At 43.5% G+C, this 72,089-nt stretch overlaps 2 protein-coding genes across 2 annotated transcripts; both read left to right on the plus strand.

Moving 5' to 3' along the window:
- Positions 1–27,051: 27,051 nt before the first annotated feature.
- Positions 27,052–34,367, plus strand: LOC118473865 (NADH dehydrogenase [ubiquinone] iron-sulfur protein 2-like). The gene is made up of 5 exons (XM_035963640.1): positions 27,052–28,383; positions 29,221–29,289; positions 30,587–31,052; positions 32,041–32,284; positions 33,976–34,367. The coding sequence occupies exons 1-5, from the start codon at positions 28,241–28,243 to the stop codon at positions 34,236–34,238; spliced, it is 1,185 nt and encodes a 394-aa protein (XP_035819533.1). The 5' UTR covers positions 27,052–28,240; the 3' UTR covers positions 34,239–34,367.
- Positions 34,368–36,220: 1,853 nt separating this feature from the next.
- Positions 36,221–39,199, plus strand: LOC118473866 (putative ATP synthase protein YMF19). The gene has a single exon (XM_035963641.1). It carries the CDS (start codon positions 38,621–38,623, stop codon positions 39,080–39,082), a length of 462 nt encoding a protein of 153 aa, XP_035819534.1. The 5' UTR covers positions 36,221–38,620; the 3' UTR covers positions 39,083–39,199.
- The last annotated feature ends 32,890 nt before the right edge of the window (positions 39,200–72,089 follow it).

Raw genomic sequence — 72,089 nt, forward strand, 5'->3', positions numbered from 1 at the left:
ACGCTCGCTCGGCTCGGTGCTGAATGAACTCCTTCATTGATTCCGGGCTGCTCGTAGGGGGACTGTGAAAGCAAGCGTAGGAGATCAAAATGTGAGTCCGATGGGTAAAAAAGGGAAGCAGGAAAGGGTTCTGATGTGAATTCTTCTTGTTTGTATATCTATCTGCTTGAAAACCTAAAAATTCTTCCCTTATCACACTACACTTTCTCTTCCTTATTCCATTTCACTGAGCTAAGCAACACTTTTTCACGTATTCACCTTAGATAAATTGGTCATATTGATCTGTCGTCTTGTTCTCGATAGGAACTTGCTGCTGTCTTGGTTGGTTTGAGAGCAGGCACTGTCTATATATCCAAAACCGGAGGAGGGATCACAGACGATCGGAGATTTTGGATTGAGATGGATGGTTGTGCTTGAAGTTACGAGTCGGGTAATGCTAAGTTGAATCGGCTGATCCGTTTCATCCTCTTTCGGCAAAGGAAGTTGGACTTTAGTTAGCTAAAAAAACTGTACCAGCAGCCTGTCTGTGCCCTTTGAGTCTATAGCCGCCAAATCTAAACCTCGTACGGCTTCTTTTTTCAATGATCGGTGACAATGAATGCTACGAATGTTCGCTTCCACTAATGTCGTCTAAGAATTGTGAGGTGCCCATAGCTTCCCGGACCCGGAAGAAGAAGAGTCATTGTCGTTTCCTGACCGATATGGATGCACCCCTCGCCTTGGGAAATACCACCAGTAGAGTCTGCGGAAGGTGTCGTTCAGGAGAGATGCTGGGCTCTAGATATGCGAGTGAGATACCCGCCCTCGGTCATGACCTGGGTTGAAGAAGGAATCTATGTTCTTGGAAGCAAAGAAAGAACTCCGGTATTCCGGCCTTAGATTTTTGCTCTGTAGGGGCTACCCTATGGGCTGTTATCTCAAGGTCCTGGTTAGGCTCTTCTTGTTGTCTCTTAGAGGCTAAAAAGAATTGTCTCTTGTGGGAGTGCCCAATAAGGATGAAGAGACCTGGTTACTTGAAGGTACCTTTATAAATGAATAGTGAAAAGGTTACCTAGCCTATGATCCTCCATATCCTCCAGAGATTGACTACGAGCCACGGGATACATATTGCCCAAATTGAACCTAAAAGATGGACCAAAAGAGCATTTGGCGAGGTTCATCGCTCAGCGTGGAGATACTTCTGGAAACTAAAACTTGTTATTTAGGTTTAACCCTCGTCGCTTACCCACATAGCTTTCTCTTGGTATACCTACCTCTGTGCCTCCTAATTCCGTGAAGTCCTGGGAGCATATGTGCGATTTATTCAGGCGGATTCCGACCTTCCAAAGAAAGAAGTCAGTCACTACTGACGACTTGAGGAAATGCATCCAGGAACCGACAGAGAAAGCCCAGGAGTTCATTGCTCGATTCAGACTCTTGGCGATGCAATGTTCGGAGCCTATTCCCAAAAAACAAGTCTCTATTTGATTGCATTATGAATTTCGAATTCCTCTTGCTCCTGTCGGGATAACGACATTTGCGCAGTTAATAGAACGAGCTTCAGAATTTATGGATATTGGAGAAAGAGGTGAAAGCTATCTCATTCCGCTCAAACTAAGTCGTGACAGACGTTTCAAAAAAGTTTGTACCACAACCACAGTAGATGAAGAATAAGGGCAAAGAACATAAAGAGCAAAAGAAGTACAATTTCTATCTCGTTCACACTGAAAAGTTGTTTGAAGTTCTTATGTCCTTTGGAGCTCTCGAGTTGCCTGACTCCGATTAAAAACCTTTTCCAGGTGCTGAAAACAATTCCTGCTACTGTCAGTGTCACAGGAGGATGGGTCACGGCACAGGCTATTGTGGAACACTGCTTGATATTATTCAAGATTAGATTGCTAATTAAGAATTAGACTAGTCCCCAGAAGGGTAAAAAAAAAAAGATCCATTGCCGAATCTGAAAGAGTACAGTCCAGAGACGGGCAAAGCTGTCCAATTGAATGAAGCATAGTGCATCTTTCATTAAGTGAGATTCCAATTCCATCTGTTACGGCTAGGAAGCGGATGAGTGGCCGTATTCGACCACCTCTTTATCTTATCTTACGGCTAGTTCCTTTAGATTCGGGAAAGTTTTCCATTAGATTAGGGGAAGGGAGAGAAATTGTTTGTTTATCTTCCCTTTTTTTTAACCATTCTTCTTCTCGATAGCCAGATAGCATAAGAATATTGTTACTAAGAAAGCAGCAAATCCCTTCTTTCTACGAAGAAGCTAAATAGACTTAAAAAAAAATTACCTTGCAACAGAAGTTTTTTTTAGTAGTCCACTTTGACTGATAGATCCCAGATCTTCAATTACCAGCCCCACCCTATTTTGGTAAAATAAGATATGCGTAGCGCTTCATATGAACATGCCTCTATCAATTGAGAGGCTCTAACTGAGCTCTTGAATGCTCTTAGGCTACCGTAACGAGAAGAATGAATTCCGACGCGAGCATTCCATCTTACAGTAATCCCTTCCTTTTTCCCTATTGATTGATTATCCGATTTGAACCAACAATTCATCCTTATGGGGATGCTACTTTCCGTGTCGTGCCACCACTTGTCCTTGTACGCGGTAAAATATATAGAATAGTATGCTTTCTATGAAAGCTCGTAAGATCCGCTGACAAAACAGAAAACCAATTCACTCGCTCAGTCTCTTTGACTAAATGGTTAAAGCACTTAACCGGCTTACCTTTTTCAGCCGTACCGTGGGTCAAACTCTGTATGTAGATAGAGCCCCTATGCTCCTAATGTAGAGCTGGAACTACAACAAACAGTTACCGTGGAATCCGCGATCACACATGAGTTAAAGTTGTTTTTCCGGTGAAGCTAGTACTTTACTTGAGTATACCATACTTTTTGTGTTGGAAACACCATTGTCACACGGGTCTAATAAGAATATTGACTGGCAGGTGAGCTAAAAGCCAACACCTGAGTCAGTCAGTCTTCCACTTCAGTTGCTGGTTGGGTAGGTCAAACCGCGAGTACGAGATAACTCAGAGGCACTGTAATACCTATCGATGTTGGTTGTCAGTCTTCGGCATTGATTTTCCTTGAGCGGAGGAAATGGTGCTTTGTCGATCCGATTTCTCACTTCTTCTCTTACGAGATTTCTAGTTTCATGAAAAGAGCGCTCTTTCTATCAACGCAGGGCTCAGACCTTTTTACAGCAGTTGAATGGGTTTAGCTTAGAATTGAATCATGCCCCCGCAAGATTGGCTGGCCATTGAGGACTTGTTCCGATGAGTTTAAAAGTGCCGGCGAGGCACGAGCTTAGTAAGTGAATCGGCAAGTTGGTCAGAAGTATGAACATGAGAAATACGCAATTTACCAGTAGCAACTTGATCTCGAACGAAATGGAAGTCAATGGCAATGCGCTTCATACGAGAATGGAACACGGGGTTGGCGCAAACATAAGTGGCACTTACATTGTCACAATAGATGACTGGAGTGGGTGAGATTGGAACTTTCAGCTCTTGAAGAAGATTCATGATCCAATTGACTTCAGCGGCAGTGGAGGCAATGGCCCGATATTTGGCTTCGGTGGAGGATCGAGCAACTGTCTTTTGCTTTTTATAACTCCAAGAGATAGGATTGGCTCCAAGGAAAACAACATAAGCTGAAGTGGAAGTTCGATCATTAGGATCACCGGCCCAATCGGCATCTGCAAATGCGTGAAGAGTGCGAGGAGAATTCTTACGGAGCAAGAGACCTTAGTCAAGAGTGCCAACTAGATATCGGAGGAGGCGTTTTACAGCACACCAATGAAGTGTGGATGGGCAATGCATGAACTGAGAGAGCTTGTTGATGGCAAAGGAGACGTCAGGACGAGTCAAAGAGAGATATTGTAAGGACCCAAGAGCTTGACGGTATAATTTTGGATCAGCCGGTGGCGAGCCATCTGATAATTTAAGCACTTCAGTAGTAGCAATAGGCGTTGAGACAGCCTTGGCATCAGCCATGTTAAGTCGATGCAAGAGGTCACTGATATACTTCCTTTGAGATAAGAACAAGCCATTAGCAGTGTAGTGAGCTTCAACTCCAAGGAAATAAGAAAGCTGGCTTTATAGAGAATCGTTTGGCAAGAGTAGAGATAAAAGCATTCACTTCAGCTGCTGCGGATCCAGTGATGATTATATCATCAACATAAACTAGTATATAAATAACCTAACCTAAAATGGGGAGTTAAGTATAAACAATGAGGAATGTGAGGAATCCTTCATATACTAAAAAGGTACGAAGCTCGTTATACCAAGCACGAGTGTCGAAGGCCATAAATAGGCTTATGCAACTTGCAAACATAATCAGGAGTCAAAAAGTCTGAAAACCCAGGTGGTTGTTCCATGAATACTTCATCAGTTAAAGAACCCTGCAAGAACGCGTTATTTACATCGAGTTGGCGAATAGGCCAACTATTAGTCACAGCAAGAGTAAGCAATTTACCTAGATGCCATTGACTTATTAATATTAATAAAAAAACAACATATGTTGAATCTGACTCGATCCAGAGGTATTTCCAGCCCTTGGAGTGTGCTATAGCGATAGCCGTCCCCAACCCACTCTGCCTGATATGCGAATCCGCTGCCCAACGAAAGCGCAAAGCATCCATGTACACTCTGCAGTTTCGAAAGATTCCTCCGGTCCTGGCTGACCTCTCGAGCATCCATCTGTATTAACTTGAATCCATCCAGGAGGTGGAGGTTGCCATAGAATAGAGTGGATCACCGGAGCTTTGCGTGGTTTCCCTTTAAGCCCCAACGCCCGAAGTCTAAGCAGATCAGTCTGCGAAAGTGTGCTTCGAGCCCAGTTGAGCTTTCCAAGTTCTCACGTGCGGATGGGAGGCGCGAATGCTATTTGCCAACTGGTGACCCTGCCCGAGCAGTTCAGAAAGTTCCTCTTCCGTCTTCTCACGAGCAGACAAAACTTGGGTCAACTTCTGGATAAACTTCACTTTGCTTTTCAATTCTCTCGCTGGAAGAAGGACTCCCACTATATGACAGGCAACTGCCACTGGACTAACATCGGAACCGAAGACCCAGGCAAGAATCTTCTCTGTAAGAGACCTTAAGAGGTTCTCTGTTCGCACATCCGTTTTCTTGCTCCTCGGCTAAGGGCCTTCGTCTATTCTTGGCAAGCCTTCTTGTCTGTTCTAGTTGTTACAGGCTCCCCGCTCCATCAAACAGTCCGGTGGCAAGGTCGGAAACATGATTCCTCTTTTTTTTCAAAGAAAAGGTTGTCGATTGGTCCATATTCAAATAAGGCAACAAGAGCTTCTATCGGTTCTACTTGATTCTTCCTCTCAACCAGTTCACTTCTCCTTTCCAGCTCGCTATCCTAGTTCTGGCTTTGGAAAAGCATATGTTGGTTGCCTAGTGATGGTGGTTACCTTTGCCAATAGCTCCCATCTTCTTGTGCGTAACCGAAGTCGCGATCAGAAAGGTATCTTTCCGGACACAGAGGGACCAATCTTATCCCTTACTTAACTTGCTGCTGCTAGCTCACATCCTCTAACCTATCCAGCTTTACCAGTGAGAAAAGCTACTACTACAAAATATGGTCCTGCCCTGCGGGGCTAGTTCTTGTTTTCGCTAATCAGCATCCGGGGCCTCAGCTCCGCTCCGATTCGACCTGCTTCCTGGAAATCCCCAATGCACCAATGTACCATTGGCAGATCCTTCTTTCTTTTAAATATCATATATGATCGAAACTAAACCGATATGACTTTCTCCGGAGCATCGCAATCCGAGTTCCTGGTGTACCACCCTTGCTCTCCGAGGCATATGACTTTTCCAGCTAATCCGTTAATCCTATGACCGGAGGGCTGCCTTGCCTTATCGATTATCCCCGTTCGAAGTCGGCTTTGCTTCTGCTTGTTTTAGCTTATACCCCTGATCCGTATATCTGCCTTGGCCCCGCTTTGCATTCATAAATGTCACTATTCGTCGAGTGCTTCCTTACCTGTTTATCACCAGCTCCCATTGCCAACTCTAAATTACATGAATTTCACTAGTCCGCCAATCCAATTAGGATTGTCCTCCCGTCGGTTGCATCGCTCCTGCTCGCAGTAGTCGTTTCTTTGCCGGTGAATCAATTTCATTTCTTCTAAACAGAATAAGGCCGGCATCCTGCTCTCGACTATCCCTACCTTGGTTGGTAAAGTTACTACTCAAAGGATGGCTTTTCTTTCCTACCTACTATTGTATTTGATTCACTTCTTTTCAAATACGAGGGTGAGGGATATTCCTCGACCGGTTCCAATACGAGGATTGTTCCTTCTTTACTAAACTAAACAGTACCTGCATTGCATCCTGTTAGGAAGAAATGGAAAGATATTTCCATTTCTCAAGTCTTCCACGAGCTCTCTCTCTTTCGTAAACCGCCTCTTAAGGTCGAAGATATAAAAATCATACTAAATATAGTAGACAGAACCAACCATTAGCCCTGTCTCTTGCTGTGATTCCATTCCGCCAAGTTAGCTCGAAAGCAAGTAAAGAATTAGCTCAAGTAAACAGAAACAGAAAGAATCAAAAGAAAAAGAGCAGCAAAGCTGGAATGAACCTTGTCTAATAGTATACCTTCTTCGATCTCACGACCCAGGTAGCAGTAGGCAAGTAGTGAATCATACCCCATTCTCTAACTAGAACTCCGGGTGAGCTTTTCAGGGCTATGACGAGGTGCGAAGCAAGGGAAAGCGGTCTTCTTTCCTTTCATGGACCTTTATGAATCGATAATATGAGGAAACGGATGCTCCAAAGAGACAGAGTGGCAAAAAAGTAAAGGTAGAAGGGGCAGTCGTCGCTGAGCACCTTTCTTTCCATTTTTCTAAGAAAGGGGTGGACATCTTCAAGGCGATTCCCGTGGGGCCTGGTCGCACAAAGGATGGTAATTGCACAATGGCCCAAGTCTACCCAATTAAGAAAGGGAGCCAGGAATTGTGGATAAAAAATAAGAAAAGAGAAGTGTTTAGCCGTACCAAGCAGGCACTTCTGCCGCCGACTCCCGCCAGGTTGGTTGGCTACCTGTCCATTCGGGGGTGGGTATATAGGGTGCCCAAGGACTCCGGTCTAAGGGCGGCCTTCTTCGTTTCCCGAGTCAAAGACTGGAATTCCTGGATGGAGAATCTGCCTCAATACAACGTGAGCTACTATGCCCAATGGGGACTTCCCCTGCTCTATCAAAGAGGTTTTCCACTAGCACACGACCAACTATCTTTTCAGACTGTATCGCCGTTTATCTTCCTCCGGCCACGAAAGGGATTTTTGCTTTTGGTGAAAAGAGTATTCCTTGGAAGCAGTATCGTAACTGCTCTATTGCGACGACAGAGAAGAGAGGTATTTTGGTGTCCCCACGACTTATATACGTTACGAATTAAGTAGTTGCATCGAAACTCCTTTTCCTTCCTCCTTCAAAAGAAATGCATCCTTAAGCTCTTTCAACGTTAGAACTATAAGATAAGGCTTTGACTATTTGAATTCGACATCAGTAAGTTGGACCAACCTTGAGGAAAGAGAGTAGCTTAAAGGAAAGGATGGAAATATTAACGTATCAATGGATGGAAACAGATACAACCTTCAAGCCAAGCAAAGAAAAACAAGCAGTTAGCCGTATCTGGAATGGTGTCCACTTACAAAGAAAGAGATCTAGATCTGGAAATATTCTCATCTCACAACTCCTTAAAGGATACCCCCGACCCTGATATGGAGATAGTAGTAGCACACATGTTGGGGACTTGTTCTCAAATGCTATGAATTAAGAACAAGGCAACACAGAAAATGTTAAACATAAAGATCCTTCGTCCTTTGAAGCATTATTTCCCTTAGGATATAACGATCTCCGGACGAAGGTCATGAAAGATTAACCTTCATCACTACAATATACATTAGTAAAAGACGAAGCTTATGAAACATAAAAGATAGCATGAATAATCATATGACATTATTCATTTAACTTTATTAACTCATCATAAAGAAATAGAAACAATATTGAATTATAAATGTACCTTCGGCTTGGAAGGAGATGAAAATACAAGTATGACGCAAAAGCAAATGCCAAGTCAGCGTGAACAGTACGGGGGTACTGTTCACCTATTTATAGGCACGGGGTACAACCCATACAAAATTACATACATGCCCTTTACATTTGGTGATAATTCTATAGCATTCTATCGAGGTCTAAATGGCCTTTTTATCTTTAAGTCGGTTCCCTTTTCTGCGAACATGCCGAAGCTTTCCTGCTTCACAGCTTCGGCACTGTGTCAACCTTCGTATCTTTTGAGCTTCTCCCTTTCTGATTCAAGTCCGAAGATACCTGTTCACATATTATACTCCAGAAACATTGTTAAATCATGTTTTTGAGGACCTTCGGAAGCCGAAGGCCCCCAACAGTAGCCCCTCGCAATATTAATTTGTTTGAAATAATAAATTCAGATTGCGATATGAACGAAGGCTTTATGCCGAAGGTCCGAAAAAACACCTTCCCTTTGCTAGAATAGCAACATTCAATGACAAGTGGGGTCTTTCAACTTTCAACGCATCAAGCGTATAAATACGGCCATACCGCAGACTTATTTTGCACGCTTTCTGGCCAACCACTTCTGCTCACTCATTTTTTAGCTCTTGTGCACTGTGATCTGCTAAGTTTTTAGCTTTGAAGCTTCGGCTTTTAAAAACAGTTTTTTAGCGCTTCCGAAGATGTCTGAAGCTGCTAAGAAGGCTGCTGCTGAGATGAAGCTGAGTCTTGATGAAGAGAAGAACCTAGGGTTTCTTATAGCGATGTCGAAGTCCAACACAGAAAAGATTACCAAGGAAATTCTGGAGGGGCTGTCTGAAGATACTGGTGACAGTGAAAGTTATGATGTGGACAGCGATGGCGAAGACTCCGAAGATCGCCCCTGGCGACCAAGCCATTCAGTTTATGGTAAATCAACTATCAAAGAGAATCATCTTGTTAATATGAGAGGAAGGTATTTCCGGGATCTGTCCGTTGTGAGGGCGGACGAAGGGGAAAAAACTTGTCCACACCCTGAAGAAAATGAAGTTGTGGTGTACCGAAGCTTTTTGAAAGCTGGATTGCGATTCCCCTTGAGCAGCTTCGTCGTGGAGGTGTTGAAAATCTTCGAAGTCTATCTTCATCAACTTACTCCCGAGGCAATTATAAGGCTAAATATCTTCGTGTGGGCCGCGAGGAGCCAAGGTCTGAAGCCTGACGCAAGAAGCTTCTGTAATGTTCATGAATTATTATATGAAACAAAGCCTTGGGGCAAAGAACAGTACCATAACAACTTTGGCTGCTACAGCTTCGTTTCTCGGTCCGGGGCAAGCTGTCCCGTACCAACCTTTCGGAAGAGATGGCCCGGGGATTGGATGACAGAATGGTTTTATGTGAAGAATGACTTATCAGCACGAGAAGACATCAAAGGTATAATTATGCGTCCTATTTGGCAAAGCTTCGGCCTTCGGAGGCCGAAGGTTGAAATGAACGAAGCCGCCGAAGAGTGCCAAAGAGCCTTTGGCGTTGTCTGCTCTTTTATAGGAACAAGGGACTTAGTACAAGAACATATCGCCTTCAGGGTGTGGCCGCTTGCTGAGAAATGGGAAATGCCACAAGAAACCATAAAAGAGGCCGACGAAGGTGAGCTTGTGAGACTGAAGTACACCTTCAAATTTGGAGATAAATTTATTGAGCCAGATGATGAGTGGTTGAAAAGCATTGACAATTTAAGTGATGAGCTACTCGGGACCTACTCGAAGGCTGAAGATAATGCAATGTCAGCAGCCTTCGGAGGCCGAAAAAAGAAGAGACTGAATCGGGTATTTGATGCCATTGGGTTTGCCTACCCTGATTACTGCTATCCCATTCGAAGGCAGAAGAGAAAAAACACAATCTCTGCAAAAGAAGAAGCTGCAGCTGCTCCTAGCGAGCCAGAACCGAAAAGGAAAAAGATAAAGGTTCTTACGCATCGGCCGCGTTATATTGAACCAGCTTCGGTGCCGGAGTTTACCGGGAAAACTTCTTCAGCCACCGAAGCTGAAAAACTAATCGAGCCAGCCTTGTTGCCAGAGATCGCAGAAACGGCCGAAGTGCCACCAAAAATAGAATCAGAACAATCAAACATTTTGTTGTCAGAAACAAAAGAGAAAACCGAAGCGCCGCTCACAGAAAAAATTGAGGAGGTAAAAGAAGCAACTGAGGGCTCCAAAACATCAGAAGTTTTGAGTCCTACAGCAATCATTGGGACAGCAAAAAATGAAAAAGTGCCAGCTGCAACTCCGAAGAGAAAGAGAATGGCTAATGTGCTAGACGTATTGGAAACGATCAAATCTTCGAGCACACCTCCGAAGAAAGCTGCTGTTACTCCTGAAACAACAGCTGAAATCTCTGGTTCTACAGCTCCAGAGCAAGAGATTGAAGCCGAAGCTGGACCCTCAGAGCCCGCAAAAACTTTGGAAAGTGAGGCAGAGAAAATAACAAAGCCAACTATTGAAGAATCTAGTGTTGTTGCCCCCGAAGCATCCCCCAAAATTCGTGATTATATTTTTCGTCATGCTTCGGGGAAAAAATTATCAGAAAAAGAAGAACAAGAGGCCCAGCATTATGCCCAAAAACTGAAATATCCGAAGGGGGCGTTAATATTTAATGGCAGTGGAGAAGAAGACTTCTTGTACTGTCTTCCCGACAACAAGGAAATTTCTGTCTGTCGGGAGATAAGCAGAAGCTTCGGATTCCCAACTTTAGAAGACGGACTTTCGGTGCTATCAAAAAACGATCTGGCTGACAGCCTAGCTTATAACAGTTTAAAGGTATGATAAATGAAATCCTTGCATTTTTCCGTTCATTTAAACCCTCTGACACACACACATATTCCTTTTTGCAGGGCTTGATTCTTAGCAATGCTCTCAGAGCCCAGAAAGATACTGAAGACGAAGGGTGTACTATAGCCCTGAGCAACCTTCGTTCCGAAGTAATTGAACTGAGGAACGAAGGTCTCGAAAAGACAAAATATTATACTCATTGATAGATAAAATAAAGGAGGACGAAGCTGCTTTCAAAAGTCAGGCTGAAGCTCAGAAACGCGAAATTGAAGACCTTCGGAAACAACTGGCCAGAGCCAAAGAAGAACGTATACTTGAAGAAACAAAGCGTGAACTCAGCGATCAATGGGCAGATCACCTAGAAGTGACTGTTGAAGAGCTTCGTTCATCCAAAAAGAGATGCTACAATAAATCTATAGACTGTGTTAAAAAATTAAAGGCTAGCTTCGCCAAGGTCGGCGCATTCTCAAGTGAAGAAAATTTTTCGAGGGGCAATCCCGAAGGTGTCATTGAATGGATTGACCACGAAGCTGAAGCCTTCGAAGAAATTTTAAATAGCCGAGGAGATATATGTGCCTTCTCTGGCGCCAGAGGGATTGCCACCATTTTAGAGAAAAAGGGCTGTGAGCATGTAAAAATTTTAGCACAGTCCGAAGCCACTTTGTCGACTGAAGATATAAAAGATCCTTCAGCCGAAGCTAGCGCGGTTGGGGGAAAATTTTTCACCGACATCTGGGACAACGGTGGCCGAGAAATGGCAAGAGAAATTATTCAGAGAAGTGAAAAGGGCATCCATAATGCTAGAGAAGTGGCTAAGGCTGCTGAAAAGAGCACAGAGTCCGAAGGTCAATTAGGTACTAAATAATAGTTTTTACCGTGTTGTAATCTTTAGGCTTTTAAGATCTGTTTGCGATTTGTAATAGTAATGTAGTCGTGTCCTGCTTCAGATCCGACTAAAGCGCCTTCGGGCCCTCAGCCGAAGGGGGACGACGAAATTAAAAAGATGGCCGAAGATATTATGGACGAAGTCGTCAATCGGCTTCTGAATGAAGCTGCAGGAGTCGTTTTGAGAGAGGATTAAACATTTTTGTAAAAAACTTCGGAAATGTAATATAATGTAACATTTTTTGTAACCCCGAATGTAATATATCTATTTTTGCTACTCAATTCTTTACGATGCATGAAACTTTACACACGTACCGTTTTTGAGTTTGGCGAAAAAAACACCTTCCCTTCTTTTCATGCTTCGTGAAGAATATCCAAACTTCGTGAAAAAATTCTCCGAAGCTATACTTCGAAGATGAAGATTGTGTCTCCTTGTGACCATGATTTTCACTCTTTCAAATCATACTTTCGAAAATCAATATTGTGTCCCCTTCTTGGGACCACGATTTTCACTCTTTCAAATCATACTTCCGAAGATCAATATTGTGTCCCCTTCTTGGGCCATATGCAACATGATGTATGATGCTTATGCTATGCAAAATGATGTAATGATGTTATGCTACGTATATGACATTTGTTCAGAAAGATACACACATATCCCCACACAATATTTTTGTATCAGCACTGATTCTTCGCTGTAAGCTCTGCATTCCCTTAGGAACGTCTTTGGAGCTTCTTCGCCTCTTACTTAGGCGGTATAAGCTCTGCATTCCCTTAGGAACGTCTTTGGAGCTTCTTCGCCTTTTACTTAGGCGGTATAAGCTCTGCATTCCCTTAGGAACGTCTTTGGAGCTTCTTCGCCTTTTACTTAGGCGGTATAAGCTCTGCATTCCCTTAGGAACGTCTTTGGAGCTTCTTCGCCTTTTACTTAGGCGGTATCAGCGTTGACTTTTCGCTGTATGCTCTGCATTCCTTTTGGAACGACTTTGGAGCAGAAAACTTACGCTGCGCTCCCTTCGGAACGACTTTTTGTGACTTCGTCAGACTTACTCTGCGTTCCTTAGAACGACTTTTCATTGCTTCGAAGGATTTTCGATAGTCCGAAGGTCCTTTTTATTGTCGCAAACCTGTGAAGAAAACATATTTTTCTTGTAGGAATCAACGAAACTAATTACATGAAAACAATGTCCTTTATTACAGAGAATAAAACTGAATGAAAAAGATTGCTATTAAGGTAGGATATTTGTCAATAGATGTGCTTTGATTCTGGCACGGTGCTGTTGACCGTGCGAGCTTCGGACTGTTCTCTGAAGTCCCTTTGATGTGGAGCATATTGGCTCCCTTCTGGCTGCTGACCTTGTTGCAACGGAGGTGGAGGCGGAGGCTGTTGCCAGGAAGCTGAAGGCTGACTTGCCGAAGCAGCAGAGACTACAGGATGATTGCCCACATATTCTGGGATGTAGGGCGAATGATACGAAGCTGTATGCATGACCTGCTTCGGCTGGGCTTGTTGTGCTGCTGCTTCAGCTATTTCCTTTTGCTTCTGTATAGTAACATGGCACATCCTGGTAGTATGGCCTTTGTTCTCACCACAGAATAAGCAAAAGATTCTTCTTGGTTGATCGCCAAATCTTCCTCCGAAGCCCCTGGCGCCTCTGCCTCTTGGAGCTGGTGGTCGGAAGGAGCTTTGCTGTTGCCCCGAAGCCTGTGAGGAGTACTGTGGCCTTTGCTGCTGGCTCCCCTTATCATCATTTTGATTGGAATTATGAATTGATCTGACATGCCTCGGATAGAATCTTCCTCCGAAGCCCCTGGTCATCTCAGAAAATCTGAAGGCCTCCTCCCTTCTTTGACGAAAATCATTGTCAGCTCGAATATATTCATCCATCTTCTGGAGCAGCTTCTCCAGCGTTTGTGGTGGCTTCCTGGCAAAATACTGCGCTGATGGCCCTGGCCGAAGCCCCTTGATCATGGCCTCAATAACAATCTCATTGGGCACTGTCGGTGCCTGTGCCCTCAAACGCAAGAACCTTCGGACATATGCCTGAAGGTATTCTTCGTGGTCCTGAGTGCACTGGAACAGAGCCTGAGCAGTGACCGGCTTCGTCTGAAATCCTTGGAAGCTGGTTAACAACAAGTCCTTCAGCTTCTGCCATGAAGTGATCGTTCCTGGTCGAAGGGAGGAATACCAGGTTTGAGCAACACTTCTAACAGCCATGACGAAAGATTTGGCCATGACTGAAGCATTGCCACCGTACGAAGACACTGTTGCTTCGTAACTCATCAAAAACTGCTTCGGATCAGAATGGCCATCAAATACGGGGAGCTGAGGCGGCTTGTATGATGGAGGCCAAGGTGTAGCCTGTAACTCAGCAGACAGGGGAGAAACATCATCAAAAACAAAATTCCCATGATGGAAATTGTCATACCAGTCATCTTCGTTGTGAAAGCCCTCCTGATGAAGGTCTTGATGCTGAGGCCTTCGGTATTGCTCATCCTGAGCAAGATGACGAACTTCTTCAGAGGCTTCGTCTATCTGCCTCTGCAGTTCAGCTAGCCTGGCCATCTTCTCCTTCTTGCGTTGAACCTGCTGCTGAAGGATTTCCAGATTTCGAATCTCCTGATCTAGATCATCCTCCGGAGGTGTTGGACTGGTAGCCTTCCTCTTCTGGCTCCGTGCTTCTCTAAGAGAAAGGACGTCTTGATTGGGGTCCAGCGGCTGCAGCGTGCCAGCCCCTGGTGCTGAAGCCTTCTTCGGCGGCATGACGAAGCTGATGCTTGCCGAAGGTGCCGAAAAACTCAAGAAGTGGAAGTGAGTTCACCGGAGGTGGGCGCCAATGTTGGGGACTTGTTCTCAAATGCTATGAATTAAGAACAAGGCAACACAGAAAATGTTAAACATAAAGATCCTTCGTCCTTTGAAGCATTATTTCCCTTAGGATATAACGATCTCCGGACGAAGGTCATGAAAGATTAACCTTCATCACTACAATATACATTAGTAAAAGACGAAGCTTATGAAACATAAAAGATAGCATGAATAATCATATGACATTATTCATTTAACTTTATTAACTCATCATAAAGAAATAGAAACAATATTGAATTATAAATGTACCTTCGGCTTGGAAGGAGATGAAAATACAAGTATGACGCAAAAGCAAATGCCAAGTCAGCGTGAACAGTACGGGGGTACTGTTCACCTATTTATAGGCACGGGGTACAACCCATACAAAATTACATACATGCCCTTTACATTTGGTGATAATTCTATAGCATTCTATCGAGGTCTAAATGGCCTTTTTATCTTTAAGTCGGTTCCCTTTTCTGCGAACATGCCGAAGCTTTCCTGCTTCACAGCTTCGGCACTGTGTCAACCTTCGTATCTTTTGAGCTTCTCCCTTTCTGATTCAAGTCCGAAGATACCTGTTCACATATTATACTCCAGAAACATTGTTAAATCATGTTTTTGAGGACCTTCGGAAGCCGAAGGCCCCCAACAACACACAGTCGAGTTCTCTTTTCCTTTCGAGTAAGCAGCACCGAGCCATACCTAAGCTAAGATATGAGAGGCTAGATGACCTTGGTTCTTACCTCAACTGGGAGAATATGATATCTTCTGATTCTGGCATCCGAGTAGAGTAGTAAAGTCCTATACCGCAAGACCTGGGCAGCATATAACCATAGCTTTCCAATCCTGCTTCCTAGCTTGAGGAGAGGATGTTTTCTACGATATATTTCTTCCCTTGCCCCGTGCAGATATGGAAGCCAAAAATGGTATATCCTTGGCGGTTTATTTCTCACTTTGTAGTGGTAACGGGTTCATTCTTCGCGGAGATGAGCAGAAGAGATTCTCCGTTGAGACAAAGTTCTTTATTTCTGGCCCTCCGCTGGCGGTGAATCAAGGATCTATCCAGGATAGAGCTGCATTTTCTTCCAAAAACACAAGCGCAGCACTCTCCTAATCCTAATTTCTAACTAAAACTACTTCTTCCTTTCCTTCTTCAAAAGATAGGAGAAATGACAAGCTAAGAGAAGTATTGGTACAAGTATCGGTAATGCTAGCCTGTAGTGGGATTGCTTCCTTCGAATAAGAATAAGGGATGCGGTATCAACTCTAATGACTCCTATCTTTTGAAAACCAACTAACTCCCAAATTCCTGTTCCTCTTCATTCTCGTAAAAGAGAGGATGGATTGAGATAAAGTCTATCTCATATAGCTGTCAAAGTAGTACTTGCTATTTTAGCTTGGGAAAGTGGATTTCTTTTTGAAAAATGTTTGTGCTGGAAAATGACTCAAGCCTATTTTCCACAGGGAGAAGAGAAGAAAAAGTCTATCTCCCCTAGTGGGAAAACCACGGAACCCTATTTTCGCTTGGGCGGCAGGCTCGATTGACAAAAAAGTGTATCTCACCTAGTGGCAAAAGTAGTACTTTTGACCTATCAACTCAGCAACTTCCCTGACTTGACTGGAATTTACGTAGATGAGCGATGCGTTTTAGTAAGATCTTCTGAGATGAGAATCGACTGCTTTCCTGATGAAGTGAGGGTATAGGGAAGTATATGCACAGCACACATACAGAGATCCCTGAAACCAAGTAGATGACAACAAAAAGAAGTCCCTGAAAGCAAGGAAGACTTAACCTACATGGCCAACAACACTTCCTCCTGAATAAATGTCAGCTCTAACTTCTTCTGAGGGGAGCAAGTGAAAAAGCGCAAGTACAGATTCGTAGGTTCAGCTTTAAGCAAAGTGCTCTCATTTATGTGTTTTGCATTGTGAAATGAGTCCTACTTCCCGTTCCTAATTCCTCTTTTAGAAGAGATGTAGCTTGCCTTTAGTGGCTGGTTCCATCATTTTGGGGCAGCATAAGATTTTAAAGATGGACTCCCTTTTTTTCTCGAAGGTTGATTCCTTGCGGAGAACGATAATAGCCTGCCTCACTCAGAAATGGATGGCATACATATAAAGGTGAAGCTTCCTCCGAAAAGAGTTCTTATCGTGGGTGCGGGTCTGTGTTCCCATGGTTGCTTGGTTGAAATAGTCTCTTTGCTTTTCAGCCGGTTCTCATCTAGCCAGTTCGTTATTCATTTCTATATGATCAATGGAGAAGGTCGGTATCCTTCTTCCTAGCTTGATTGGTCGCCCTGATTTGATTTCGGTAAGGGAGGCAAGGGAAAGGTTTCTTCCGGGCGGCTTACCACTTGATTGATCCATATGTTCCAGGAACTTCGGCTTGGCCGGAGGATCAGATTTCTTTTGAAAAAACTGAGTCTCAATGGGAAAATCGTCCATTATCGCTTTTTCCCTCGTACGAGTCAATTTCAAATGAAAAACTTGATGCTCACTATACGGCAAATGTTCATTCTCGCTTTTTCCCTCTAGAGAGTCGATTGACAATTCAAATTCTTTATCTCGCTATACGGCGAAAGTCCATTTTTTTGGCATGAAATCATCCCATTTCGCTAATAAAAAAGGCTTGAGGACGAAAATCCCGGGATTCCATACTTGATTCTTTTCTTCAGACTCTCGTACGAGGGAAAATCTGGTTGATAGCGAAAATCACGGGAAAACGGACTAGGCGGAGGTGGGAACTCTACTTTACTTTAATGGGAACTCATTATAGGAAGGATTGGTAGGAAGCAAGTCCATATTGGTACCAGTCTTGTTGCGATGAATGGGATCAGGATCAGTCAAGAGAGAGTTCTCTTCTAGCGAGTGCCGGTAGTGAGAAGCCAGCTCTATCTCAGAAGTGAGCTCCGTAGACACCCGGGGAATTCTATTTTTGTTGTGATAGTGGGAATAGGCCCTGATCAAATAAATACATATATAGGGGCAGGCCCGAGTCGATCAATGAGGATCAGTAGCGTGTCCATAATCCAAGAATTTTTCTGTGCCAGCTTAGCTTAGAACCCGCATAAAGATGAGCCTTAACAGTGTGCTTGCTATTGAATATGGAAATGAAATGAACAGTCTCGAGTGTGGGTCGTGAACGAACCCTGTAACGTATCCAATCCAATGACAAAAAAAGAATAAATGGGTCTGTGACTACTTGACTTTGTTTCACTTCCAGTTTTGAATGGAATCGATGCCATCCTGTCCTTTCAATGCTATGAGGCTGATGGTGGGACGAGCACTAGCAAATGGAGATTTCTCGGGCCAATCCAAGAACTGCTTGCTGACTTTGAGTTTCCGATGAGCAACTCACTCCTATAAAGAGTTCCCAATTTCCATACTTAACTTAACTTAACTTAACTTATATAGGCGATAGCGCACCGAGCGCGGATCTATCTTAGGTAGAGGAATATGAAAGTCCGGAATATGAATCATGCCACTGTCTGTCTACGTCTACTAGACCCGCACCTACTATTCTTGAGTCAAGAGAAACCTTAGAACGGCACTCCAGAAAGAGAGATACTAATAGTAAATATCCAGATCCAGATCTACTTCCGAGCGAGCAAATAGTCACCATAAGGTTCCAATAGAAGAGATGGCTGATTTCTTGCATACCATAGTAGATAGCCCGGCACCCCAAAAGAAGGACAGTGGGATTTGGTAAGAACCATTAGATGGCAGTAGGAGTCTTCCACAATCTTCAAGATCAGCTAGGCGGCAAGCAAGGAAACTCTATTCGAAATTAGATACCCCGCCTTTCAAGCAAGAAGACTAACCCCTCAACCTATGCAGAGGAAACTGTCTTGAAAGCAGACTGGCCACCCGAAGTAAGAAACCCCTTGTTTTTGGATGATAGGAGATTTTCCGTTGATAGCCAGGGAGAAGAGAAGATTATAAAATTATCATGTACTGCGTATATAGGAATTGAGGAAGCATTCTCGAGTTTATTGATAAACTCAACAAGCTGGATAGCAGTAAATGCATCCTTTTGATGGATGAAGTTGGCAAAGGTTGAGGTTGAGCTCTTTCTAATATCGTTATCGTTTAACGGTACAAGCATTTTAGCCGATGTTGTTTTAACCTCCTTTTCGTTATTTTTGGTTGTTTCATACTGTATTTTCATTTTGACGCGTTTACGCCGCTTATATGTTTGCAGCGTTACCCAGTACGGCGTACTATATACCACCGGTTTATCCTGTCCTGCTCCAAACCAGCTAACATAATTGATAAGATCCATAAGATCTTTCATTTTTCCAAAATTCTCTTTCCAATATGTAGAAATATGTTTTGAAATTAGGTTTATTCCCTCGGAATCCGACTTACCCTTTAATAGATCTTCAACATCCTTTTTTAAGGTATAATCGGTTTTCCCATACATCATGGGCATAAACATTTTCTTTACCACATTGCGATCAAATATACTAACAATCTTAGCTAATACACTTTCTTGATCTTTTTCATTAGGCGTAAGTAGTTTAATTGCTAGTTCTATCTTTTCTTCAGCGATGAGATAGTTTATTAAACAACCCCGCATGAATTCATATATATCCCTGATATATCTGCCATCCGTATTTGGTTTTTTTAAAAGATTTGTATGTATCCCATAATCAATATCCAACAAAAAGTAACTCATAATCTGATAAGCACTTGCTGAGGCATCTTGGAATACTGGTGTGTATCGCAGCACAGACAAGTCTTTTGTATCCGCGTACGTCTTCAAACTTATACATGATGATATATACTGAAATGGGTGCCTGCAGCACAGTGTATCCACAAAGATATCTTTTTCAAAGAATGTAGGTTTACTTTGCATATCTTCTATTTTTTTAGAGATAAACTCCAGAGCCTCTCGGTATACACCAAATTTCTATTTATGGTATGCCGCTGATATAAGGAAATTATGGAGGATTCTATCCCCAACATCACTATTTATAGTATGTGCTGCTGAGTCATCACTTTCATCAAATATGATGAGTGATCTCACTAAATCACGTTCGTGGAAATGGAAGGGTCCATGGCGGTAATTTCGCCCCCTGAAGTCCAGAAAGATTGGAAAATAGATTTTATAATCTAGATAAGCCTCAGCTATTTTCATAGTATATAGTTCGAAGGTTGACGCGTGTATATTTTTTAACAATACAGATTTCAACTCACTATATCGATAAATCGTTGAAAGCTCCTCGTGTTTAAACAAAAGGCTAGATAGTAGCCTGAGCGCCTCCTTTCGTTTAAATAAAGCTAGATTCTTCGGCCTGAGAAGCCCCACGGACACTAATACACTCCAATGTTTTTGTATAAAATCATAGACTAATTTATTAATTCGATAGGGCTGCCGCTGAAGCTTCTTCACAGCACTCAACACTGGTTGAGATATCTCGCGATCGATATGTATGTCAAATACACCATAATCTTTTTCACTTAAGAGAGTCGGACTATCTCCACTCTCCCTTTGTAGGGTTGTGAGGTAACCACCTCTATAACTCGATAGAGGGGTCAGATTCGTTATATATGGATCCGAGACTTCCGCGGTTGCGGTGGGCCGTAATTCCCAATCGGCTGGAGGGTATACCATAGGTAAGGTTGAACAGAAGGGTAGATCTTTAATGTCAAATAGACAATCTACATAGCCCGGGTATATTACATTTTTTGGCTTCTTATTCTTCTTATCAAAGAGAAAAACAGGTTTTTTGACTTCTATCAATTTCCTGCTAGCCAGCCAGCCAAACAGGGCTTCCCCTATACCGGGCTCCTTATGTTTACTGATTCGAACTCTTTTTCGATTCGTTTGTTTTGATATGCTCTTTTTCTTTCTATCCAGCTCGGAATGTACATCACCATTAAAGGTATCCACACCTTTATCTTGCAATAAGATGTTTTCATCTTCATTTATCTGCTTATCACCCCGCTTAGCTTTTTTGCGCTTTCTATCCTCAGCGATTATACGATTATACTCAATCTTAGCTGCGGAATCTAGTTCACTCACCAATGTAGCAACTTGAACACTAGCCTTATCCAAAGCAAACACATTAAACTGCTTGCTTAAGACAAATACAACTATACATTCCAGTGTATAGGTGCCCATAGCTCTAACGATATCTAGATCGTCTGGTTTCTCTAACTTATCAAGAAGGTAATCCTTTGCTGTTTGCTCATCTATATTGATGAACTTATTCTTCAACTGACCTAATGATTCATAGACATTGGCCTCATAAAAATACATAGTCATACGTTCTATTTTAGTTTGAATGCCTTTTAATTCCTCAGCCGTCTGATTGGTCTTATTATTAGAATGATCTAGTAGTGTATTAAACACTTTATCTTTATTTAAGGGTTCCCTGTACCCCGAATTCATCATAACCTCATTTTCATATGTTTCAATGAATTCATCCCAGAATTGGTAGAGTTTTCCCATATCCTCAGCTGTGCGCTGACCCCCTGGAGGGATCCAGTGTTCAGCGTTGTACTTATTATTTTGCAAACCCCAACGTTTGACTGTGTCAACATTGATATCTTCTGAAGTACCGACTTCTACACCCCGCCTTAGTCTCTCCAATTCAGTCTGCATAGACTCTCCTAGCTGCTCTCTTTTTTCATCCTCTAAATCAGGGTCTCTATCCGTTGATACCCTAACTGACTCCCTGATCGGGTTATAATTACAGTTAAAGAAATCGCTCTTAATTTTATCTTTCTGCAATTCTAATTCACGCATTTCTTTCTCATATCTAACCTCATACTCGTATTCTCTATATTTCAATTCAGGAATCTGACTCTTTTTCAAGAGTCTTTTCACTTCGGCCAATTTTTTTGCTGTCAGTGGAGGATAGTTCATATTTTTCTTTTTTGTGTGTCTTCTTGCAGGTTGGATTTATTTAGTTTGAGACATGTAAGGACTTCTCCGGAGAGGTATTCTCTTCAGTTCTGTCCATCTCTGTCGGCACCATTGTTATCTGTCTCTTAATAGTAGAGGATCGCCGACGCCCTGTCTTTGAAGTAGATACCTGGTTGGTATCTTTATGTAGATTGGAAATGTGCTTGTATACTTTTCTATTGCCCAGTGACTCTGAGAAAAGTGGGAAACCATGTCAAATCCGCATGCTTGGCCTTCGGATTCGTAGTCATAGGTGCCTTGCTTATATTTATTTTCAGACAGGCGGCATAGGATCAAAGGTTTCGAACCAAGAAGTTTCCCATTCCTTTGGCGACGCAGGGAAGTCTCATTTGGAATTTCATATAGCCAGTGGAAAGAGGCGGTTTCTGAGAAGCATCCAAAGGCACTGCGAAGAATATCCATGGCGCTAAGGACTCGATCGGAGGTGCCTTCCTCAGGAAGAATGGTTGGGAAGAGACATCATGAATCCTCATTCTTTCGAATGAACTTATATGAATTATGCATTTTTCTCGTTTCCGTCCATTTATGTTCATCCACATTTTAGAAATAGAAATTCATCCCGAAATAACCAACTACCGCTTTCCTCGAACTCTGGCTTCTGCATTAAGTTAAGTGAAGGTAGTCTAGGGTAAGGCCCGAAGAAGTCATTTAAGAAATCGAATAAGAAGCTCGAAAGAAGTGAAGGCGTATCAGATACGGATCAGTCTCTTTCCCCGTAGGCATGAGTACGGCACCCTTGACTGGTTCTAACCATTCATTCTTCCCTGGTTCGACGCTTTCTCTAGTGGAGTGGATATGTGTTCGTCTACTTGACCTTTGTTGGTTCATACATACCTTTTCATTCCTGCTAGTAAGGCATCCCATCTTTGCCTGTCCCCACGACTGCCCGCATCAACTTGAAACCGGAGAGCACTGGCACTGAGATACCTTACTTACTGAATTTCCTGCTGGCCTTCCCTTACCTGCCCTTCCATTTAGGTTGACGAATGGGATTTCCTTTTCTAGAAACACTGGGAGACTGGGTCTTCTCAGACAGAGATGGTTCTGCTCAGCGAGAGAACGAGCATACGAATCAATTCCATGCCCTGAACTTTGAACCAGAGATCCAGCTGGCACTTCTCTTTTGATTCATAACCCTTGCTTTGGAATATCCGGTTGACTTGGGCAGTTTCTTCTATATCTCGAATGCTTCAATCGCCAGGCCAGGTTCGATCAAAGAAGTTGATAGCGCGAAAGCTGTTTTAGTTAGTCACGTGCATCCTCGCCTCTTGCTGAGTCAGGCTATCAAGCCGTTGCGCTGCGTCTATCCGTTTTCTTGTTGGGTCAGGTTGAGTTCTAAGCCCGTGTAAAGTGAGCTTGGTCTGGAGCAAGCTTGACTCGTACAATAACTCGTCTCGTCTCGTATAGTATAGACGTTGAAGAAGCAGTCAATGGTGCCTGCTCTAGAAAATGCATATATCAATCAAGGAAGTGTTCCAGAATTCGTCGTATCCTGAGGTGAATCTTGCTTGTTTTGCTAATGACGTAAATGGAAATGAAATGAAATCTTGCTTCGTAATGAATTCCGCGAATCAAGAGCTGGAAGAGTGCTTTCAACTCACTCCAAGGGGCAAGGGATGGCACTATCACGACTGAATCGCCTATTCGACTAGTGCCAAGCGACCGATATCCTGATTGCCAATCAAACCCATAGGGACAAGAAACAGATCAAACAAACCATTCACATCACATGACCCTGACACTGTGCCTATCTCGTCTCGTAAGAAAAGAATTGGGTGGAGAAGCTGGCCTGGTCAATCCAAGAAAAAAAGGATCCGTCCGATTCAGTGGTTTCGCCCATAAGGGAAGCATACTTTGATCAGAAAGGCGGGTCCTCTACGCTTTGAAAATAGCAGGTAGTAGGCCCATGGGAAAACAGACTTGCTCAAATCCATATTCTTGTTTCCCGAGGCAAAACCCACTAGTGAGTCAAGTGAAAGTCCTCCAATCTGTGAGGAGAGGAAAATCCTTATTGCATAGTTGAGCAACTATCTACTATTGATGACTGAGGCATTACAACGACGAAGATTGCAGATTTGGAAAGAGTATCATTGTCTGACAACTCTTCCTTTATACAGGAAGCAACAGTAGGAAATATGAGGAGTTTATGTTCACATCCACCAACCTACCAGCTTACTAGGACGGACTATGAAGAACTGCAGCGGATGACAATGGCGCTTCTATTCGAATCGAACACAAAGACGACCCAAATACAAATACTATTTCATTTCATTTCATTTCATTTAGTAGAGTAGAGTAGAGTAGAGGAGGGGAGCCCCACCTTTGATATCCAGTCGTGTGCCTGCCTGCTCTTAGATATGATTATTTCGATTAGACCGCTCTGCTTTGATCGGGATCTTACTCCACTAATGGTTCTGTTTTCGTACCAACTGCCCGGCCTAGCGCTTTAAAAAGGGCTGTCTGCATTACTGGAAAAAAAAGTAGTAAAATAAAAGTAGGGGCCACGTAGACTATTCTGAGGTGGTATGCTAAATCCATGATCCACTGATGTAGCTAGTGTGACTAAAGCTGCAGCTATTGGCTTAACAGGTTCTAAACTCTCCCACCCGATAAAGGAATTGAAAGACTACCCCGGGCCCGGGCCACGTAGACTATTCCCTTCCGCGGACATTCTTTTATAGTCTAGAAGGAAAGTAGCAAAGCCGAACGCAAATACACATGCAAATTGCGTCGACTACCTCATCACTGTCCAAAATGGGGGATACCGCTATTCATACATGGATGGACGAGGGACTCCGCTGACAACATCAGTAGATGACTTTTCTCTTTTCTCGCGGAATGCTATTAACGTTGGAAAAAACACAGCTCTCAAACTCACCCGGAGGGTGATAGGTAGAAGCATTAGTACCTAACGGAGCGGTATCTAACCAAAAAGGGAAGGGAGGTGATGTTCTTTTTATAAACAGGATGGAGCATGGCTTCCTTTCTTCTTAGATACATTTCATTCATTCCATTTCTCTATAGTTTACACTATAACATCTTTTAAATCCTGACAGATCTCGAAAAGGGTGGGGGCACTAGAACCAAATCTACATACACATCGAAACTTCCTATCTCAGCCAAGCTAGCACCTTCATCCCACCAATGCATTGTACGACTCTCCACCCTCCGCCTTGCCTTTTCCTCCCTCATGAAATCCAAATTTCCCGCAATGAAATTCGATTTCGTTCATGTGCAAAACGGCCCTGAGATCCGGGACTGGTAAAACATGGGTGCCCCATTTTCTTTTCAGTGCTCCGCCTTAGTGCCCTTATGAAGGCGGCGGGGAGTCCTTAGCCTTTGAACCAAACTCTAGGGAACGCTCAATTGCCTGACGTCTCAACTGCAATGGTGAACTCAGTGACATACACTGAAATGGATTGCATCTATTGTTCCAAACAAGGCTGATATTAGCAGGGCAAGCCCTTCCATGCAATTTCTTGCTTCGCTCTACAGACGAAAGTGCCGGATAGTCAATGGTAACCAGAAGATCTATGGTTTTCGAGAGAAGGTAATTGGAAAAACGATTCATTCCTTTGCTTTCTTTCAGATATATATTCAATAAGTCTGACCTTACCTGAAAACGAGATTCATGAAGAAGCCCAAAAAGTGCCGGGCTTAGTGCAGCCCAGTTCCTAGCCAGTGTTCAGTTATTTTTTCAGAGCTGTCCTCCTTCCCTTTAAGCTGCTCTCTATTTGAAGCCAAAGTCACTATTTCTATCTTTCCTGTTATTTCGTACCTAGTAGTATATATGGAGAATACCAAAAAGCTATCAATTACGCATAGGAGTTGTATAAAAAAGGGCCCTGACTTGTTGAAGTGCTTATTTTTTAGAGAGATTGACTTTTCTTTCAAAAGGATACATCAACCTGTAGTGAACCGGGCCACCGAGCTTGCTTTTACCGCTCTTACAGCTCTCTCTCTTCTTTTTTTTGGTAGTTTGGCCAGGAAAGAGAAAGAGGAATGTACCCATTTCTATTTATCCATTCTAATAGAAAGTACCCAAAATGTTTTTTAATGTATGGAGCAGGCGTATGAGTTGATATCTTCAAGAGTCAAATCCTTTTCTTGCCCACCCAAAAGAAAAAAATCGTTACGAGCATCTCCAAAATGGAATTGAAAAGCTCCAATTTCCATAATGGTAGCGGGGAAATACCCAGGGAAGAATCATTCTTTTAATCATCCAGATCTATCAATTTGCGAATTCAATAAAAAACGGACTGATCCTCGGAATACACCATTATCTTTCGAAGTGCGTAGTCAATACTATGTTATATTATATTCAAAGAAACAAGTAAAAGAGTAAAGGCTTCGCCCTTCAATACCACACTTCCAATCTAAATTCCTACGAGATTGACGTTCGAAGAAAAAGACATGGTTTGATAGAAACTTTAAGTGGGTATCAAATAAGCTGGAATGAATGGTATCAATTTCTTCTTTTCTATACTGAATCTGCTTCGGTATCTCTTTCTTCCTTCCCTTCTGTAAACCAAGCAGTGACTAGCCTCTGGCACTCACTTTCCAAAGCACCAATTGACTTGCTTTCAGAACAACCCTGATCAGTTATACCGGAAATACCACCCGTACTACGTACGCCATTCCCAACGCGGAGCGCCTTTATTTTCGTATTGAACTCCGCTAGGAAGAAAAAGTTAGACCGTAGCCTAGTCACTCTTCTTTCCAATATACTTATAAATAATCGTGGCCGGCGCAAACCTAGCACCGCGTTGACATCTTCGCTTCAAAAGCTTTCATTTTATTTCTTTCAAAGGAACATGAACTAGGTTATTTACGGGAAGTCGTCCAGTCTAGGAGCACTCCCTTAGATTTGTAGAACGTGAACATGAGTGGTAGACTGAACACCCACACAATCTCTATTTGACAGAGCAACACCTTGAACGAAATCAAAATACTAAACAGAGTGGGTTACCGGCTCTACGACCCCATTCCGGGGCACTACTGTAGAGCTCTTTGGGCCTTCCATCTTTCTTTCGTCGTTTCGCACATAGATACAACTGTACTCTCTATTAGAAACTATATAATATAATAAAAATGGAAGTACTTTCGAGTAGTCTTACATTCACATCTTTAACTACTCGTTTTTTCCCGTTGCTAGCTAGCGTCTCACCTTCTTTTCCGAAAACGTAGGAACTAAAGAGGCCGGCCTTCGGCAAAGGGAAAGCGTGAAAGGATTTAAAAAAGGGGCTTTACTAAACTAAACTAATATAGAAATGGAAATCTGATAAAGATGCCTAGTCTGCGCTGTTAGAATCCATTGGAGAAAGGCTTGCTCACTTCTTCATCTGTGAGATACTCGTATTAGAATAATTTAGAATAATGGGATTGGACCTTGCTTCGATCCCCTCTTTAAGAGACTCCAGAAACTCGTTGACCCATAGATGTAATAGCCGAAATGAAACTCTTTTCCTTTACGCCATAGGAACTAGTATAGAATTATAAAAGAGGTCTTTCCTTTACGTCGTAAAGAGAAGCATGTGCCTTCCACCTATCCTTCCACGTATAGCTGGGCTTTAATAAAGAACGCATCGGGCAGCGAGCGGAAAAGAAAGTCGATTGAATCTTGGTAATTGAGTGAAGAAGCTCTCAGCGAAGAACAACCCGTAAATCTAGGAAGTATTGAATCGGGATCCGATCTCTTTTGGTACACTCGAGTCATAAGGTGTGTACAGACAGACAGGCTTCCTTTCGAAAGGCTAGGCACCATTTGGTCCAAAGCTCCTCATATGATGGGTATAGGGTGACGACCTTAATGAATCAAGTATTCAGGTGGCAGAGTTATTAGCTACATAAGCGCTAAAATTCCAGAATACTTATTGCCCTGGCTTCTATGATCAACCCCTGGCACATTTCGGTTTTGATCTGAGGCTATCCTGGTCTGCAGGACCCAACACAAGTATTCATCCTTTCCAATCTGAAAAAGGTGTTGCCGAAAGCTTACCCTCTTCCACACGGATGCTACAGCCGCTATCACTTTTGCAGGAGGGGAATTACAGAGTTCGCCTCTCGACATCTTGTTTGGTAAACGGAATTTTTACCCAGGCGCCCTAGTGTTGCCTAACCGTTCGGCCTCGGATGCGAGATCTTTAGCTACTTGTATCAATTTGCCACAGTGTGCTTAGATACAATGCGCTGGCAGCTGAGGCTTGGCAGGATGGGAGTGAATTAAATTAAGGTCGAGGGAGCAGGAAAGAGTTTGTTATTCGCTATTGGCTTAGTACGGCCTATACATAATAGGGCCATGACGGTTTTGGCAAGGCCTTGAACTTCATATATCCCTTTTTTACTCAATCCAGAATACCGATAAAGTCAGATTGAATCATTTTATCGACCTTTCCTTTGGATTTATTATCATAGGTAGTGTTCGAGATCGCCTCTGTGCGGTGAACGCTCGAATGTAGCTAACATCAGTTTTGTCCTCGCGTGGTTGTGAAGGAGATGCTGCTGCTGGATGGAATGCTTCCGGGGCGCCATGATCCTTCTATCAGGAATAATCGAGGGCACTGACTGACTGCATCAATCATCGCTCAGTGAGCTATTAATTGCCGCCAATAGCGCTTCGCTTGCATGCAAGGCGGCTAATAAAAGCGCCAGGTAGACGCGCGGAGATGCATTTTTAGTACAGGTGGGACAAGCTCTAGGGGAATAATCTCTTTCTTATTTCTTTCTTATTTCTTTCCCATGACGACTAGGAACGGGCAAATCAAGAATTTCACTTCGAATTCCGGACCTCAACATCCTGCTGCTCATGGTGTTTCACGATCAGTATTGGAAATGAACGGAGAAGTGGTGGAACGTGCGGAACCACATATTGGATCACTCCAGTGCGGCACGAAGCCGCTGACGCTGAGTAGGCTCCTATGCCGCTAGCACGGTGGAGTAGCGCATCATGAGCACCGGGCAAAGGGACGGTTGAGCAACTCAAGCGAACCGCTCTACCTGACTTTGGATAAAGATAGAAGGGAGAAGGTTGTGAAGGTGGCCTCGTTATCCACACATCTGGTCGGAGGACCGACCTGGGCGAGCGTAGGCGGGTCCTGGAGTGCCCGTCAAGGGCGCTAGCGCATACCCCGGGGTGATCATCACCACCTGCACCTCACATCTCGGCACAGTGGAACGTGTAACCCGCCTGCTGTCCAAGTCAACCACTTAATTTCCTGTAATTCATAGCGCCTAACAGAACGTAGCAGCAAGGGACAACCCACCCATACAGACAGCCTGCGGGGAGGATGGCACTACTGGCAAAGACCGTCTGGCGAAAACGCCGCAGGCGCGAAGCGTGGTGGGCCTGCGCCGGGGGAGCATAGGGAGGAAAGGGAGCCCGGACGGTGGAAGAGCCAGGGGAAGCCGGGTCATTTGACGGAAATGGAAGGTCCGAGCAGCTCATTCATTCTTGGAAAAAGAGGGGGGGAGCGGGCCAATGTATCAATGAATAGATACAGTCAACGGTAGACAGACAGCGCTGCCTACACGCGAATTAGCTTCCGAACAAGCAAGGGATTGAGCAACTAGCGCTAGGCGCATCCTCTTGCTGGTCGAGCGGTCTCAATTTCACTACAGGATTTGCGAATGAATGCTGGGCCACCTCAAATGGCGTGAGCCGCATGCGGGGAGACCCGCACGTACGGTTTTCAGGGGGATCCGGCCGGCGCCCACCCGACTAGAGGGACTGAGAAATTAATCGAGTACAAAACTTATCTTCAAGCTTTACCTTATTTTGATCATTCAGAGGGCGATCGCGGAGTCACTGAATGAAGTCCTCCCTTTCTTTCGGGGGTGCTGACCCGCTGCGAGGCAGATATGACTAAGTGACATATTGAATATGGCGACGACTACAGCATGTCGTAGAAGGAGATAAGAGGTGGAGCCAACGACCCACTAAGACTCACGTATCTACAACTACATTCCCGAGCGGCAGTCAAACGGAGGCGTGAATGCAAGATGCCAGCGGAATGATCGACCGGACAGAGGCTAGGGCTGCTTTCTTCCCACCACGTCCTTCCTTGTGTGTCGGAGATATAAAGCGAGTGCACCGGAAAAGAAGGGGAACAGAGTCGATCTATTCCATGGCGAAGCATCCGAAGCATAACTGCACACTCACACGATCTTTGCCGAGAGATAGGAGCATTCGGTGGAACCGGTGAACTACACTTGCTTCTTGATAGATGTGTGGGACAGAGGGCTCGTGGTACCTGCTGCCCACCCTTCCTCCGCTTTGATAACCGTGTGAACGGAGAGTGGGCAGAGCAAAAGGGAAGGAGGTCCTCATACGGAGTCGCACACTTGAGCAGTGCGGGAGACTGGAGAATGGGTCGAGTAAACTCCCTTAGGGCCGATTAAATCACAGACGAGGTTCTTTATTTTTTCTTTTATATTTGGAGAAAAAAGAAAGGCAGAGGTAAATACTTCGAAGAGGCGGCTCGGTAGGGATGGAATGGTCAATCGTCAAGTCAAGGATGACTTCTTTGTTGGCGAAACGATGGGGGAGAGAAAGCACGCCAGTGATTCTCTGAGCCGGTCTTCATTTCCAACGCCTCGGGAAACAGGTCGAGATAGATGACAGCACCTTTTTATCCTCTTCCTTACCGGGAAGGCGCACTTCTCTTCTTCTTCTGGCCTTCACCTCCTGCCCGGCCCGGAAATAGAACCCAGCCCCCTTTCTGATCCATTCATTTCTGCAAGCAGGCGGGATCCAGAGCTAAGCCCCCCTCCTATTCGAAGCCGGGTGTGGCCTCGCCCTTTTGCTCTTCCTTCGGTTTGGCTCCACGAAGGCGCCGCCTAGACTAGGAGCCCCACTCATATTCAAAAGGCGCCCAGCTTTCAAGACGATGATAATAAGTAGTTAGGCTGCCATTATTCCAATATCATGGAATAGCATGGCCCGGGGCTAAGGTAACTCCAGTGGGAGAGCCGTGTTATGGGTGACCTTATTGCACGGTTCAGAGAGCACTTGTGTATGTGATGCAAGTGAACGTGTACGAAAAAGCTGTCGTAAAGTTTCGTTGTTCGTTCCGTCGTTGACCCTATCTATGTTTCTACGATGGCCCAAGAACACGCTCATTCTTCAGCCGTAGAGAGACTTTTGAATTGTGAGGTACCATTACGAGCTCAATATATACGAGTGTTATTCTGTGAAATAACTCGAATTTCAAATCATTCACTTGCTTCAACTACTCATGCTATGGATGTGGGAGCATCAACTCCGTTCCTTTGGGCTTTTGAGGAGCGGGAGAAATTGTTGGAATTCTATGAAAGAGTCCCGGGAGCCAGGATGCATGCCAGTTTCATACGACCTGGTGGAGTGGCACAAGATCTGCCTCTTGGCTTATGTCGAGATATTGATTCCTCCACACAACAATTTGCTTCTCGTATCGACGAATTAGAAGAGATGTCAACCGGCAACCGTATCTGGAAACAACGATTAGTGGATATTGGTACTGTCACTGCACAGCAAGCAAAGGATTGGGGATTCAGTGGTGTAATGTTAAGAGGTCGTGCGACATGAAGACATTGATAGCAATATGGGGGAAGTTCCCATCAGGCAACAACGGTTCTGCCCGACCCTACAAAAGCATGCATATGTTGTCAGTGAAGATTTTGTGTGAAGCCTTGGAGACGACGTACCCGGGGCTAGGGTGAGCTGAGGGGGGACAGCGTAAGTGAGCGAATGTGTGTAAGCCCAGTCAAAGATTCCTATTCTAGGCGGGCCATCAACCTTCGAATGGTGTTGGTCCTACGGACCGTGAACGGATTCGCCTCTGGCCTCTGGGCACGTCGGAACCGCATGAGTTCACCGGGGTGGAGCACGGTCCGCCAAAATCGGCATAGGTTAGGTGCTATTGATGGAACATGGTAAGCCCATCTTTCTCCATATGAAAGTGCTGCGGGCACATAGAGATGTGGGTAGAGGAAGTCTCAAAAAGCGAAGGCCGAGCTGTAGGTCACGTGACCTGCACCGAAAAGGTGGCTGACTGGGCTTTCTCCTGGATCAAAGCAGATCAGCTCGCCAAATTCGTTGATCGAATCGGGCGCCCCGGAACGTCGAATGAAAATACGTGGTCTTTCTACAACCCTATTTATATGATAGGCCCGGCCCCTTTCCCCCTATCCCTCCCTTATGTTTAGGAGCGGGATCTGCCCAAGAACGACCTGTGGTGGTACGGACTCCGCAAGCGTCCCGCACCCTCTGAGAAAGAAACTCCTCAACCATCACAAGATAAAGAAGTATGACGCTCTGTGTCTGACTCTATTGGTCATAGTTCCTTGCTGTTGCGGCCGGTGCTCGTTTGCGCGCGTGTGAACCACCAGATCATAAGGAAAGATGCCTCTCGGGGCATCTGAGAATGATTCGAGCCGTATGAAGGGAAACTCCCACGTACAGTTTGTTTTGGGGGGGAAGGAGCCCGACAGGGTCCCCCCACTGACTTGGCCCGGGCCTAAGTGAAAGTGAAAAAGTGAAGTGGTGGGCCTACCCATCCCAACCTGGGGTATGCTGGGATTCGCGAAGAGCAGCACCTTACGATGTTCATGACCAATCGGATCTTGACGTACCAGTAGGTACCAGAGGAGATCGCTATGATCGTTACTGTATTCGTATCGAAGAGATGCGACAAAGTGTTCGGATCATTGTGCAATGTCCTAATCGAATGCCTAGTGGCATGATCAAAGCCGATGATCGTAAGCTATGTCCTCCATCACGATCTCGAATGAAACTATCCATGGAATCGTGCGCCGTGTGAAACGTAGATCATCGCCGTTCTTAACCGAGACTCAGGTTAAGCTCCGTCTCGGAACCGTCGTGGGGTTAGGAGTAAAGCATCCCGAGGTTGGCGCATCTCGTTGGGCGTGGAGAAGCATTGGGAACCCCAATATCTTTCTTCGGAGTAGTTTCTTTTCCCGTCCCCTCGCCCCGGCATAGCGCTTCGCTTCCGGTTCTTCGGAAGAATCAACTGACTTCTCCCTTCTTCATTGATCCGGGGGAAAGGGAACCGTCTACCAGTTGGGAAGCTAGACATCAAGGTTGTGGCTTGATGAGGATAACTAAGCTGACACGCCGGAGTTGGCTGCTGGCACAACAGGGTGGTGCCTTACCGCACCGCAGGCGCACGCGCGGTAGCGTTCGTGGTGGTGCTTCAGGATTCCAATGTACTGCGTCCAAGATCAGAACGAGCTTGCCGGCGGACCACTGCCGTCCCATTCTTTAGTGAGCTGGAGCGCTGCCATCTTATCCACGGAAAACGCGTCAAGCTATCGCTTCGGGTCGAAGCACTAAAAAAAGAAAAGGACTGGGAAACGCGGCGGCATAGGAACCACGGGAACCCAGGAGGGAGAAAGACGATGTACGGGATACGGGATCCTCGTAGTAGGCTGGACCAAAATCCAGCCGAGAGAGGGCAGCCTTTAGAAGCAACAGGTTGGGAAACCAAGAGAAGGTCTTATCTTCTTCCCGGCACAAAAAGAGGGATTAGCATTATTGACCCCATGAGAAAGCACTAACACCTTCGGCTCCGCGCACTGGGAAAAGGCTTCCGCGACAGGAAACCGGCTACTAGTTAGGAAGTGAACATAAGGTATCAAGAGGTCCCTCACAGTCAGGTGCGATGCAATTGCCCCCTATTAGTCAAGTACCCCTCTTCCTATTTTGTTTAGGGGTTAAAATGGCTTGATGAACCCTTCCGTTCACACGCACCGGCCCCATTCACTTGCAACTCGTAGAGGCTGTAAGTAAAGTAAACAGTGCCCCACTAAATTCAAAGTGACGGTGGGGTTGAAAGACGAGAGTGCCTACCCCCGAGCCGAGAGTGCCCGCCCTTTCTGTCAAGTAGGCTACTTTTTCCGGAACGCAGTCCGGAATAAGCGTTCCTGTGTATATAGACATCTTCGATGCTGTCATTTCGAAATGTCCGCTTCCTCTTTCACCTCCCAAAAAGCAAAGTTGGCTTGACGAGCGCAGATGAGGAAGCGGGAGCAATAAAACCAAGAATCTCTTTCTTTTCCAAATACTTACTTTATTAAGATTAAGTTAAGGGGCAAAGAGAAGCGCTTTCGCTACTGAGAAAGCGAATGGTCAGCGCGAGGGTTCGACGACTTAGCCGAGCGTTAGCGAAGCGTCATTCTCATATCATAGCGAGGCGCTTCGAATTAGCGAAGCGCTGTAGTAGCGTCGGAGACTATGTGCTATAATGCTGAACTAAGGACGTTCCGCCTTATCTATAGAAGCAGTCAACTGAGTTCTGAACGAATGGGATCCTTAGTGGGTAATGGCTCAATCAATCTATAGATGGAAAGCCTTATGATGGGAAACTACCACGTTAGGTTTGGAGAGAGATGGGACCTGTTATAGTTTAGGGGGAGCAGATGCAAGCTTTTTCTTTCCATAGCCGGCCAAATGACTACCGGATCATCGGTCTACTCTACCTCAATTCACCATTTCGAACTTTATACAGAAGGTTTTTCCGTACCAGCTCCTTCTACCTATACCGCAGTTGAAGCACCTAAAGGTGAATTTGGTGTCTTTCTTGTCAGTAATGGGAGTAATCGTCCCTACCGTTGTAAAATAAGAGCACCTGGCTTTGCCCATTCACAAGGACTCGATTCTATGTCCAAACATCACATGCCAGCAGATGTAGTCACCATCATAGGTACTCAAGATATTGTGTTTGGAGAGGTAGATAGATAGGACGTAGTCTTGCTCGATCAGGACCCTTGCTTTATTGCGAGCCAAAACAGCTGCGCTATTCAGTTCTACATCTTTTTTTACATTTAAAGAAATGTGAAAATGCAGCCCTTTAGTTTTAGTTACAGATGTGAAAAAAGTAAATATCTCTCTGTCTGTGTAGGTTCGGTTTGTTCTTATCGATCCATTTCTTCGAGTGTGGGTGTCCTACGCTACTTCCGTTCATGTTTACGTTCTCAAAAGACCTTGGAAAAACCAACGCCGACCAAAATCCAAGTCTCCCTTTCTCTTTTGGGAGCAGAGCTGAAAAAGATGGAAATATGTGCTATGTGGAATCACCGTATCTTTCACTTTGGGCTTGACCAAGCAAGCCCAGGCATCTTCAAGAACTTTTAGTTCAACAACGCGAAAAGGAAATCCAATTTCGGTAAGACTTTGTCTGATCTCCATGCGTCTCGTGGTGGCCGCCTTACCCATTTTTCTAGTTCTAGTAATGTGGTTTGGGTCCCAGGGGTCTCTTCCTATCGATCCCCATATTCTGGAGGCAGTCAAGGGAAGTTTCGTACGGCAGGGGGTGCTTACAATTTGCCGGCTCCTGGGGTTCGATATGCCCGTTTTCATTATTATTCTGGCAGCCAAAATATTCTATAAAATACTGTTTTGGTTGTGGGGAATTTGACTATGTCCGGGACATACAACAATATTGTTTTCGATGTAAGGAACCTTACGAAAATTCCAATTGAAAACAATATTGTTTTTATTTATGCAGCTGTTTTTTGAGTATGGGAAACGTCCTCAGTTCTTCGATTCATTTTCCGATCGGTAATATTTCCTGGTGTAGGTTTCTCATAGGAAACCGAGGCCCACCAACCGTATACTTGTTGGTTTGGTGGGGAAAGAAGAGTGGGTAAGTGGGCTTCTTTCAAGGTTCGTACATATCCTCAACTTCGACCTGCAGAGCCAAATTATCTTACTTTTACCAGCTTATTGCGCGTATTCTGACAAGTGATTCGATCTCATCATCACCATAATTGTCGTTGTCATCTAGATTGCTTTCTTCACAATCCTCGTCGTAACTGGCATATGTTTAAAGAGGGGCCTCCTCTCCTGCTTCCTGCAACAAAAACAACAAGAGAAGTGGAGTTTTCTATCAGAACAAGACTATTACATACATCAAGTATTATCAATAATCAAAAAGACTCTAAAGAGTAAGACGTACATAAAAATCGTCTTCTGTTTGAGAGTCGAATTCAACGACCTTCCGGGCAGTTATACTCGGGTACGGCTTGGAAGGCTTAGCGCCCTTAACCTGACAATTTAAGTTCCCTATTTATTGATTCGATTCCCCATTTCCTGGACAAACAACCAGGGTAGCTACTTGGTGAGTTATACTTTGTACTCTTCGGTGGCTTAGGAAGACAACATAGCATTGATTATGAGTCAACATTTTTCCCATGTTTAAGATAGTGAAAGCTTAAAACATATCTTCTCTTTCCCATCAAGCTAGGCTAGGCAAGGTGCGCTTCCTTTCTGTAAGAAGAGAGTAGCAACGTTGTAAATTCATTGTTCACCACACTCTCTGTGAACTATCATCGGTATTTAGATGTGTAAGAAAAATTACGATTGAAAGCGAGTCAGGTTTAGCTCGTACAGAAGTCCAAACTTCAAAACTTGATAAGAGAAGTCCTAACCTATCGTCCAAAATTACTTGCTTGCGGCAGCTCAAACGAAACTGCATGGGCAATCATAACACCGCTGCTACATTTCAAAGTTCCGGGATCGGTGGCTAAACCTACAGAAAGAAAGGTTGTCCGTAAAAGCGAAGATCAATATAGAGATGCTCAGCAATAGCCTATTTCCTTTACCGAGACTATTCCGTCTCAAAGTGAATCTGCACTACTTTTGATTTGATTTGATACAGACTGAAAGAAATGCATGCTCAAATTCAAAAACGAACAATCTCTTCCTTGGTGCTGAGATGGGCAGGCTCCTTCGCGACTTCGATCCGTCCATTCTATTCCATCACTACTTCAGTACTTCAGATCTCGTCCGTCGGTAGTGAAAGAAATCAGTTCTCTTCCCGCTCCAGCTCAATAGCATGTGCTTTCCTGGCACTTGGAAATCCGGAACATCTGAATGAGTGGAGTGAACCAAGAGAGGCACTGCTCCAGTGGAGGGTTCATGGCCATACCATAGAGTGCTTTAACTGGAGAGGATTGCAGAAGTGATGAGCCGAATTGTACCAAGCCAATGGCAACCACTTAACCCACTGTTTTGGAGTAGAACTTACTGAGCACCTGAGATACATCTCAAGACACTGATTCATTCACTCTTTCAGTCTGCCCCTCAGTCTGAGGGTGATAGGCAGAGCTCAACTGCAACTTAGTGTCCAATAGCTTGCCCCTCCAAAAGGAGCTAGTGAACACCCTGTCCCTGTCAGATACAATAGTGGCTGGCACTCCATGCAACTTCCCAATATTGTTTAGGAAAGTGGTAGCAACTGAAGCAGCAATGTAAGGATGTTTAAGAGGTCAAAAATGGGCCTATTTGTCTGTCTACCACTACTAATATAAATAGAACAGAGAGCCCTTCCGATTTAGTCCGGCCCTCAATCCATAGATATATCTTTCCAAGCTCCATCAGGTCTATTTGTGCCGGTGCCGGGCTGCCATCTCATCTATGATGAAGAATCTCTTGTCATACCAACTCGTTTACTCGCTGGCACTCAAAGAAATGCAATTGCAAAAGAAATGGTGATTGGTGCGTTGCTTAGGGGGCTTTCTGCTTTCGATGGTACAACCCAAGTCGACTACTTACCATAATAACCAGTGCTGGGCTCTCTCGCGATAACAACCCACTTCGTTGCGCCTTTTTTCTTGATGGGTATGGGTGATCTTTGGGGCGGGTTAGGGTTCCGGATCAGGCAAAAGTAAGAATTAAAAACGGATACTTTTGAATGCTTGGGTTGCTTTGATTGAATCGATTGATTCACCCTTGGCCAGAGAAGAAGATAGGGAATTCCATAGAGTCTTGAGAGTAGAAAGCAGCTGATATAGATGCCACCCCACCAAATAAATCGTAGGTAGAATGAAAGTAAGTGATTACTGTAGTGCCATGCATTTGGGATTACAGTGCCAAGCATTCGTGCTGGGATTTGAGACAGTGCCAATCTCATCTCGAACTATTACTAGCAAATAAATCATAGGTAGAAGGAATCTCAGTGATTACAATTACAGCAGCGCCACGCCAGTAGAGTAGATTCCGTTCGTTCTAGCAATCATGCCAGAACTCACTGATCCATGTGCTCCCAGAAGGAAGGATCTCGTTCCCATAGCATAGCCTATAATGAATGTGGCTTTCCCCCCCATCTCCTATCTATAGCTTCTATAGCTTATAGCTGGAATGACCTATATGACCGGAACCACCTAAACATCTATATGACCGGAACGGAACCTCAACCTATATGTATATGACCGGAACCTAAACAACCTACTGGACTTGCTTTGCTACTTGAGCCTAAGCTATATGATCTGAACCAACCCTATCGGGACTAGATCCTGTCTACGGACTTGATCCTGTCATGTCAACGGACTTGCACTTGCCTGTCAATCTTGACGGACTTGATTGTTTCAATACGTCAATCAATACGGATTCTCTTTCCTGTGGAAATGCTATCTACCTGGAAGGAAGGTTTGTTTCCCGAAGGAAGGAGATGGAGATTCTTTCGCTGGAGAGATACTTTCTCATTGGAGAGGAGATACTTTCTCTTTTCGGGCTCGAAATCTGTCCTGTCGATTTCTCTGATTTAAGGGCGCAAGCACAATACTGCACTCTCCCTGCTTGCTCGCCCGATCCGTCGATCTTCTCGAGAGGAGCAGTTCAAATCACCCTGTACGGATCCATTGGGATCACCTAGAGCCGCGAGTCCAGTTGAGTGAATCCTTTCAGGCTGGATGGATGCGGTGGGCTAGCTCTGCTCTCTTCTCGAAATTGCATATTGCATAGAGTAGTATTGTACGAAACGATATCTCGTAACGGAAGGATGGAAACCAAGAGAAAGAAGACAGCTCTATCTCAGAAGTGAGCTCCGTCTCACAAGTTAGCTCCGTCGACACCTCGAGCTATTCAAACGAGTGTTCAGTCATCAGATCTCAATATCGGGTTGGGAATCTTTCTAGACTAAAAAGTTTCGTTTTCGTGGGTCGGTGTCAAGTCTATCTCTCATGTTGCTCCTCAGAAAACGCGTAGAATAGTAATGTCATTGGCCCACTAGATAAGGATGGGACAAACGCTCTAGTCTATGCGTTAGAAGGCAACTAGTATTTTTGGTTATTTTGGGAGGGAGTCTTTTTCTGTCTTGAGGGTTGGTTTGATTGGAAATCGAAATGCCTCAACTTGATAAATTGACTTATTTCTCACAATTCTTCTGGTTATGCCTTCTCCTCTTTACTTTTTATATTCTCTTTTATAATAATAATAATGGAATACTTGGAATTAGCAGAATTCTCAAACTACGGAACCAACTGCTTTCGCACCGGGGGAACAAGATCCGGAGCAAGGACCCTAATAATTTGGAAGATATCTCGAGAAAAGGTTTTAGCACCGGTCTCTCATATATGTACTCCAGTTTATCCGAAGTATCCCAATGGACCGTCGACTATTTGGGAAAAAGGAGGAAAATCACTCTGATCTCAGATTTCGGAGAAATAAGTGGCTCACGAGGAATGGAGAGACAGATTCTCTATTTGATCTCGAAGTCCTCATATAACACTTCTTCCAGTCGGATCACTTGTTGGAAAAACATAATGCTCACACATGTTCCACACGGGCAAGGAAGCATAATCTAATGAACTTAGATTCTTTTCTTTCTATAGGACTGAGGATCCTTGCCTAGATCCAGAAAAAGTTGGATGCGCCGGAAGCTGAAGCGGAAATGCAATTCTCGGGTGAGGAAAGGGTTGTCTCAGGTACGCCTGGGGCAGGATTGAATCGATGTACCTAAGCTAAACTTATAAGATTGAACCACCTATAGACGGAATTAGGAGAGCTGAGGTTTAATCCAAGACCAGGAAAGCACCAGCTATATCGAAGCCCAATGCCAAGCAAAGCCCTAGACGGAAAGTGAAGAAATTGGCTTCAAGCTTCGCCCTTAACCCAAGATGAGGTGGAGCCTTACCCCGACACAAGGTGGGACCCTCCCATTAGGATAGTGGGCTTAGTCAGACCAACATAGGTTGTCAACCAAAAAGGAGAAGCTCCCGTTATTGTTGGTTTATGGACCTAAGACGAGAGGATTGGGCTTAGAACAAGACCTTTCGGTGGATATGATCACATCTTCATGACAATAGGTGTACACCTTTGGCCTCACTCAAGGTAATGGGTGACCAAACCTAACGAGTCTAAACAAATTGGATCTTATTGTGTGACAAAAACTGAGATTGGGAATGCTTGGCAGGTATTTGAGTACCAGTAAATTAGGGAAATCAAACACATAAAGAAGTTTTCTTTCCAAGCCTGGTAACACCACACTTAAGTAAGTCGATTCAGATTAGCCAACAAGCGAATCCATTCCATTAACTCAGTCAACTCTTTCTGGTAAAAGTGCTCATCATTACTACTATATATAATATAATATAATATAATATAGTAAATTACAGACAACACTCAATGCTAATGAGTGGATCAAGTCATTTACTAGTCAATGAACTGACTAAACCCTGTCTGTTCTGGGAATTGACCCACTTAACTATACTCTTAGGGCAAGCCGCCCGGTGGTAATTAACTCCGTAAAATCTGTATCAGTCTTGAGGCAATTTGGAAATGCTAGACAAAGATATTAATCAGAGTCAGTCAATTCCCTAGCTACAGTTAATATGAAAAATCCCGGGTAGGTAATTCAAACACGCCCCACCCAATAGGTGAATCTTTCAAAGTGTGGGAAATCTCCCCTTTCTTCAATCCTAGAATCGATGCCTAAGAAAAAGGGTATATCTATTAAAATGCTCAACCCATTCATGCGATTCAATCCTCTGCTCTGATTCTATTAAAAAGGAAACACTCCACTAAGTCGTACACACTCCCCAATAAGTCTGGTAATTAATTCGTTCAAATCAATGCTCGGTGCAGCAGGTAATGTAACTTAATCAATCGCAAGCGGCAAAAGAACTCAAACTCAATCCACAATCCGTCTCGCTCGTCTGGGAAAGAAGAGCAGGCTGTTAGGCAAGCCGGCTTTAATACAACCTCTAGGGAAGCCAGGAAAGTTGGTATATACTTTGTACCAAGTACCAAACTTTTGAAACAGTTTGAATCCAATAAGGAAGAAATGAAAAAGCTAGGCCGAAGGATGAGATGGCATTTCAAGAGAATAGTCGATCAGTATGGCAGGAAGAGGTCTCTTTGTCAAATCCTCTATCATCTAAAGCTGGGTCAGAAACTTCCTTTAGGAGCAGAAGAATTTGCAGGCCGTAGGACAAAGCTTCCATTCTCGAATAAACTAGCCAAGTTTGAAAACACTTAAGAGGGCTGGGTATTGAAAGAGTCTGGCAGGAAGAAGTATAGTACCAAGCGGCAGTAAGCCTCGATTCGAATTAGCAGAGAGGTCAGTTTTAGGAGGTCGGTGTCCAGTGGAGTTCAGCGAGAAACTCAAAGTAATACATACCTATTTGTTGCGATGTGATTGCTTCGCACCTTTCAATATTTCTTTTACTTCTAGTGCTATCTTCCATCCGTTCCAGTTCATGGATCTTCTTCTTGTTGTAGAACGAGAATTGGATTGATTCCTATAGTTTAGTTCTCTATTTGCAAATTCATTACTTAATAACGATCTTATAGGCTTTGTCTTAGGCAGATCTGGAGCGACTGGATTGAACAGAAAGTACTCTCACACTATAGAAAAAAGTAAAGTCCACTAAAAGTACATGCACTCTTTTCTTACACTTATAGAGGTTCGAAGAAATGAGTAAAAGGTAGACTAAGTGATCAATCAAGATCTTGTCTCAAAACCTACTCTTAGAAGGCTCATTCCAGCAGCCTTAGCACAAGCAAGTAGACCGTCACAAAAGAGAATGAAATCAAAACCGGAGAATGAAATGCTTTACTTATAATACTAAGACAACCAGGCACTTCACTTCAGGCTTTGATCCGCGACTTACAGAACTGTTTTGCCTGACATTCAATCGTTTTCTTGTCTTTTTTTCTTCCCACTACTATATATAATATAACCTTTAGATTTTATACTCCATCCAACCACTCTCTGTTCCATTTCTCATTCCTTATTCCTGAAAGGATAGGTTCTTTATTCCAGCTGTTCGTTAGAATCTTAGCTCGAATTCAATGTTCGGATGCTCCATCCTTCGCGTCCAATCCCTGTCAGGAGGGGCAGCTTCCTCGAGTCCGGTCTCGGAAGCTGGGGCAAAATAGGCCAGTCTATCTGAGGGAACGGGACCTACAATCAGGATCTCTTCCGCGGATCTCTTGCCTTGCTTCTTGACTGGAACCTGGCACTTTTAGCGTGCATCTAGTCTGCATATCCCTTTCTGCAAATCTCTATTAGCTCTGCTGCAGAAGTGGAATGTGAGCTTGGGAATACCCTTCCGGTTTCCAGAATCCTAGCTTGATTTCTTGCGTTTAAAGGCAGGCTTGACCAACCACATCACATAAGCCAGCGCAGCGAGAAAACTGATTCTTCCACGGGATTCCGCTTCCTACGAAACATACGTTTTACGAATTAACGGTTACCAGTAGCGAGCGATCCTTTCCTACAAGGTAAGGCCATGGACAAAGGTTTTTTATCTACCCCAGCGGGGGCAGTTTTAGGAGTCTTTTTTCAATCCATCTTACTTTGAATCCGGGCTCGCCTTCACCTCGGTCAAGGGGTTGCCCTTTACCTCGTTCCATGGTCCTTTATCCCCTCCTTGCTTGCCTAGTTTTATTCCTTTCCGAGGCCCAAAAGCCAAGCATCACAATCAGAGGGTTAATCCTCCAACCAGAACCAACTTAACCTATGGATAGTCTCCGCCGGCCTAGGCGGAGATGGCCAACTGATAGATACTTATCCTGCCCAGCGGGTGCTACTTCTCTTCTTTCTCCTATTTGCTTTGCTTGACGGTGAAACCTATCGATCATATCCGGAAGTTGCTTAACACTACCCTCGAATGCAAGTCAGCTCTTCGATTCTCGAGAATCGGGGTGGGCCAGGTGATTATTTGATTTCCAATATGGATATAATGATGTGTAAGAACTGCACCACCGATATAGCACCCTTCCTCGGACTAAGGATATTCGTACTCCCAGTGCTCTTGCTTCCTTTGCACCCCGGCTCCGAAGGATCAGTAGGGAGGACTCCGGATGCCAGTATCGGAATGGAAACATTCCTCGAATGATATGATGGTTGTGATGCCCCGTTCGTGATACCCAGGGAAGGGGACTACATCATACTTCTCTGATCCAGTCCTTTCTTTATTGACAATATTTATTAGTTGACCACTTTACTAGGCTTTCCCTAACAAAAGTATTCCGAGTGACCACCCTATTGTCACTTTACTGTCCAGTTCGCGAGTCCCACTCACTTATTTTAGTCAAACCGACCCTAACTAAAACTAAGTTAAGTATAGTACTTTTCTCAATGCTGCCCGCCTCTCATCTGTTTTCTAATCAGCTTCTATCTTCTGTTCCAACCAAGGAAGCTCTTCTATTCAACCGGTTCGTATCGCCAGGCCCCTCAGGGGGTACGGTTTATCTAATCACACTGCTCGCTACTACAGGGATTCCTTCTCCTTGCCGAGTTGCAGGTGTTACCACCCTAGATATTCTATTTATTATTTGTATGCTGCCTTCTCTCCTTCATCTGGATTTTTGAGATGATTGTTATGTTAGTTCTTCCTTCTATGTTGTAAGGTGCAATCTCATCCGATGTTTGCCAGTTTGCCCGAGTCTTCCCGATTCTTATCCAGCCCAGCTAGATTGGACCAACATCAGCGGTGCTTCTATTAACCCTTGCTTCTCTACTATTCTTAGGTCTTAGGAGAACCCTATCTTCCATATTCCTAATCCTCAAGTACAGTAGGCCGCACTCTTCGATCCTTTGGTCCTAGAACACCTTTTGTCGTAAACTATACTCTACATTCCCCCTCGGTCTACTCCGCCAAAGTAGCGACAAGATTCAATTGCTGGTTCGATTCCAGCTCGCTATCCGACGGTTAATCCTTTAACCAGAGATCAGCATCCAAGGGTTATTCCTTGAACCAGTGCTTCCTATCGAATCGATCATTCTTTACTTACTTTATTAAGATTAAGTGGGCATCCCTCACTGAAAAGAGAATCAAGCAGGAAAACCCTAGGACGAGGGATAGTGATATTCCTTTCACCGAGCAAGAAACCATCTCTTTCTTTCACATATATATATCTATTTCAAGAAGTCCAATCCACCACTATCAATGGAGCACTCTACTCTATACTATTACCGAGTGAAGATTTCATCGGATCCGGCTTGCTTTCATTGAAGGACAAGAGCGGATAGTTCCCTTCCCTTTCTTCGATGAACCCTTATCTTTCGATAGAGAAGTACAGCGAGATGAACGATAAGTCGAACGACAGAACAACCTGATGTTACTGCATCAAGTAATTCAGATTGTCATATTGAGATTTTTTCCTTTTTTGTACTTATTATTCCAAGCCAAAAGGCTATGTTCTCCCCCATACAGCTCGCAAGGCTCATAACCTAACTGCTCTACTTACTTAATTCTTAATTCAGAAATTCAACAACCCTCCCTTGAAGGGCCAAAACAACAGCAGAGTAGCAGGTCAAAAAGAGAGAGAGAACTGAAACCGAAGATACTTGGGTTGGGAGAACTCTTCTACAGTACTCCATTAACAGAATAAAAGTATAGACCAATCAGCCTTCCTTATTGTCCAAGATCATTACTAAAGTGTTGGCCAACAGACTAGTACCAGTGGTGGATAGGAGAGTAAGTCCCAGACAGCTAAGATAAACTCCCGGGTAGTGTTGTCACTGCACAAGAGGTGCGTAACAGGTGTAAGCAAAGAAGAGAGCATAACACTGGATTTAGAAAACGAGCATATGATATGGTGAGACAACTTTCTCTTTTTTGAGGTGAGATGCTAGCCAGCCCTCTATTCATGGGTGAGATATCGACTTTACAGCGTTACCACGTACCAAATCGTTCACTCTATCAGGCAGCCGGAAGTGCATCTCTTCTTTTTGCAGGACTTCTTCCTAGCTCCGTGGAACGAAGAGTTGGAACGAATAGTAGAATGTTGGGCAGCAGGAAAGACTAGTTACAGAAAAGCCAGCCCCAGTTCATTCTGGCTATTGCATCCGTGGAATGCATAGTTAGCTCCGTTTTCAAGTCCCACCCTACCTACTTATTAGCTTGCCCTGTTTCTAATGCGCTGTGGACCTTGCTTGTTGGCTTCGTCGACCAATTCAATTCCTTGTGTCGGCTCCGATCTAACTAGTAAGAAGAAAGATAGATATATAGAATTGGGTGGGCAGAGTTGGCTTGCTTCCAAGAGAATAAACACCTGGCGACTCGAAAACATGATGCGCTAGGTTTCGATCAGTTAATCGAGATAGGCTGTACTTTTCATTCGATTTTGTTACCACGTGCTTTTCACTTCATGATCATGGCTCATTTTCCTAGAACACCACAAAAAATCTCCCTACCAGTTTTATGAGAGTGCTCAGTCAACTTCCTATAAGAGTTCTGCTTTTGCTAATCAAAGACAGACATCAATCCCTCATCCTACTCTGTCTGTCAGTCGGTTACTCAGTTCTGTTAGCTACTCACGTGGCTATACTAAGCTAAGATATTCCTCATTCTTGCACAGGACAGGACAGGAGAGGGGATTGCCTTAGCTACCGGTACCGAACTCCAATCAAACTAAAACGAAAAGCTTAACCGATTCTTGTAGAGTCCTTAGCATTAGATAATGCATGCGCACACAAGAGGAATGAACTTGCCTTCTAGTGATTTGGAAGGATTGAGTCGGCTGCCCCCAGCCTCGCCCCGCATCGCCCTCCGGGGGTAGTTACGCCAGTGGAACCAACTCACAAAGCAGCCCAAAAGCAGGAACTTTTCTTGATTGAATTGGTTTAAAGGTAATTCATCAATCCTTAAATTATTCCAGGATTCTTTTGGGATGCTATCCACCCTTTGATTTACGAATTGGCTATAATATTTACTCTGGATCCCTTCCAGCTGCAAGTCAAGAAGGATCCTTTGAAACATTTTAGGATTATACTCACAATTGGTTTGGGGGTTTCGTATTGCATTGCCCGCACTATCCATATCCTGGAACAGGATTGATTTGGCCATGGAAAGGGCCAGCTAAACGCCTAAGCTCTGAAAGTACGGATTGCTTCCCTTCATAGATTTTATTAGTTAATTTGAGAAGTTCCTCTGGGCTCCTGGTCCTTTCCAGATACTGCAAACTCAAATTATGAAATATGAGATCCCTGCTACTCAGAGTCAGAGACCCGAAAGGACGTGGTGGACTCCCTGGTTCCCCCTCATCTGCAGGAGAAATTGAAGAAGGTGCAGCCCCGCCCCCTGCGGAGTGACTCGGGGCCGGCGGTGGAGTAGTACCTGACTGGGTCGAGTAGGCACCCTCCTCAGGGCTAAGTGGCGGATCTAGAAAATAGTCTGAGCCGTCAAGAACTATTTCAGGGGGCAGACCCGAGTGCTCTATTGGAGCTTTGCCCTTGCCCTTATCTTGGGCTTGACAGGTAGACTATAAAGAGATTCAGTACAGCAAGCCTGACACTCATATTTATTAATATAATGGGGACCCAGAGAAAGATAATAGAGAGCCATCTGCCAATAGGCAGAATAGATTCCACACTCACTTCAGATTCTGGGTGGGTAAAGGGAAACGTGATCTCTATTCTGAGAGGGAGCGCGGTCGAGCATAGACTCGGCAACAACCAATACATCCAATACCACAGTAGGCCCACGTACTACAGCTTAAATGTACTGTATGTGCCATCATAAACCATTTCAGTCGTAGTACCTAACCTACCAGGCACTTGTTTGCCACCAAGATAACCTAATTAACGTGAAACCAACTGTATTTCCGCTGTAGTACCTACCAGGCTTGTAACCAAGCTAAGTGAAATTGAAAAAACATTTTCGCTGTACTACCGCTCGTGTAACCGACGTAATCGGTCTTAAACACCTATAATATAAGGAACTCGTGTACAACCATAACATTTATATATTTCACAGGTGTACCACCGTAACCAATTTCACTCGTGTACTACAAAGAAGAAAAGAAAAAAAGAAAATTATAGCTTTCTTTTTTTTTGGTGCGTGCTTTTCGCCTGCCTTCCCGACCACGGATAGGCTACGGGGCTTTGCACTTCGGCCCCTGTGAATACCACATCAAGGTGACAGGATTCGAACCTATGGCCCTCTGTACCCAAAACAGATGCGCTGACCCCCTGGAGGGATGGATCCAGGGGATAGAAGGTTTAGCACGGTATCACCTAATGTTGATTTTGTTGAGCTAGCCAAACAAATGAAAATAGTAACTGAAAATATAGATCGACGGAGGGAAATGATAAATAAACAAGTAGCCTTCCATTATGCGGTAAACGTTTATCATGTAAACTCCGTCGGGGGTATAGAAGATATCGAACAATACAGCGAAATCCCTCATGTTTTAATAGGCTGCGGTAACACAATCAGTGCTGATCCCTACATCGGAGACGAAGATGATTGTTCTCTCATGTGGGAGAATTTAGTTTGGGCAGGTTTATACGGTGATGGAATGAAAACCCCTTTGATTGATTCTCACCCAACCAATCGAACCTATATTGATATTATCGCTGATGGTGTCGATTTTCATGAAGATAATAGAAAAGTAAGAGCTATCTTCAAAATCATTGATGGAAAAATGTGTGAACTATGGTGGCTTAATGGGAGCAAAGAGAATGATAGTATTTGGACAGTTATAGAGAACTATAAAACATTTTGTGAAATGAATGATCCTTGTGTTTATACACAAGAATTCAGAGAGTTCGTTCGAGCGAGAAATAAAAATAATTCTGATTGGCCTTTTATTCTGGAGTTCTTTCATGCCAACCTATTTCATACCAATATAGTAGATGTAATGTATAATATAATTAGCAAGGACGTCAGGCTTCAATACATTTTGAATTTCCCATCTTTGACGGTTTCGTCACCATATAAAAATCAGTCAGTGATGGATAATGCTGACTTGGGAAAGAAAGTACTATTTGCACTTAGCGTCACATATATGCATCATGTGTGCGCTAAATTTTTAGAAGGTGATCTATATTTCCGGAATGATATTGATAAATATCGGGATAATCCTTTCATCCCATTTATACGTTGATGGTAATATATTCGAGGGGAAGATTTGCCTTAGCCAATCAGCTGGTAGAGCACACCTTAAGGATGTTTATTAGATGAGGAAGATCGTTACGTTACTGAGCAGAGATATTTTGAGTTACTTGAGATACTAGTCTCACCTCAAACTAGCATCCAATTGTTTTCTCTTTAACAACGAAACGAGGGAGAGAAAGACTTTCTTCTGGGGGGAAGGCAGGCTTTCTCGGTGTGAGAGCTAAGACCACGGTCCAGAGTGGTGGCTTGTAAAACTCCACATAGAGCTGTCGACTATAAGACTGCAGTCCTGAGAGATGGCGGTCTCTCTCGGGAAACAAGGCTCATTTATCTCTTCTTTCTTTTTGGTATGATATTTTTGATACGAGTTTTCTATAAATACTCTATACCAGAAATCACTATCCTCAGGGATGGGATGGAATCTTGCTACCGGCGTACCTGATTGATAACTACGCTCATAGCATATACGTCAATTCATGGAATCCGCTCTGGCTCCGGGAACGAATCCATATATATAATATAGGAAAGCGCCTATCTATGGGTTGGCGAGGAAGACTGTCTTCGGGGAAGAGAGGGTTTCGAGTAAGAGAAGGTTTCTCTGCGTATAGGGTTTCTCTGCATAAGTAAGAAAGGGTTTCTCTGCGTATAGGGTTTCTCTGCATATAAGTATTATAGGAGCGTATAAAGTACAGTATTATATTATAGGAAATGAAAAGAGCTATTGTATTGTCTGGTCTCTTGTTAATTAGCAAAAGAAGTTCGATTGGAAGGTGCTTATGTGACTTCTCTGTTGATACTATCTGTTCACGTGATTAACTCACATAGAAAGTAGGCATATGCTTACTAAGTTGATTCCCTTCAATCTCTAGCCGTACGTACAAAGTATACTAGGGATAAAATAGCTCTCTACCACTACAGTATTGAGCACTAGGGTAGGAGTTTCAACTCTAAAAAATGGAAATCCCCACCAACCTTCAAATATTAATTTAATAAAGTATAGCAATCATGACAACCGATTTCAACCGTATGAGGGATTTGTATTGTAAGTTCGAAAAGTTTGTATTTGACAAGAGAGGTGTATCTAATATATTCCAAGTACCGGATATTGAATGTAGTACATCAGTGGAATCTGTAAATAGAACATTATTGTGGAAAGTAGTGGGTTTATATAAGAAGTTTATTATCTAATAATAGTATTTCTAATAGATCAAATGATATTATCTCTAATGAGATTTTCTCTAATGGCCCGTATATATTCAAATCGTTAAATGATCAACTAGCATATCATAGTAAGTTATATATGGATTCATTAACTAATAAAGATTTCATTCATCAAATATCATATGAAGTTTATGATCCTGGGTGCAAATTATCTTTGGACATCTCCTATTGTCAGTTTTAACGCAACATTAAATAAATGGAAGTTTGATTCTTGGAAAGATTTGCTATCTTTAAAACAATTTACACCCGGGATAGATGATGGTAATAAGTGGTTAGAAACAGTGTTATGGCCAGCCTATAAAAGTGCATTATCAAAGAAATATTTTTTCATATCCAATAATTTAACCAATTGTTTGATAAAAATGACAACTATATCAATCATCTATGGATGGAGGAATCAATACTGTATATGGTAGTATTTTCGCACTTGTCAGAGTTGGTTTTTACACTACAGTTTGGTACAAGTTTATACCTTGTAATATAGATATTCAACCAGATCAAGTGCTTTATATGTCGTGGATTACTTTCTCAATGAGAGTGCTATTGTACAAGGGTATACTAAGATAACACTGCAGGAAACTCAAGATATATCAGATATAGTGATGTCAATCCGGGGAGATACTCTTTTACCTTTGATGAGAATAGTTTTAACAATATGGCTATGTTGAAAGAGGTCATACCACCAGAGGAACCAGCAATACAAATACCTATGGATAATATAGACAGAAAATGGAGAGTAGGGGTTAGTTTAGGTATCGTAATAGCATTCTGTGTTGCTATTGGTGTATTTCCAGACTAAACAACGAGAAGGAATCCACTAGCTCTCTTTTCCACACATGCACTGTCAATTCGATTGCCAAAGAGTGATAAGACAAGTACCTTCGGCAGCTATCTATGGATGCTTGCAGCCAGGTCTGCAATGAATGCATGCAGCTAAGTAAACTCCTGTCCTACAAGGCAGCCATACTTTACCTGAAGTCACACTGGGCCAGGTTCCGTCTTTAAACACTTGCCCAAAAACCATCTCAAAATCTGAGTGAACTATCCCAATACCTTGCTGGAAAGCTGGAAACTTCAGTTGTATAGGTAGAGAGGAAAGATCAGCATAGAAGTGATGTTCAGTAGATATAGAAGTGATGTTCAGTAGATGCCGAGTAAGTTGGAGTTTCTGAAGTGCTTGTTGGTAGTTCTCCCTGCGCTTGAATTCAAAAGCTTATCCCATCTTTTCTGTGAAGAAAACGAAATAGTCAGGCGGGTCCCTGTCTGCCTAGTAGTACTATCTTTAGTTGTGGATTTTGTTTAAGATCTTCTTCCTTTTATTCCTTGAACAACAAGGATACGGAATTACGTTATTAGTACTCGGTTAACGTGTTGTATGTTATTGTGACAAATAAGCGAATAAGCATTGATTGAGAAACTAGTTTGCCCAAGGAAGGCCTTTGCTCTCGAAAGCCTATTCGTCTATGAAAAACGAATCCCGTGTGACTGATCTTTACTAGTACCTTCTTTGGCTAGCCCGTTTCCACTACTTTATTTACTAGACTCAATGCCTATGTTCTGGGCTATCTGTGAATGCTTTTCCCTGTGCTTCTGTTAGCACATTGTTTTCCTTTACTCTCTATTTGGCCTTCGCTATTTGATTATTCTCTATGGTCTCTGAATTCCGATCATTCACTTCAAGAAGCAGCTCTTCTATTAAATGAAATAAAATGAAATAAAGTAAATAAGGAAATCCCCTTTCGAAAATGAGTTTCCGCAGTTGTTAGCAGAATTAGTTGCTTGCTTCTCGTATACAGAGGCTTACAAGATAGAGCTGACTTGTCGTTTAAACAGTGTTAATTGAAGTTAGCAGATTGCTTTCTTGCTATAAGACTGACAGGAAGAAAGCAGAATTACAGCTAGTTCTCTGAATTCCATCATTGCTAAGTAGTTGCAGTAGTTTTAGCAGGAAGAGTTCAAGCTTGCTACTCGCTTACCGGATATAAGATTGAAACTCACTTATCAGTATTAGATTAGGCGTGTCCCTGGTATGGAGCTGTCGTATCAGCAGTCTTAGCAGTGAATTACAGATTTAGAGTAACAAATAGGAATTCTAGTCGTGATTCTAGTTTTCAAGAGTATTAGCAAGCATTAGTCGTATCCGAAGCAGCTACAATTCTTGCAAGCAGATTGAAAGTAGGAATTTCGATTTGTAGCCGTGATATTTCTTTGTTGTTTATATTGTATTAGCTGCTCCCATATAAGTAAGTAAGCCAGCTATCGGAATACAAGAAGTTATGCCGTAAGCTTACTTATCGTTTACATAGTTTTATCAAGATAGAATAGAATAGAAGAACTCAAGTCCAGTAAGAAGAATAAAAGCTGTGATTAAGCTTCTCGGCTCTCTGTCTTTTAGTAAGCAGACGAGTAAGCAAATAAGGTTTCAAGACAAGCATTAGTAGTAGGGGTATTAACTCTTGTATTAAGCAGTAGTTTCCCTTGTTTTAGCCACTAAGTTATCAGAACTGAAAGTAGTATTTAAGCTTGACTTGGCGTCTCGATAGTATTAATAGTTGTGGCAAGCTTTCAAGTACGAAGTGAAGAATGTAGGTCAGCTATCAGGTTTCCGTTCTACTTAGAAGTTTGTATGCCCTTTAGAGGAATCCAAGGAGAATACCAGAATTAAAGCCGGATACCAGATTGAAAGTGGAGTTGCCGCTGAATACGTATCATTCTATTTATCAGGTATAAGCTTTCCAGTCGGACATCAGAATGCAAGTCAGCGAATCTGCTTGTAGTTTAAGTAGTATTAGCAACATAGAAAGGAAGTGCCGAATGAAGATCGTAAGCAGCGATTCCTGTTTGAGTAAGTTCATTACAGAATCGAAGTCAGGTCAGTCAGCCAATGCCTACTTCGATCAAGCGTTAGATGGGGTTGGTGGTGTTGATGTTTCAATTTTTTGTTTTTGTCATGAGGGTTGAAAACCCGTAAATAGTTTCCTTTTTTCTGGGGAGTATAGTTCTACAAGGTTCCATTCATCGACCTTTCTAAATCCTGACTAGATCAGTAGTTTGCAACAGTATATCTGACTTTCTGGTCCAGTTGGTCCTATTATTGCTGCATTTCCGAATTCTATTGACACGCATCCTCCGAAGACTTTACTATTTGCCAAGTACTTTATTGAGTATTTCTCTATAGGAGTTGGAATCTCTCTCAATGCGGGAGAGGAATACAAACTACCCAACCTTAGGCCCACCTATAGGAATGGAAACTCTAAGAGGAATTCAATCCAAGCTACTCACTCGATACAGAAATATTGTTATGATACAGGGATTATTCTGAACTACGACTCTCTCCCATACTACTCCTCTCTTCTCCCATGTGGGTTCACTCCTCTATTAAAGGTTAAAGCTACTCTGAGATCGTATAAAGGAAGCGTATCAGAGCCGGGACACCACACTGGAGTGAATCTATCTCGAAATCTATCTGATTGGAAAGGGGATTCCCAAAGAAGCCTAAAAAAGGATGGGCTTAGAGGCATGAGCAATTGCAGCTTTGAACTCTCTTTCTCAGCAAGAAGAATACAAGTCATAAGTAAGGTTGCAACTCATAAATCAGTTTGCTTGTAGTAAGCAGACGAGTAAGCAAATAAGGTTTGACAGCCGCTCTGTCGTTTCTACAGTTTTATTTTAGTTTGCAGTTTGACCTTCTCTAGTTATAGTTCTTTCTGCAAAGCCTCTTTTTCGTATAAATACTATTATAAATGCCTACCTCTCGTATTAGTAGAGCAGCTATCATAATTGCAGTACGATATAAGACTCGAAAGGAAGAAGTAAGAATTGGACTCATAAAGAAGAATTCTAGCCGTGATGCCCTATCTACGTCTGAGCTCAGGCTCCATAGCAACTATCAGATTGTAAGTGGATTAGAGGAATAAGAGTACGATAGAGAGAGGAATCAAAACTAACCTTTAGCAATAGAAAGAAGGGACAAATAACCATACAAAACAAGTAAATAAGTCCTATCAATTGTATTAATAAGGGCGTATCCGTAGTGCTTTACAAAGCCTGCCTGCAAGGAAGACTGAAAGTCGATTATCAGAATACCAGCTAGTTTATTAAGAGGCATAAATGAGATTGGCAGTTGAGTATTCGCTTCGAGAGCGGTAGTAGTAATCGCTGTTAGCAGATATAAAGTCAGTGAATAAGGTTTTTCGTTAGGCAGTTGTTTCCATAGCTCAAGGAAGATGTTAACTCTCGCTTTCGCTTATAAATCTTCGTATTCGAGCTGTTGTTTTCTAGTTTGAATTGTAGGCTTGATTGCTCGGTTACGTGGTATTAATTGAAGAACGCGAGGCTGGTTGAAAGTGGCAAATAAGGCTAGTTCCTTCTTGTCGTCTACATACTTTTATCAGTGAGAGTAAGAATGCGAGTCAGATAGTTGAATTGCAGTTATCAGATTTGAAGCTTTGGTTGAAGATTGAGTATTCGTTTCCGGAGTAGTAGTTTCATCTGTTTTAGCAAGAAGAGCTGCAAGCCGTGATGCCATTTCTCTGGTATTAGGGAGTAGCCGAGCAGTAGTTTCTATTGTTTTACCCAGCAGTGTTAGTTTCGATAGTGTATTGAGTTCTCGTATCGGCCTATTCAGTTTTAGCAGTTCAAGTTAAGCTTGCAAGTTTTCCCTAGTTTGACTTAGTGCTTATACGATTTAAAGCCATGAATAAGAGTCGTAAGCTGAGTGAATTGAGTAGTAGTATCGGCTTTTGCATTCGAGTTTGTAGCTGTAGTTGTCGTGCCTTGTTAATTTAAGTTTTCAAGTCCGCTTTTCGTATCAATCATATAAGTTAGAAGTTGAAAAGGAAGTAGTGAGATTGGAAATTAAGTAGGCTTGGTACAAGAATTGAAGTAAGGAATAAGATTAGTGGTTTGTAGTTGCCGGGAGTTGAATTGCAGTTATCAGTTTGAAAAACCAGTCAAAGATAGAATTGCTTTCTCGTATCATACTTGCTTAGGCGTTTCCTATCTATAGTATTAGTAGCTCCTCTATCAGATTGCTTGTGCTCGCCTCGAGAGTGCTTTGAATTCCTAATTGCGGTTATCAGACTTGAAAGCCATGATTGAAGAACGCAAGGCAAAGCCATCGTATCCATACTTTAATTACTGCTTTGAATTCTTAATTGCGGATATGAGATAGAAAGCCAGATAGAACAGTTCAAGCCGGATATCAAACTGCAAGTCGCAGTTGTCGTATCAGAAGGTCTATCAGGAGTTGTCGTTTCACTGGTATTAGATGGAAGATAGCAAGACAGATATGAGTTAGAAGGCGCGCTTTATTAGTCGATACCAGATTGGGAGAAAGAAATAAGATGCTAAGTTAGCAGGTTGAAAGCCATAAATCAGTTATCGATCCTTCCTTTCGTATATTGCCCTTTTACCCAGATAGAATTGAGTTGGCAGGCTTGATACCAGAGTTCAGGTTGTATGCGAGGCTCCTACTTCTCTATGCCGTTTATAAGCGGCTGGAAATCTGACTCCAAGTTGGCTGTGAGTTTGAAGAGCAGCTTCTCGTAAGCCATGTAGTTTATACTGACCAAGGAGTAAGTGCAGCTAGAGTTTCCCTTGTCTTAGCAAGATAGGCTCGTACCCATTCTTTCTATCGGCTAGAAGCTTTGTTGCTTGACTTGGGGCCTCGATAGCATTAATTATGGTCCTTCATTCTTTTTACCAGCTAGCAGTTTCAAAGTCGGAGTTAAGAATACCAGATTGTAGTTTTACCGGCTCGTATCTACTGTATGGAGCTTGGCGTACCCGGTTTGGAGTCAGATAGAAGAACTCCACTCGATTATAGGAATAAAGGTCAGCTATCCGGTTTCAAGTTAATAAGTAGTAAGCTTGCTTAGCAGATTGATTTCATGCTTATAGCTTTTATGTTCAGTAGCTTGGAGCGCGGTAACAAATAAGAATTCTAGTCGTAAGCTGATATGCAGTTTCTATACTTTTACCAAGGGGTTCTCTCTTATACAGATTAAGAGATAGAAGAAATAGAGGAAGCGAATCTGAGTTGCTATTACCTAGAGTATTAGGAAAGACAGTAATAAGATAAGTTGCTTGCTATAAGACTTTCAGGCAGGTAATAAGATTAAAAGATAGATATCAGGTTGCAAGTAGTGCTTGCTCGCTTCGAGAGTGTTATCAGAAAAAGTAGTAAAAGAAAGATTTTCCGATTTCCTAGTAGTTTACCGGCTTGCCTATAAGTTTGCTTGCTTGCCATGCCGTATCCCTCAGATTAGCCAGTCAGGTATAGGAATAAAAGCTAGTGGCCCAGTAGTAGTGAGTAGCCTTTTTTAGGAGTATTAATTACCACCTTGAATTCCCTTTTCTAGCTATAAGTAGTAGTCGCTTCCGTGGTATGAATCCCAGCGGCGAAGCATGAAAGACAAGAATCAAAGACATATATTAGATTAGTAGCTTGAGTTGCCGTATCAGTAGCTGTAGTAAGCTAAGCTAGCTTGGGCAACAAGTAAAAAAGCATGGGAAAGCGATTACGATCCGTGGGGAATTGGATTTTAGCTGTTCGAAGTCGGCTTGATTCTCTTTTCACTGATGATTTTGTTAGATTATCGCTAAAACGCTGGTTATTCCCTCTCTAAAGACAGTTGCTCAACTGAAAGGTGTTGACTTACTTCAACTCAAGTGAGTTATTTCAGTAAAACGAAAGTGGAACAAATGGAATGACAGATTCCCAGATAAGTTGATCGAAATCATTGAATTTCATTTCAAATGACAAAAGATAGGAATATCATAGATTTTCATTAGATGTGCAATCGACCCGTTGCTTGTTCCCCTTGTGAGGATAACCACAGTCGTTCTCTAGTGTTTATGCTGGGGGGATCCTGATGTACAGTACTTGATCTGGGTTTGGCACACGGACGGACTTTTCTAATAGTTCAAAATCCCACGAATCGTGACAGAGTGCTGTTTATATTCAAAGCCTTCATGCAAAGAAAGAGTGAATCTTGACTAGGAATAGAAACTATTCTGACTTGCTTTTGATACAAGGTGAACCTTCCTCAAAGTCTTCTTTATTTGGGATGGGAGGAAAAAGCCAATCCACTCTCTCTGTCCCGCCTGGAAAAGAGGATGGAGTTCCACGTTCACTAGCTTCTTTTTCCTAACTACAGTGACTGGGTGAAAAATCCCTTGCCAAGGAAGGCAACTATATCTCAAAGCGGATAAAGAAGAAATAGAAAGGCAGACTTGACTTTGCTCGTCACGCTTTTCTTTCGCAGCTCTTTCCTGGATTTATCGTTGATTCCTCTTCTCCACCCAGCGCAGCGATCCAAAGCGGAAAACCCTGATTTCGATATCAGCGAATACATACTATTTACGAGAATTGGAATAGGTTTTACCGAAAGAGAGAAACGAAAGCCTGCGAAGCTAAAGGATTAGATGAGCTACCACCTACTAAGAGTTCCCAGTAGGATTAGGAGATCAACGATGAAAACAAGTGTTTGTCCGGAGCACACATATGTTAGATGGGAAAGAGCCCATGATACTTCGAGTCCAACAGTGAAACAGACCTTATTGCTTCGACCGAAGGAAGCGTATACTTACTCCTTGAAGTGCGCGGAGTGCAGCCAGCAAGGAAGTTTTCTTTGATGCAAGGTAGCCAGCAGAATGAAGTGTTCCCAATTAATAGAGAGCCCCGCCTGCCCTAATTTCATTCTTCTTTTCAAGCTGAGAGCCATAGCCCAAACGAATAGTGAGTTCCCGAACAGCAGAGTAGCTAGTTTGACGTCGAACACTCCAGGGAGCCAAGCTTAAAGATGAAGTTCTCTAGAAAAGAAAGCTACGGGATCTAGATAGGGCTGGCCTTATTAGAATAATAGTTTCACCGAATTATTTCATCCTGAGGAAAGAAGAAGAATGCTTTCCTAGCTTTGCTCATAGGCTGGCTGGGACCCTAAGATGTGGAGTACTCGTTTCAATGAAAGGGAGTTTTGTCTGGATCCAGGTACCTCAACTATTGGCCTTACATGGGTATTCCATCTTTCTAGTCCCACTCTTCTCCAACAGAGCTCCCTCACTGAGCGAGCATTCGGCATTCCTAGTATGCTCCACTCATTCTACGCCAAGCACCCAATCACGGGATCAGAATCACACTCTAGATCATACCTTTCACGAAAGAAAAGGACAGGCAGCCGCTGCTAAACCAAGATCCCCATCTCTTGACTCCGTCAATCAATCTTACCTTATAGGGCACAATGGTATATTTACCATACGAGATGTGTGCACCTACTAAAGGGGATAGAAAGATCTTGGGCACAAATACTCCACTTTTCACGAAAGACATACAAGAGATTCACCAATGATTGGTTGGACTAAATACTACATTTATTTGCTCAGAAGAAGGAAAGTTGGCTGTGAGAATGATTTCTCGTACGTAGTCTTTCCTAGGGACCATTCCAACAGGATGCTCAGAGGTGGGTGGAGAAAAAAGCTCAAAAGGCATACTTCCTGCGCTTTCAGAGGATCTAAATCTGTCTTCATCCTTTCGCTTTTCAACTCGCAATAAATATGTCAATTCGTTTCGCAGAAATTCAGAGATTTTCGATCTCCTCGAAAGAAAAATGAGTTCGATCAGCAACACCGGTCTCCGCAGCACCAGGATAAAGACCTTCTTTTACCCATAACCTTTCTCTGCAGCATTGGAACCAAGATCGGGCTTGGCTTGGCATAGTTACGAGGTTCCCGTTCTATTTAACTAACACTAACTGAAGCTAACCGGAAGCTTTCTTCTCATGCGACTCTTGGATCGAAAAGAGGCTGCTGGACTGGACCACGGCTGAAACAAATATTCCCTATTATCCGATACCTGATCAGTTGGTGTGGACCAGTAACCCTGAATCAGGGCTTGGGCAGTCGCTCTATATGCGAAAGAACGTTCTTGCTTTCACTACTCACCTTGCCCTTTTGCCCTTTCCGGACCGCTACCTGGGTTTCCAGTCGTTTCGGCTACTGCCAATATTTTAGGAGGAAATAGCCGTTGTCCCTGGATCCTTCTAGTCGGGGGAGAGCCTTTATTACACCTAGAAATAAGGTAACGGGGCACACCATATCCTCGATATTTGAGGGCTTGGAAGTTCGGCAGGCACTGGTATCGTCACTTCAGCTTTAACCTGGTATAAAGCGTCTAACTGATCGATAAAGAAGCATTGCGCTTGTCAAAGGAGTTCAATGCTCACTAGACGCATAAACAGAACTAGATAAGATAGTCTTACTTAATTGAGTATATCAAGATGTGCATCGCTTACTTTAACCCTCATACCTTGCTTTAGCAGCAGCAGGCGGCTTACATACACTACGTATAGGCCTGATTCCAAGGAGCGCAAAAACCCTGATTCATTCTTAAAAATAGTCTTTTGAAGAGGGAAGATGTCATGACAAACCTAATAGTATAGTGAAGTTCGATGACTATGCTCATAAAACTCTTCAAGGGTATTGTTTGTCTGGATCCTCTACATCAGTTTACACCTCATAGAGTGTACATTCTCTAACTCCAAAAGCTTGTAGGCCAGACAGGGTTGACTCTCGAGAACCCTATGGCAATGATTCTCTGGTTAGCCATCAGCCTTATTGATATCTTGCTAGATAAAGAAAGGGAAGCACTAACAAACACCTTGCCATTTTATACAGTCAGATGCTATGGTTTAAAAGGTCATCTCTACTCTGGTGACCCATTGGATAATAGCTCTACTAGACGAGACTAGACTCCTTAGTGAGCTGTCAACTTGCTCTAGCTCTTCTCTCAAAAATAGATCGACTTGTCACCTTTAGTTATCCTTCGACCCACCCCTTTCCTTTAGGTTATGCTCTCCATTGTATGGCTATTGCTCTGTTTCTAGCTTAAAAAAAGGATAAGTAGGATAGGAGTAGTAGGCGGAGCCGGACCGACCCTAGGTGAGTAAGCAGGTTGTGTCTCAATCTATTGACTAGGTTGATCCTCTTTGAGTGTTCAATCTATGGTTTCAGGTTTCAGGCTTCGGGCTCATTGCTTTTATGCTCTTCGAGGTGCCATATTGATAGCCACCTTCGGCTTCTCATCTAAAGGGGAAGTGAAAGATGGGGGATAGGGTTTTCCCCCACGCGGGATGCCTATGTTCCTATTCAAATGAAAGTAGACGTCGCAAGGTGATATGGTTTTTCTTATCATTTCATTTCTTGCTAGTTCTTGTGCAAAGTGTCAACTGATTGGAATTGGAATTCAGCGCATGGCGAAAGGTAAGGGGTTGAGACCTACGCTCAGGTGAGTCTGTCTTGACTGGTTGGATAGAAAAAAGAGTTCTTGATGAGTGGCCTTACTAGGAGGAAACCGTTATGATACTGACCCTCATGCCTTATTGAGCATCTTATCCCATCTTAAAGTTGGTTTATTCGGCAGCAGCAAATGCTATTCATTATAGGGATTTCGACAAAGCGAGCTCTTCAATCAAAATATCCCTTCCCTCACCCAACACTCACCGTAGGAAGGGGGTATTTCATTCAACAAATGGAACAGGTGCAAAAGGAAGTCGATCTTGTCTTACGGAAGACTCCTGGATCGCTTGTAGCTATCCCACTCTCCCTTCCTCATTGAGTCACTGGCTGGTCTTGATTGCCCAAGACCCCTGCAAGAATAACTAGTAAAAGCGGTCTGTCCTCCAATTCATCGATTCACTGCCCCAGGTTCCTAGAATGTATTGAATCATACCGAGCTTTTTTCGGTCAACACAAGAAAGAAGCGCAATGGATGCTGAAGATTCGAGAGAGAGTGAATTGATCATGGTACGAAGCTAGGCCCACTGCTAGATTCTTGGTGGTTGACCACATGCTCCCCTTTTAGAGTGTTCTCTGGAGCCCTCTATTGGGATGGTGACGGTCTTTTTGCTATACCAAATCCTCAGTTTCAACCAAACCAGTACAAAAGCAAAGCTTGTCCAGCCTCATTAGACTGCAAAGAATTACCCCTGCCTCTGTTGGGTTGGGTTCCGGAACGGCGGCCCCCTGCTGGAGTGAAACCCTTCCACCATTTTCGCTCATTATCATATCCAACAAATATACATCGGATAGCTTTCTTGTCGAATTTACTTCGGCTCGCTCTTTTGATAGCCAGAGTCCCGATCTTTCACTCCATCATGCCTTCGGTAAGGGCTGGCTCACAAGATACAGCCAGAGGTGTGTCCTTGCTTGTATTATCAGAAATCACCGATCCACCAACCCTTGCATTTCGTTCTAGTGACAAGGACCTACCTTCAAGCTGAGCGATTGAGAAAAATCTCTGTTATAGCTGCCATTTCTTATTCATATTAGACCACTGGGCAAGATTCCTCTTGGTCAGATTTCTGTCGCATGATTCTCATCGTTTCTCTGCAATACAGTCCCTATGAAGTGCTGAAACTTTCAATGCACTGAAACAAGACAACATGACAGTCAATGCTTATATTGATAAGTTTGAAGATTTCATGACTATGTTGAAACAAGATACACCAGAGCTAACCGAAGAGTGGTTTGTAAAATGCTTTGTCAACGGCCTTCGTCATGACATCAAACACCAACTCAGGCCTCTCCATCCAGAGTCCCTGACTGATGCGTACTGGCAGGCCAAAGACATGGAACGCAAGTGCCCCCACCTAAGAAACAATTTTCTTCATATCAGAGACAAATCACTGCTGCTCCATACAGAACTCTCCTTTTGTGCAGAAACCTGCTACCACCACACCAGACAAAACTAAAGAACAACCTGCGGTGCGGCTCCCCAAGTGCAACAACAGAGAGCTAGAAAAGCTGGTGAATGCTGGAGATGTGGTGAGAAATGGGTCCCCGGTCACAAATGCAAAGTTAATCCCTACTATCAATGCAATGTCATGCAGGAAACTTACACACCAAATGATGCCACAGAAGAGATTGCAGTACAAGAAGAAGAAGAAATGAAATCCCACAGGATCAGGACTCCCCTCCAAATGAGTATCTCATGCATATTTCGGCTCATGCAGTTTCAGGGCTGGTCACATGCTGGCACATTTAAGTCAAGGTCACTGTTGGGGGACAAACAGGCATTGCCCTTATTGATACCGGCAAGTTCAAGTACATTCATTGATTTGTCTTTCGCAGTTAAAACCACTTGCCATATCCAAAAATTCGGCTAAAATAGCTGTGGCTGGGGGAGGCCAACTTACATCTGGGGCAATCATAGCAGACACTGCATTCTCTATTCAGAAACATGCCTTCAACAACAACCTTAGAGTCCTGGACTTGAAAGAAATACGATGTCATGATTGGCTCTATAAACATAGCCCATTTGCCCTCAATTTGAAGACCAGAGAATTTCTCATTACCTTAGAAGATGATACTCTCCTCTCATTAAAGGATTGCACATCTCAGGACGCGTACACTGAACAACTGAAAAGGATAATGAACAAGCTTCTCAACAAAGGCATTTCTGGTTTCATTCTGCATCTCAACAGCTTATCTCTGCAGGCACCACACTCTTCCTCCTTCAAAGGCAAGCACAAAGTCCAACAGAAAAGAAACTCTGCTTCTATTTCAACGTTTCTGCTCAATGCGTCGTAAACACTGCTGAACTGAAACCAAGAGTTTCTGCTGAATTATTTATACCTATAGTTGCTTGTCTCTCTGGCTCAAGTGCTTACTTATCAATAGACTGATCAGATTCAAACGTTCTGTTTGCAGGATTCAAAACAGTTGCTTCCTCCACCTTATAAACTTGCCTACGAATGCATGTTGGAAACGAGGATATGAGCGCTGAATTCTTCTTTTCCGAGGCTGATTCTTCTTACCTGACTCCCCTGTTTGTTACAACTGATGCCCCGCCTATAAGCAGGTAGCTTGTGAGCTATCGATCAATTGTGAATGTTCTCATAGAATTGGATCTTATTCACATAAGTCTTTCATTTCGTACATGTTTTCAAGAAAGAAATTAGGACAACCAATTAAGCATTGGATGAGTCAAAGGCTTCTTCGGGCATTTCCAGATCAACTAGGACAAGACTCAATAAAGTCACCAATGTTGCTGACTTGCTTGACTTTGCTTTTTGAATCTACTTCTTTGCTTGTGTCTCGCCCAATGAAGAGAAGATACTGCATCAATCTCTATACTAGCTAGATAACCAACACTTTGCTTCCATTTCTTTTGCCTTTGGTAGAATTAGATCGATCTCCCAATGCTTATATATGTGGTGCCCCAGCCCCATAGTGATAGTGATAGAATGAGCACAAGCAAGATGGATGGAGTTGTCAGCTAACAAACAAGATGGAATATTAAGATAAGCCCTCCTCCCCCTTAGTTTAGTACGAATAAGAGAAAGGGCGATTTCGGCACTGGAACCACTCCCACTCCAGTTGCGTGCTACTTCTCTCCTCTTTTCATTCTAGATAGAGAGAGCAGCCTCCTCGGCCAGCGACTGCCTACCAATAGAATAGAAGCGCTCTTCCATCCATACCGCCCCTTAATCCAAATATAGATCTACAAGCCCCTTCCTTAGGTAGGAGTGGGCTCTCGCTGCAAGAGTGGGAGTATTTCTCGAATGATAATTCCCTGCTTTTAAATCCGCTTCAAACGAGGTTGCTAGCCTCCCATTCCCTCACCCGAGAATTGCATTTCCTCTCGCGGCTCTCCTTTGCACCTCTCCGGACAGGTGTCTTCTTCTCGACACGCCTTTCCTCTCCTTCGCACTGACAAGGTCTCTCTTACAACCTCCTCTGTCTTTGTTTTGTGAAACATCGAATACTGCATCTACACGGCCATAATTGTTGTCTTAGTGAAAGAGGCCAGTCCCCTTTATGTGTTCGATAAGATGACGTTGAGGGTGTATTGTCTTGGTTACACACACAAAATCCATGTATTTGCAAAAATGCCTAATAGATTGTAAAAAACTACTAACACTACCGCATATTCTAAATTGTTCTATTGCCCCTGCAGTGTGAGTCTAAATTGGAGGGGCGTCAAAAGGTGTTGCCTCTATCCCTCTTTGTGAGAGGTGAAGCCACTAACCTCTCTCTGTATTTAAAAAATAGACTCAAACTACTTGCTTCTCAAACTGTTGTTGTTGTAATTGTTTTTGAGCTTGAAACTCTTCACTCTGTTGTTGCATCCGTTCGGCTAGATCTGCTTGGATCTTATCCATGGATCTCTCATAGCTCTAACTTGCTCCTCAAGTTGTCTAGATCGGGTCTGAGTTCCTTCGTTTGCCATGATCGAGCTCTGATAGTCTAGTTTAGCAAAGGCCCATGCCAATTGCCATAGTTGTGACGAAAGTACTAAACAAGTCACAGATGCTTTTTAGATAACCAACATACCAAAAGAGAAATAAATAATTCAACAAAGAAAGAAAAAACAGTTCAAGTACAGTAATTGAATAAATTACCAGAAGCTTGGATTTCTGGCTCGGCTTTCTTAACAGGTTCTCCTACTCCTAATGGGCTATACTCATCGCTCCGCGCCTTGGCGGCCTCTTCCTATTATTCACCGAAACACAAAACCACCACCAGGAAGAAAAAAAAAACCTTTTTTTTACAGTATGGGAATTTGGCCCAATAGTCCCTCCAATTTGAAGTGATCAAGCCACCACTGGTACCAGTAGGGAACTGGTACTACCACCTCCTCCAGCTCTAGCTGAGCTTCTCCAGTTCTTCTCCATCAGTGAGTTGCAATGGGAGCATCTCAACATCCTCTGGTAGAATCTGTGTAATCCAAGCCTTCTGGGACATCATCCACCGCAACTGCTTTCTCTCTTGCAGCTCTTTCATAGCAATGGCCTTTATGTTTGGAGGCTACCCAGGCATCCATCACTCTCCTCCAAAGAAAAAAGATGCCAACACCGTCGAGGATTTCAGGCCAATCAGTATCATTTCGAGTATTCATCAAAATCGTTTCAAAGAAGAGGAACAAACATTGTCTTTAACAACACTCATCCACTTATTGACATTGACACGTATCAATCGGCGTGGGTCGCTCACTCATAGAAACTTTATTGGTTGTGACAGAACCACTTATCTTTCGCCACAAACATAAGATCCCTATGGTCCTACTCAAGGTAGACTATCGCAAGTCATCTTGACCGAGAAAGAGAAGAGTTGTGTCTTAAAGTAAAGACGAGGATGTAGAAATCCACACACACTTGTCTTTCAGGCCCAGCCCACCAGGGATTTCCAAATCGTTAGGTTAGCGGCGGGTCTTTCTTCTTCTGGGTGAGCTGCGGAGCTACTTTTCTTTCTTTCATTCCATTCCATTCCATCTGTCTCTGTATGCTTGTGGTGAATGCCATAAGCGGATTATTATGCCCCGGTTCCCAGGGTTAGGGTATTCCCTATGTTGAGCCTACTCAGATCAGAACAAAACTTTTGGATTCTCTTTCGCCTATCGGCCGGCTTTAAGCAACCTTCACATTTCCTGCTGAGATCCCAAGTCTCCAAGTGGGCCCTCTTGGCCACCCACGACCTTGGCTTTTTAGAGAATCCGCTCCTGGTGTCGTAGGACTTGTAAGCTCGGCAGTCCACCGGGTAGGTTTGTTTATCCATCCTTTTTCGAGTGTCTTCTTGTGATAGTTATAGCGGCCCATAGGCGCAAGATGTACCTTGTGGAGGGCGGCGGTCCCCTGGACATAGCATAGTCCTTTCAGGCAGTGGCCGTTTAGTCCATGGTCCGTTGGATGGTCGGTGCAAGGCCAGAAATTGGAACACATTGATTCCGCTCGTTCCTGTCCTTCGCTTCAGGGCCTGTCCCTCGGTGTGGTCAGTACTCCATTACTGTCGGGCAGCAAAGCTTACACTTGTTCACTATTATGACGGTTCACCAGGGCCTCTTTCCTCCTCCCTTTTCTGCTCACTCGTAGGGGTCCAGACCCTCACAAAGGGGGGAGGGAGTCGGACTGAACATCTCAGCCATTGGCGGGAATTTCGCCCGCATCCGATCCCCAATTCTTGTTCACCCCCGGATGATCGTGTTGGGTAAATTGTGACCTCGTACGATCGTATCGGGTGAGCAACAGCCGCTTGTCACAGTACTTACTATGGGCTAACAGGTCACACTTTGGCCAAGTATCCCTTACACGAGACTCCCGAGAGCCAAAAGTATTAAAGGAATGCCATAGGAATGGGAGCATCATGACATCGTAATCTGTCTCGCCCGAATGAATTAGTTGGTACTAGAAATGTTAGAAATAGTAAACGAAAGGAGTAATAAGAAGTGAAAAGGACAGAGACACTTCCCAACCAGAAAGCAAAGTTCCACTGATGGTATACTTTGTGTAAGCGAGCTCTAAGATCACATCTTTGGAATAAAATCCAGTTAGAAAAGGAAATCCAATAAGAGATAAGCTGCCCATGAGCATCATGGCATAGGTCAAAGGAAAGGAGGAGGCAAGCCCCCCCATCTTCCGCATATCTTGCTCATCCGACATGGCATGAATCACCGAACCCGCACTCAGGAAGAGTAATGCTTTGAAAAACGCGGTGATTCATTAAGTGAAAGACGCCTAACCGAATAGTTAGAGATGCCGCAAGCAAAGATCATATAGCCCTAATTGACTGCAAGTTGAATAAGCTATGACCCTCTTTAGATCGTTCTGTAATATTCCAGTGGTTGCCGCAAGGAATGACGTCATAGCTCCCGCAAAAGTAATAACAATCAAAGCCGTAGGTGAGTATTCAAATAAAGGGGAGCACCTTTGCTATCATGAAAACGCCAGCAGTGACCATAGTAGCTGCATGAATCAAAGCAGATACTGGAGTGGGACCCTCCATTGCATCGGGTAAACCAAGTATGCAATCCTATCTGTGCAGATTTCCCAACTGCACATAAAAAGTAAAATACAAATCAGAGTTATGGCATTAAATATCATATTCGCAAAAAATCCATTCATTTCTCTGGGAGCACTAGCACAAGCAAAAATGGTTTGAAAAGGTCTACTGTTTGAAAGAGAGTAAAACAACCAAAAATCCCAAGAGCTATCCAAAATCACCTACTCGATTGACAAGCATAGCTTTTATAGCTGCTTTATCCGCTTGAGTCGTGTAAAACAGAATGAATTAACAATATGAAGCAAGACCTACTCCCTCCCATCCCAGGAATAATGAAGAAAGTTATCTCCAGTCACCAACATAGCATAACAAAAGTAAAAATGGATAAATAACACATAAATCGAGGGCTATGCGGATCCTCAGACATATATGAAATGGAATACAAGATGGACCAAGCTAACTATGAATGTAACCACAATTAACATCACTACGGTCAGGCTATCGAACACGGAGTCAAAGTGAATTACGAGTCAGACCAATCTGCGAATCGAGCGAGCTCCCCTTGCAATGATGTGGTGGTGAACCTCTCATTCGTCTTCAGTGCTCTCCGAACCGTGCGGGAAGGTTTCCCATCACACGGCCACCAACTTGATCTTCTGCGGGAACCTTATGCTTATGTAAGAACAGGCCTGGCAAAAGAAGTACGGTCTCGCTTCCTTTGCCACTCAAGTGTACGGCATCTGCCGTGCTTAGGCCCCTTCTTCCCTTCCCTAACCCAAAAATGAGTCCACCGCCTGCTTGGGCACTGTATGGGTATAGGTATGGCGCGCAGGCCAGACCCCCCTTGGACTTTAGGTGATTAACTACCGACGAAGAAAAGGCTGGATCAAGAAAAGGGGGGTACTACGAGCCCTCTGCCCCACGCATCTAACCAGCTCGCGTGGTTCACCGGTTCCACCGACGTCACCCTTAGATAGAGTTATTCAGTCGATACAGAAATGCGCTTAAAGTGGGGGGTGTGCTGTCCCTATTGGGCTGGGCCCTTCCCCATAAGGCCCCACCGTCGGGGCATAAGCGCCCTCTTGCTACCCATATGCAAGGCGCCGTCTTAGCCTTGCCTTCCCAGGATCGCTCCCGCACCTGTCACGTTCGTGATCGGCCTCCTCAACTGTGTATCGATCGAAAGGCAGGGCGGCAGAGCCCCCAACCGACGGGAGTTGTTACGTCCAGTATGTCCCCCCTCGATTCCCGACATGCTATGATACCCCACCCAGGGTGGGTAGGAGCGGGTCGAGTCCGTATCACCGCGGAACAACTGCAGCGTCCGGATCAGATCTATCTACTCGGCAATTCATCCGGTGACTTCACGGTCGCCAAAGAAGCCCCAAGAAGCATCAAACATTTCCGATGAGATCCATGGAGCTATTCTGAGATAGCAAGCACTAGCTCCCAGTGCGACTTCATAAAAAGCAATCAAAGATAAGATCGAAGAAAATGAAACGCACGTGGTGGTCATTATAGCGGTTCCTTCAGATCCTAGAAAACGTCCGAAAAAACCGGCTACGGAACTACCGAGCAAAGGCAAAAAGACAATAAGTAGATACATAAGATCGAGTCTCTTCAAAAAAAAATCAGACAATGTTCGAGCGGCCTGTCATTGAGACAAAAACGTGTTAAGCATATAAGCACTTTCGACTTGATTTGCAGTGGTCAGTTACGCAAGACGGGAAGAGAGTTTCCTTCTTCAGAGTCCTTTTATCCCACCCAATATTAAGGAGAATGTGTGGGCCTTTACTGAAAGAAGATTGTTGATCCCCTTGCCGACTCATTCCATCCTCCCCCCGGTGGGTCGTCCTCTTATTCACTCTCGCGAGCAAAGAAGAAGAGAGACAGCATTCAAGCCAGCAATGGACTGAGGTATGAGACGATAAAGGTAAAGAGAAGGGGCGGGCCGTCGTTGGTGCATAACAGATCTTTCCTATCTACGATCTTTCTCGGTGCATAAGCGGGGCTTCGCGGTCGAAGTACCACATAAGCAATAAAGCCAATAGACCTTGAATAGCCTGTACGAAATAACTTATGAAGAGGATTTACTACTAAACTAAACTAAACTAAACTAAAGTCTCAAAATCTTGTAAGCAAGTTGGCACAGCGCTTTCAATCAATCTCGCTCATCTGGTCTGCCCTGCCCGGTCAGTAAGAGGTTTACTGATTGCACCGTACCTTTTTTATAAACCTTCTATAGGTTAGCCCGATAGAATTAGAAGGCTATAGAAAAGTGAAGCTTTAAATTATGACCTAGGAATCGGTTAGCCATACGTTTGATTAATTCTAAAGGTTAGTGAAATGCCGATCGATCCCTCGGTCTACCCACAGTACTCGCAAAGAACAAGTTATGCTGGTTTTGCATCTTATTAGTCTTTATCGATTTCAATGTAAGATAAGAAATGTTAGATTTGTTGATGGATGTACACAGATATATAATATACTGGGACTTTCGATACAGAGTGAAATGAACTACCAGCTTTCCAAGGAATCCCGTCGTTCTTCCTTACTAAAAGACTATTGCATGCACCTGCATACGCAGCTAATTCTTGTAAGTAGTTACAACGTTTCCTTCTTTTATATATAGGCATTTCAAGAGGCCCTTCTCATTTTCTTTGAAGGAGTTGCTCTTATTTATCTTCAGGCTGCTTTATCTAAGAAGGATTCTTCTGCTCTTTAAAGGAGGTTTTTTGATTTAGGTTGTTAAGAATAGCAATGTTAGGGGAAAGTAATTCATTGATGTAGCCGACTTTCTTGATGATAGGAATCTACATTCGTTCTCAACGTGAAATCCCGTCTTATCTGCTTAGCCGCCTAGCGGAGTTGCCTGTGTGAGGCATCAAAATAGCCTTCCCAGCGAGTGGATGAATGGAGCGAGAAGAACTTAGAATTGATTTGTTTTCTACCATTCCGGAACGTCGATCTATAAATCTTCCATGCGTGGATGGATAAGCCTGAAGGTGCTACTAAGTGGTCTAACTCTAATCCCTGGTAACGCTTTCCTATAAGGCCTTTCTTCGGACTCTTTTACTTGGGTGGGACTTTTATAAATAAATAGTGGAGACACTGCTGCTACAACTCTATTTCCTCGCTGATGGATTCTTTCCAATCTTCTGAGGGGCGAGGGCGTATGCGTGTGAACGCTTGGTTCAAGCTCTTCGCATAGACATGATCTCGGAAGACTCGTTTTTAGACCGAAGCGATTCTTTGAACCGAGTTCTTTCTCTTTCTTGCGAATGCTGATGGTTGGATTCAATGTTCTGGATCAGGTCCCTTGACCTTAGCGGCCTCGTTCTTTAAAAAAAAGAACTACATTCAGTCAGTGACACAGCTATTGACTCAGCTGTGAAGGAATGAATGGCGAATCGAGGGAGGAATATGGTAAAAGCTATGCTCAAAAGTAGGTGGTCGACAACATTGGTATCCCTTGCCAACTCTTGACCAGAGATACAAAGCACCTGCAGCTGAGGCATATCTCAGTAGCTTGCAGGAAGAGAAAGATGTACTTAAACACTATAGATCTTCGCGTGATCCGCATCCCCCAGACCAGCCAAGCCAATAGAAGAAATAGAAAAGAAAGGCTTCATATACTACATTAGATAGCAAGTGGAAGGATTTGCCAATGCGAAATTGAATTGAAATTGAGTAGTAGGCACTTTCTTAATATCATGCGAACGGAAGGCTGGTATCGATGCCCAGGCTATATATACGCTATTAAATAAATTCTTGGTGTAACGTCAGTCAGCAAAGAAAATAAATAAGAATTTCATAAAGAATGAAAGGCAGGAAACAAGGAGAAGGAAGCTAGCAAACAATATGAAGGAAGACTTTAAAGCCTTATTCGTACTCCACGGGACCACGTATAATAGTTTCTTCTGAATGGAACCGTACCGATCTACTAAACGAAGGTGTTCACGAGAGGGAAGGGCTTATCTTCAAATTCGGTATCAACTGAGCTCCAAAATTTCATTCATAACAAAGGAAATGGCACCGAAACAACTTATCTGCAACCCTGACACCAGCAAGCACGGGCAAATTGATCCTAAAAACCAAAGGGCGTTAGCCAAGTCGAGGCTTTTGAAAAGCCTTACCTACAACGCGAGTCTCCTATTATCAACCATTCTAGTTTCAAAAAATGTTCCCATCAGTGCTGCTACTCGACTTTCTCATCTCCTATTTCTAGTTATCTTACAATTAGAGTAGAGTCAGGTAAAACGAATTGTGAGGATCACTTGCTTACCACTTAAAAAGTAACGAACCACCCACAATTAGAATTAGAGTTATACTAAAATAAATTTCCCGGTTATTCTAGAAGTTAACTCTTAAAGTTGCGCGGGTAGCTCTCAGGCCTATTACTCCAGGCACACTTTTCTCAAACACTACGTTGCTATAGCTATGCTTCCTCAGACTCTGTTTGACTCCCCTCTCAAGCAGGTAAAGAAGCTCTTTCCATTCTTGCCTAGTGACTAAGATTTTAACACTTGTTGTGTCAAAGATTTTATCATAAAACACTAACTGAAGTGTTAGAGGGATTCACTTTCGATAAGAATCCAAAAGCAAGTTCCCTATACTACCTTCTTTCCCTCCTCTGTTTCTGTCTTTAAGAGGCAGTGCATCCGGCAGGAATCGAACCTACTTTTTTACCCATTTAGCCTTTCTAGGTTGGTGGGCGCTTTCACCATTCAGCCATGGATGCTTTAGCGAGTGAACTAGGTTTTTATTTGAGAGCGAACTAGGTTTTTAGTGGTATTACTTCTCGAGCTTCTATTTCTTCCGTTAAGGGAGATTCGGGAAAAGATGGAATAGGAAGACGTGTTTCCAGAACGAACAAGATACGGGTAGAGAAGGGGAAGTTAGCAAAGTTAGACAAGATTGGAATGGGCATAGGAACATGTATTGATGTACCAGATCGGCTAATGCTCCCAGGTTGATGCGATGTATTCCACCAGTTGACTGGAGACTTTATTATTGGTATATCGATCGGTCCAGCACGGATTGAAATAGGAGCCGGTTCGACAGGAAGCTTTTGAAAACGCAGTGCACCCAGGTAAATAAGGAACAAGATGAATACAGAAGTTAAACGAGCATCCCACACCCGAAAGGTACCCCACATAGGCCTTCCCCGAAACCCCCCAGTCACTAACGTAAACAAAGTAGAAAAAGCACCAATTTCTGTACCGGTTCCGGAAGAGCGAAGAAAAAGGGGATGTTTTGTTAATGGGAACAAGGAACTGTTTATAGCTGTCGCGATATAAATAACTATACTCATCCGAGCCGCAGGAACATGTACATACGAAATACGAGAATTTCCACCTTGTTGAAGATCTGGTGGTGCTACCCGAAGACTTAAATGAATAGCCATCGCTGTTAAGAACAACCGAGATCCAATGAGAATTTGCGCGTAGCTTTTTGTCTTTGACATAAAAAAATAAGGTTGTAATAACGAAACTGACATTTTATTTTTCCTTGCCTTGCAAGTGGAACAAGAAAGACTATATAGTGATTTTGATTCTATAAACAATCAAAGGATTTCGCATGCTTTCCATGGAATGCCGGAATTCCCCTTGCTTAGTTTTCGCTCCGCTCGTGCGTGGCACTCCTTGCTTGCGGAGCGGCATATCGGAAAAAGAAGGATTTACTTTCTATACGGGCCCGTCCCCTCTTACCCCTAACTAACGATTATGCTGCTCTCGCCTTTTTGTAATCTTCTCTTTCCAAAATTCACTACTAATTTTGACTACCTCCTTAGTCACCCTATCCACTCTCGTCCTGTTTTCGGGTTCCCTTTCAGGGGATGAGGATATTTCGATGATTTCTCCCTCCGTAGGTGGAAAACGCGTGGGTGAGTAGAGTCTGTGCTTTGCTTTGGGGGGCACCGGCAAGAAGCTTCTCGGCCACCCTACTCTGACTTGATTAGCTACTTACTAGTAACTAGGATCGTTCAAACAGTCAGTCAGCAATGCGTACTTCTTTCCTAGTTGAGTGGATCTGCGTAGCAGAGCCCAATCTTCTACCACAAGCTCTGACCTGACTTGTTGTACTTGATTCACCCACGTAAATAGACAAGGGCTTTCATCCCATAAAAGAGAAGTGAGTCCGCATGTCGGCAAATGATTTGGAATTGGAACTGGCCACAGAGGAAACCGAAGCCCTAACTCCCCATTCTTTCTATCTTACATCGCCATCGAGCCCTGGCTGTAGAGTCACAGGTTTCTAATCGCAATGGATTTCTGTTTTCTTTGGCTTTTCCATTCGCTTCGTTCAACCGATAGATAGCTCGGCTTCTATTAGCTGAGAATGGTTTTGTCAAGGAAAGGTTTCGCTATACAACAACAATGAACTCACTTCTGATCAAATTGGGTGAATCGGTAATCTTTCTCTGTCTTGTGAGAGAGAGTCACTTGCTGTATTGAGAGCGGGT

Source organism: Zea mays, unplaced genomic scaffold (genome assembly GCF_902167145.1).
Source record: "Zea mays cultivar B73 unplaced genomic scaffold, Zm-B73-REFERENCE-NAM-5.0 scaffold_153, whole genome shotgun sequence".
Taxonomy (NCBI): Eukaryota; Viridiplantae; Streptophyta; class Magnoliopsida; order Poales; family Poaceae; genus Zea; species Zea mays.

Bases quoted from the DNA above. Each gene is read 5' to 3' on its own strand.
- LOC118473866 (XM_035963641.1), top strand. From the start codon at position 38,621: ATGCCTCAACTTGATAAATTGACTTATTTCTCACAATTCTTCTGGTTA.
- LOC118473865 (XM_035963640.1), top strand. From the start codon at position 28,241: ATGACGACTAGGAACGGGCAAATCAAGAATTTCACTTCGAATTCCGGA. The intron at 31,053-32,040 runs CGTGCGACATGA...TACCCATCCCAA, and splicing joins GTGGTGTAATGTTAAGAGGT to CCTGGGGTATGCTGGGATTC. The intron at 32,285-33,975 runs CGTGCGCCGTGT...CGGTCTACTCTA, and splicing joins AATGAAACTATCCATGGAAT to CCTCAATTCACCATTTCGAA.